Source organism: Mercenaria mercenaria, chromosome 18 (genome assembly GCF_021730395.1).
Source record: "Mercenaria mercenaria strain notata chromosome 18, MADL_Memer_1, whole genome shotgun sequence".
In the NCBI taxonomy this organism is placed as follows: domain Eukaryota; kingdom Metazoa; phylum Mollusca; class Bivalvia; order Venerida; family Veneridae; genus Mercenaria; species Mercenaria mercenaria.
The window spans coordinates 31,540,690-31,612,778 of record NC_069378.1 but is presented as its reverse complement, the minus strand read 5'-3'; the positions used below and the strand labels follow the sequence as shown (position 1 = coordinate 31,612,778).

At 34.4% G+C, this 72,089-nt stretch overlaps 3 protein-coding genes across 3 annotated transcripts in view; 2 read left to right on the top strand and 1 right to left on the bottom strand.

Annotated features, from left to right (window-relative positions):
* The first annotated feature begins 7,852 nt into the window (after window positions 1–7,852).
* On the top strand, window positions 7,853–15,558 carry LOC123537917 (uncharacterized). The gene is made up of 3 exons (XM_053530013.1): window positions 7,853–8,137; window positions 8,950–9,030; window positions 15,362–15,558. Exons 1-3 carry the CDS (start codon window positions 7,895–7,897, stop codon window positions 15,455–15,457), a joined length of 420 nt encoding a protein of 139 aa, XP_053385988.1. The 5' UTR covers window positions 7,853–7,894; the 3' UTR covers window positions 15,458–15,558.
* Window positions 15,559–24,239: 8,681 nt separating this feature from the next.
* Window positions 24,240–51,555, top strand: LOC123538350 (L-threonine dehydratase catabolic TdcB-like). The gene is made up of 14 exons (XM_053530012.1): window positions 24,240–24,388; window positions 40,431–40,512; window positions 40,845–40,941; window positions 41,633–41,703; window positions 41,955–42,000; window positions 42,939–43,124; window positions 43,648–43,703; window positions 44,863–45,025; window positions 45,500–45,590; window positions 46,678–46,753; window positions 47,874–47,999; window positions 48,276–48,443; window positions 48,914–48,971; window positions 49,622–51,555. Exons 2-14 carry the CDS (start codon window positions 40,475–40,477, stop codon window positions 49,727–49,729), a joined length of 1,284 nt encoding a protein of 427 aa, XP_053385987.1. The 5' UTR covers window positions 24,240–24,388; window positions 40,431–40,474; the 3' UTR covers window positions 49,730–51,555.
* Window positions 51,556–70,014: 18,459 nt separating this feature from the next.
* The window catches only part of LOC123539408 (uncharacterized), a 4,579-nt gene continuing 2,504 nt past the window's right edge, over window positions 70,015–72,089 (bottom strand). The window contains exon 3 of the mRNA XM_045323978.2: window positions 70,015–70,316. Within this exon, the coding sequence (XP_045179913.2) occupies window positions 70,221–70,316 (96 nt within the window). The 3' untranslated portion in view covers window positions 70,015–70,220. The remainder of the gene's footprint in view (window positions 70,317–72,089) is intronic.

Below are 72,089 nucleotides of genomic sequence, written 5' to 3'. Positions count from 1 at the left end.
TAGCCAAGAAGATTCTTTCGACAACATGAAAGCTACGGCAACCATTGAAGAAATTTTGCAAACCCTCGATAGTAACTTCGGAAATATCAAACAGCGAGAAAGCATATGAAGAATAATTTTACTACAGCAAAGCAAGAAAAAGATGAAGACATAGCAGCCTGGGTGTAAGGCTAGTAACATTACTACAGTTGGCAGTAGAAAGAAGCAGATTGAAGAAAAGAAGATAGATGACATGCTCAAAACCAATTTTGGAGATACTGAGTAGCATGAACTACGGAATGCCACTAGAGTATACTATGAGACAGCAAGCACTTTCGAAGAGCTAAAGAAGAAAGTGAAAGAGAAGAGCAAGAGATGAATGTAACTAAAGACCAGGATCAGCCAGAACAAGTTAACGCCCAACAGATTGACTAACAGTTAAAGATATTAAAGGATCTTACAGATCAGATGAAGACAATGGAACGAAAGTTTGAGCAGTTGACAAAGGAAAGAGAAGCAAAGCCAGAACATGAATACAGAGGAGAATTCAGAGGTTATGGAAGATCACGATCAAGAGGAAATGGTTACAGAAGAGGTTATGGAAGAGGAAGAAGTTATGGTCGAGGCAGAGGTTATGATAGGAATAGATATGAAAGCAGTAGAGATTATAGTTCTCCACAAAGCCAGTCTGGACTTCAGCAATTTGGAAATCAAAACATCAATGAAAATCAACAAAGATCCAGAGCTAATCAGTCACAACAGCAGCCAAAGGATTTAACGGAGAGAGGCTCTGATCGCAGGGCAGATGAGAGCGAGTTCATAAATGGTAGCCCCAAAACCAAAAATGATATATACAATAGAATTGTTGACATGCAAATACAACAAAGATCAAGATAGATGGAGTAGAAAGTACAGCACTAATTGATAGTGGATCTCAGGTTAGCACCATCTCAGAAAGCTATTACAACAGTTTAGCAGATAAACCTAAATTACACTCCATGACTGATTTTGAACTTGAATTGAAAAATGCAAATGGAGGCAGTATACCATACACAGGTTATATCCAAGCAAATATTGAAACAAAAATTTCACCAAAACCAATACTTACCCTTCTTCTTGTAGTACCTGTTCAGGATTATCACGGAACAGTACCCATCATTCTCGGAACGAACATAATTAGGGAATTTAAAGAATTTACAAAAGAAGACAATGACGCTCCTGATGAATGGAAGGCAGCCTTTATGGCCATAGCAACAAATGTTGGAAAAGTAACTGCTACCAAAGACATTACGCTGCACCCTATGGAAACAAGAACTGTAACAGGATTTCTGCGTAAGCAACGTAATGTCGAATCAGCTGTCACTGAACCAATGGAAGATCAGAACCACAGTGCTTTGATATGCCCTAGAGTAGTTACAATCAACACTCCTGGAAAGAATGCCAGAATCCCAGTGCGAATCTGCAACGTAACAGCTAAACCTGTAAAGATAAAAGCAAAGACAGATCTATGTCAACTTCAGGAAGTCAATGTAATCCGAGAAGCTCCAATCCTTCAGCCAGCCAGTTCAGCATCCAACAAAGATTATGAGAACATAGATATAAAAGAAAAATATGGAATAGAACTAAATAACACCGACCTTACAACTGAACAGAAACAGAAAGTATGTAAACTGTTTGACAAATGGAACACTATTTTCCCAAAAACATCTCTAGATTTAGGCCATACGTCGGAAGTGAAACATACCATCAAACTTACCAACGAAGAACCTTTTAAGGAACCATACAGACGAATACCACCCGCAGTCTTTAATGAAGTCAGGGAACATATTAAGGAGATGCTTGACATAGGAGCAATAAGAGAGTCGAAGAGTCCCTGGTCCTCGAATGTTGTGATTGTCCGGAAGAAGGACGGCTCTATACGCTTTTGTCTGGACTTCCGGAAGTTGAACGGGCGGACCAAAAAGGACAGTTATGCCATTCGAAGGGTAGAGGACTCTCTCCACCTGCAAGCATTTTTCTAAGTTGGACCTGAAGGCCGGTTACTGGCAGGTGGAGCTGGCCGAAGAAGATAAAGAAAAGACAGCGTTCCAGGTCGGCGGGTTGGGTTTCTATGAGTGTAACCGCATGCCATTTGGTCTCTGCAACGCCCCAGCGACATTTCAGAGACTGATGGAGCGTTGCATGGGAGATCTTAACCTGCAGGACTGTCTAATTTACTTGGATGATATTATTATCTTCTCATTAGATATCGACTCTCACATTCAACGTTTAGATTCAGTATTTTCTCGTTTGGCATCGTACAACTTAAAAATCAAACCCTCTAAATGCGAGTTCTTTAAGACTAAAACAACATATCTCGGACACGTCGTCTCAAAAGATGGGATACAAGCAGACCCGCAAAAGACCGAATCAGTCCGTAAATGGCCTACACCTACCAATGTCAAGGAAGTACGGAAGTTCCTCGGCTTCGTTGGCTATTACCGCCGCTTCGTGAAGGGGTTCTCCACCATTGCTAGGCCCCTAAATGACCTCTTGATCGGTCACCCAACGAAGAAGACAAAACCTCCATCGAAGCAGAAAAGAACGCCTTTTAGGTGGGAAGAGGAGCATCAGAAAGCATTCAAAGAACTCAAGGACCGCCTAGTCAGTCCTCCAATATTAGCCTATGCTGACTACCGACTTCCCTTTGTACTGCATACCGACGCCTCTGCCAAGGGACTTGGAGCTGTCTTATACCAACATCAAGACGGGAAGGATCGTGTAATTGCTTATGCCAGCCGTTCGTTGAAGCCAGCTGAGAGGAATTATCCGGCTCATAAGCTCGAGTACCTTGCCCTCAAGTGGTCCGTCACGGAAAAATTCCATGACTACTTGTACGGCGCGGTATTCGAGGTTGTGACGGATAATAACCCTCTCACCTACGTCACGACGACAGCCAATCTGGATGCCACAGGTCAGCGTTGGATGGCAGCATTGGCCAATTACAACTTTACTCCACGCTATCGAGCTGGACGTAACAACGCCGACGCCGACGGGCTCAGTAGGATCAACATTGACCCTGAAACTATCACTGCAATATCAACAGCAGTTGCAGCCAGCGTTGAAGAGGCACCTTTTTGTTATAGCACCATCGATCCAGAGACCTTGCCTGAGGTAGAGTCGCCATCGGAAATCAGCGTTCCAGAAGACGTGGTCCAAGCCTATTCCTTAAGTTCCAAGGATTGGCGAAGCTTACAGCTACAGGATCCAGTTATCTCTGTTCTTCAAGAACATATTCAGCGAGGTACCAGACCATCAGTTCAGCGGGTCTTGGGTACAACATCAGCTGTGTCGAAGTATCTGAGAGACTGGGACAAGTTGGAACTTAGGGAGGGCGTGTTGTATCGACGGGCTTTATTTGGTGGTCAGGAATATTCCCAGTTACTGCTTCCAGCGTCCATCAGGGATGATGTGTTTCGGGCTCTTCATGCGGACCTTGGTCACCAGGGCAGAGATAGGACCATATCCCTATTCAGACAGCGTTTCTTTTGGCCTGGTATGGATAATTTCATCAGGGACAGGGTTTCGTCTTGTCCAAGGTGTATACGCGTCAAGCATGGCTCTGACGTGGCGTCCCTGGTGAATATATCCACGACTGCACCAATGGAAATGGTCTGTTTGGACTATCTCAGTCTTGAGAGATGTAAGGGAGGCTTTGAGCATATCTTGGTGGTGACCGACCACTTCACCAGGTATGCTCAGGCTTTCCCCACGACCAATCAAACTGCCAAAACCACTGCCCGTGTCCTTTTTGAGAAGTTCTTTGTACACTATGGATTCCCTGAGAGAATTCATAGTGACAAAGGCGCTAACTTCATGTCTGGCCTCGTCGGGGAGCTTTGTCGTCTTGCGGGGATGGAACAATCACGCACCACACCGTATCACCCTATGGGCAACGGTATGGTCGAGCGATTCAACCAAACCCTGATCAGGATGCTTAGTACCCTTGACGAGGACAGAAAATCAGACTGGAAGTCATACGTTTCCCCTATGGTTCATGCCTATAATGCCACCATTCATGGTAGTACTGGCTATTCACCGTACTACCTTATGTTTGGTCGGCATCCTAGGCTTGCCATAGATGCTCTTCTTGGACTGCGTACCGACGATATCGGTGCTAAGTACAAGAATGAGTACACACGGAAGTTACGCGAGCGCCTGTCTATCTCTTACAGAAAAGCCAAGGAAATCACCATGAAAACAGCTGAGGTCAATAAACAGCATTACGACCGGAAGGCTCGAGCGGTGAAGATCATACCTGGTGACCTGGTACTAGTGAGGAACGTGACACAGACAGGGAAACAGAAGATTGCTGACAGATGGGAAGACGAGCCCTATATCGTGTTGGATCAGCCCAATCCTGATATACCCGTCTATGACGTCAGGAAGGACAATCCTAGAGCCAGACGTGTAAGGCGACTCCATCGCAATCTTCTCCTTCCCCTTGGCGTTACCAATTCTATTGATGATGGATACTTACCTGAAGCAGTCGAGGATAACAGTGGTGAAGACCAGCCTGTCTCGAGGTACGTGATTCCCCAGCGTAGATCAGACAACAAACCCTACTCGGAAGACGAGACTTCTGACAACGAGGATAAAATTCCACTTCGTCGCTCAAAGAGAATTCGGAAACCTCCGCAGTGGCAAACGTCCGGTGAATTCATTACTAGTAGACAGTGACTGGTTAATATTCAGATTAGAGCACAGTGTATATATTTACCCATATCATATTCATACTGACCCATTGTTAATACAAATGAATTATTTTGTGAATTAGCCATGTATAAATTATGTATTTTATGATAGCATATGCGTGTATAAATTTACAGGTGAAATGCAGTTTGCTGTATATTGGAGACCATGCAAGTACACAGTATATATTTATTATTATTAGGTCTTAGTCTGTTTGCTATGCACTAGAGATCATATTATGATACAATTGTGTACATGGATACAAGTGGTTTCATAGAGAAGTCTTAGACTCCCACTTGTAACAATTGTTATAACATGACATTGTACTTCATTTTACAGGAAATAACTTTCCATATACATGTATTTGTTTTCATTGATTTAATGACATAGTGTATATGTTTATATGTACCTTTTTTTTTTAGCTAGAGCAGTAATAAGCAGTAGCGTGTATCATGTCGAGTTGTGGACATGTATGCTTATATTTGTGTCTGTATTTAGACATGCGTATCTATGCATGTTTGTACTTGTGAATGTATTGGCATTTATTTGTGTGTATGTTTGCACTGGACTATATTTACTTTCACTTTACTGAATGTCGAGACGCCATTTTCAAACAGGGGGGAATATGTCATAGGGTGTATATCCATTAATAAGTAATAAATCATATTTAAAACTAAATAGTACCAGTGTTCACTTATTTTCTTATTCCCCATACATTGCAATTATTCCGTGTCTACTTTAGTCTAGTTTAGCTGTCTATCAGTAGTATTTGAAGTAGTTTGATCGTGAGTCATTCTAAGTTAGAAGTTCAGTCCAGTACTCCGTAGTTTAGAGATATTATTGCACGGTTACCTTTCTTTACTAACTCTAACACGTGATTGTCATAACCAATCGATTACTTACTTTCACTTTACAGCCATTATTCAAATACAAATAAACAAACGCCATTTTCTGTGCATCAAATGAAAATGCCATTTTTGTAGTTATACATTCATATATCTACAGGTAAATGATTGTCCTATATTGTTGTATATTTTTGCCACATATGTAATAATTATCTTAGTTGGTTAATCAATATTTGTTGAGATATTCGGTTTGAAATGTCAGGTCATTGTTTGCTTTGTCCGTAATTCATTCGTCACACCACCGTTCATAATGTCAATTGTAATAACCACATATATATACATATATGAGATTATATATTTATGTTGTTTCATTATTTGTTACAGGTCATCTAAATTATATAGAATACATCTTCTGAGTAATCGAACCTGCGTTTGTTAGATATTGATACAGACAAATAGACAAACAAATATCTTGTCCCAGCTCTGCCTTCCCCATCAAAGGGCGTAGCGCGGCCGTCGGCGACATATGTACTACACATATTTTATGGAGTACGTTCGGCAACGATGGCCTTAACGGAACATCGTTCTATACATGTTTCTGGGCGTATGTTCGGCAATAATGGCCCTTACGGAACATTGGTTCTATATGTACTATACATATTTTATAGAGTACGTTCGGCAATGATTGCCCTAACGGAACGTCATTCTATACATGTTTCTGGACGTATGTTCGGCAATAATGGCCCTTACGGAACATTGGTTATATATGTACTATACATATTTTATGGAGTACGTTCGGCAACGATGGCCTTAACGGAACATCGTTCTATGTATGTTTCTGGGCGTATGTTCGGCAATAATGGCCCTTACGGAACGTTGGTTCTATATGTACTATACATAGTTTATGGAGTACGTTCGGCAATGACTGTCTTAACGGAACATCGTTCTATGTATGTTTCTGGGCGTATGTTCGGCAATAATGGCCCTTACGGAACATTGGTTCTATATGTACTATACATATTTTATGGAGTACGTTTGGCAATGATTGCCTTAACGAAACATAGTTCTATATATGTTTCTGGGCGTATGTTCGGCAATAATGGCCCTTACGAAACATTGGTTCTATATGTACTATACATGTTTTATGGAGTACGTTTGGCAATGATTGCCTTAACGAAACATAGTTCTATATATGTTTCTGGGCGTATGTTCGGCAATAATGGCCCTTACGGAACATTGGTTCTTTATGTACTATACATATTTTATAGAGTACGTTCGGCAATGATTGCCTTAACGGAACATCGTTCTATATTTGTTTCTGGGCGTATGTTCGGCAATAATGGCCCTTACGGAACATTTGTTCTATATGTACTATACATATTTTATGCAGTACGTTCGGCAATGATTGCCTTAACGGAACATCGTTCTATATATGTTTCTGGGCGTATGTTCGGCAATAATGGCCCTTACGGAACATTGGTTCTTTATGTACTATACATATTTTATAGAGTACGTTCGGCAATGATTGCCTTAACGGAACATCGTTCTATATATGTTTCTGGGCGTATGTTCGGCATTAATGGCCCTTACGGAACATTTGTTCTATATGTACTATACATATTTTATGCAGTACGTTCGGCAATGTTTGCCTTAACGGAACATCGTTCTATATATGTTTCTGGGCGTATGTTTGGCAATAATGGCCCTTACAGAACATTGGTTCTTTATGTACTATACATATTTTATAGAGTACGTTCAGCAATGATTGCCTTAACGGAACATCGTTCTATATGTTTCTTTGCGTATGTACGGCAAGGATGGCCGTACTATACATGTATCTTGGCGTACGTTCGGAGGCCAAATATTACGGGAAAATAAGGCTGGTGTGTTATGTTTGTGGTTATTGTTCCTGTTCCTAATATAAGGGATGCTTATGGAAACTAATGAATTTATCATTTTATGTTATGATACATAAGACCAAAAACATTGCAACAACTCTTGTAATTGTAATTTCCTCTTTAATATGAAATCGTTGAAAAATAGTAACTAATCAATACTTATTCATGTTGGTGCAGCATGCTCGTGTCTTGCGAACTGTTTTCTGACATTTATAACTGTTAAAGTTTTACACTGATAGTAAACAATTAAATATGATCAATATTTGTCAAATAATTATAATTTTAACATCATCTATCAATCAGAGACAATAGCCTAGAAGAAAAAAAGGCGAATGTATTTTTGCCCTTTTCATTGCTTGTGTATCCAGTATAAATTTGATCACATTTTCAGTGCCTGAACGGTGTGCAGTTTCTTTTGCGAAGCAAAATCACTTGTTTAACATGAGCCGTTTGCATACCTTAATTTTCTTGAGTGCGCTTCTTCTCAATGGAGTACAGATGCAGAGTGAGACCAGAGCAGGGCACGACCCTGTCCGGTTTTCGTCCTTACAAGCATTTCCTTGGGTACCTGTGCAGCCGCTTGGTTTCTGGTCTTGGAGGTCAGCGCGATTTGCGGCGAGAGAAATATTAAGTCTTTCACCAGGGACAGTGTTCAATGTGTACGTTACTTCCGCATGGGGAACGGTGAGTGAGTTTCGAACTCAATATAGTTTAGATATTTTCCTATCTTTTATTGTTGATGAAATTGGATGTTGAGTATTTGGAAAAAGACATATTTATCAGACATGACAAAAGTATGTATTTTTTTCTGCATTTTCTTCATTGTTTTAAAAGTATGTTGTCTTTTGATGAATTTACGATGTCATTACTTAATTTGCATACATATAGTGTGTCTGAAATGGATATGTGCAATGATTGATTTATTGCTTTATGTAAAGAGGTAATGCTGATCTTGCTAGAAAACAATGGCATGTTTTCTTTATTAGATGTTGTTGTTGTTGTTTTTGTTGTTTTGTATTTTTTTTTTTGTAAACATTTATATATATTAATAAGCTTAGATAATGTGGCAGTTGACCTCAATACAATATACACTTTATTTTCCAATACAGGTAACTAATAATTACTTTGCAATATAGCCCCAACATAATTTTATGATGGATTATCTTTGAACACCCCTGGACTTATTGGACTCAACTGCCACATTATCAAAGTTTATTAGTACTACTATTTCAGTCAGACATAAAATATACTAATATGAACGCAACTGATTACAAATTACTAGTATTTGATTTAGTTTGCTCACAATTAAAAAATGTTGGCACTTAGAGATGGAAAATTGCAATGATTAATATATATATATATATATATATATATATATTACAAATTTAGATTATCTACAGTTTTATTTCTTCAAAATTTAAAGTCACCGCTTTTCCTGTCTCTGTAACATACTTACTGACTGACTGTCTGAGGATTTTTTCTGTGTTTCATTTTAGTTTTGGAACGCGGGCGAAAACAGATTCGGCATGTACTATGTACACTTTGTTGTCAGATACAAAATGTTCCCATTTTCCAGGGTAAGTATATATGATTATGGTGGCAAATTTTTGCCATTTTTTGTTGGCGGGGCGAAAAAACGACGACATGAAAATTCGACAAATACCTAATTTGTCGAGTTTTCGTGTTTTCGAGTTGGACGGGGTGGGGAACACGAAAATACGGTACTTTTATGGGAAAACTCGACATTTAGAGGTCGCCGACACGACATATTTATTTGTCGAGTTTTTGTGTTGGCGGGTATAAATATGTAGTGTTGGCGCATTATAATTAGAAAAATAATTTCCTATACGGGAGGGCCTCGAGGAAGATTAACTTATTCAAATTAGCTTGTCATCATGTGAATAGTATGAGGTATATCGAATATTTATCATGCAATGTTATAATTATGTTAATATCCTCCAAAAAATAAAGTCAAAAGTCAAAAACCTTTTATTTCACTAATTTCATGAATGCATGAATAAATGAGGTGAGATTTTTAACAATATGTTGGAGGCTCATAAGAAAATGATAATACAATTAAGTTCTGACAAAATAAGATGAATTTTCACACAAACGCCTTTCATATCTAGATGTAATATGCCAGTATTACAATATAATAAATAAATAAATGATGCCCCCACTGGGGCATCGGAGAGTCACAAAATGTATAATTACGGAGATGAAAATACAAAATTTCATTTATCTTAACTGTGACAATATTATTTTAACAAATTTGCACAGTTTTAAAAACTCTTTTTATTTTTATTTTCAGTATTTATAAGTTGTTCCAATCTAAATGCATTCGGATTTCTGAAGAAATATGGTTTGATTTTTTTTTCGTTCATTTGAAAACAGGTTACACTAGAAAAGATAATGAAACTCGTCTCCTAACATATTTTCACAGTTGTTGCATTTTCTTTGGTTTAATGGTAATCTTGTCCAATTTCCTGTTTCTACAGGTAACCTATGGTTTCTCGTGCGAAATTTTATGATAGAATGCAATAGATACTTTGGGATGTAGGATAGATATTTTTCTAGACCAAATGAAGTTTTGAATAATCTATAGAATGTGCTATTGCTAGAATTTTCAATTAACGGGTACCATGCGTTTATAAATAAATCCTTTTTGACTTGAATAAAAGTTTTTTTGGTGAAAAGACAGAAATAATTAGTTTGTTGTTCGACGATCCTCTTTCAATATTTTGTAATGTAACAAATGGTATTCGACCGAAGTATACATATAATATAAATCAATTTTTAGTCTTAATATTATATTTTCTAGTTGTTTTAGCATATTTTTGCATGCAGTTATATTGTGTTCAGTTTAGTAATTGTGCGCATGTCAAACGGAAGACGCCAGAACGAAATTGGAAAAACTCGACAAATAAGATATTTGTCGTGTTATCATGTCGGCTGGGCGAAAACATGAACACGCGAAAACGCCACGAATAAGTTATTTGTCGTGTTTTCATGTTGGCGGGGCAAAGTGTGACAGGAAAGGCCGTACCGGCGACAGTAACCATCAGAACAAATCAACACCCTTTACAATATTTACAAATTTATTTACAAAAGATGATTATTAACAATGAATAGATATGAAAAGAAAAAAAAGTGATTATAAGAAAGAAAAAAAAGAAAGTTCAGTATCTCTAGATACAAAAGTTCTTATAGTCCATTCTAATCTGACGTGACACAGGTCTTTAATGTAATTGTGAACTTTAAGTAGCACAAACAAAACAGCTTCTAAATTCAAAATACAGTCCCTTTAAACCGTGAATACGTTGATTCCGTATTGGCTCCCTATGGTGGTAGGTGATTGCATCCCTGAGCTGACTTCAGAGGATAACAAAAATCATCGTCTTTGCGGTTTACGGCACAACCATGGGACGAAAGCTCTGCGCTGGGAATATCACATCCAGGCGAGTGAAGACAAGTGAACCTCGGGCATTGTACTTCCGGGTTATGACATCACCAGGAAAAATCGTCTGGCGGAAGAAGCTAAAATATATAACATATGGTAAGCACCATAGCAAAACAAATAAGTCAGGGCATAAAACTGCTCCTTTGGGTACACCATACCTCCGTAGGCTCCCATAAATAATACGTGCTACTTATACAAAATATATGTGCTACTAAGTTCAAACGTCACATGATTAAAATACGTCACATATTACTTCCATTATTACAAAAATTACTTACTTAAAAGACTAAAGTTAAAGTATGAAATGATATGAAAAGTATATGAGGAAACATTATAGATACGGACATGATAAACTGCAGCCATTATTTACAACTACAAATTAACAAAATTCAATGTAAATCAAACGTTATATGATAGTTGGCATCCATATAATATCTAATGCCATACACTAAAACGGACATTGTATGTGTATGCAATAGACTGTCACACAATTTCATATTACAATAATATATTACAAACATGGCACTAGACTTGCCATATAGATTTATACATAACCATACAATGCAGTAATGGCGTTCCATAATTAACAAAATGTTTGACATAAGTTTTTGAAACAAAGTACTTTATAAATATCATGTTACAAATTTCAGTACAAATCTAACATCTTATATAAACGAAACGATTAGACTCCTCTTTCTAAATAATTTACAAAAGTCTGAAAAATTTAATAAATTATCCTGACATACCGAAACTAGCCAAAATCATATGCCGAAAAGTAAATGTTACAGAATTCTGTAGAATGAACAAAAATTTACCAAATAAAAATCGTAATGCAAAAATCATACAAAAATCTAACAAATAAATTTCTTACCTCGATCGAGCATGAATTTCTAGCAAGAAAATAATTCAGACATAGATTCGTCTATAATGTCGGAAGGTGGTGTGCGCAAGGCATATCTAGTCCAGTCTATTTAAAGGATAATGTCCCGCCAAATACTAAATTTCATGGGATTCACGGCTAAGCCGTGAGCTATGACTATTGTCATTTTCACGGGATTCACGATATAGCCGGGAAATCTAACTACTTTGGCGCGAATTTAAATTGACAATTTGAGGCCCATTATAGTGGTTTTGGGGATAAAAACATAAATTACTGAAGTTTATAAAATATCAACTTTCTTATTACTGAACAGAATTTAATGAAATTTACATGGAAATTTATGTTATGAAATACAGAAAAATATAAGAGGTATTTCATGCGTGAAATCTGACATTTACCTCAATAACTCAAAAATTTACAAAAAGATGATGCAATACCTGCATTTACACTACAGATAAAATAAGGCCCGTATGTCAATTTGTGACACAAAGTCACGACAGTACGACAAATAAACTGCACCAACACGACATATTCATACCCGCCAACACGAAAACTCGACAAATAAATGTGTCGTGTCGGCGCCCTCTAAATGTCCTGTTTTCGTGTAAAATATATTAAGTTTTCGTGTTGTCGTGCTTTCGCCTCACGATATGGCAGAAATCAGCCTCATGTTTGCAGTATAGATGACAATCGTAAAACATCGGGTATTTCCGTTTTTTACATTACATTGTTGCAAAAGTTTCATGAAAGTTGTGTGGTGGAAGTTACTGAATTAAATATTAATTCCGTTTTAAATGTAGATATTCTATTTGCATTACAAAAACATTCTTGTACATCAAAATCCTCCGGACATAATTTCCGCCTTTGATTTGACCAAGGCGGACCTTGAATTTATTTTTCTTCTCCAGATAAGCCTTTTAACATTGTATGGCCAATAGAGAAGCTTTCTCTTTTAATGTTTAATTGGCATAATTGGCATAATTGACACTGATATTTAAATGTAAATGTAATAAAGTGAGAACAACAACATAAGAAGAAATGCGCATCTCTTTCTTTTTAGAACTGTAATATTAACTGCAATATTTAATTGAATTTCTTATGTTTTAAATTTTGATATGAACACAAAAGGAATTATTCGCGAAGTAAAATTACGTTAACACCAACACTTATTGTGTCGAATAAAACATTCAAACATAAATTAACTTAACTAATTAAATCATTTACTTTAACCTTTTGATCTCAATACTGCATGTTCACGCGGCATTATTATATTGTCTTTATATGACGCTACAACAACAACTTCGCGCTGAAGTTAATTATTCTTCAAAATCAGTGGAAATAAACCGTCTGTAGGCACATCAAATTTTTATTTTACAAAAATGAAATAAATATCACTCAAAAGATGAATTCATTGAGAGTAGGAAATCACTTCCTCCTAAGCTTTCATATCAGTGGTTTTATACAAAAAATTGCTTTGAATAAACTCATTTATGAGATTTTCACACATTTTATATAGAAAATAGAAGGGAAAAAATGACGAAATGATGGCATTATAAATCGTGCTATTTTTACGAATCAAAAATAAAGATAACATTTATTTTAAAAATACCGTGTGATGAATCAAATGTTGAATATTGGTAATATTTTTGTACCTAAGGTTTTTTATTTTTAGTAATTTTGTTATTAAGTAAATGTGTACATGCCTTTCCTATTTCTATATAGAAAATCGGACCGCTATCGATTATTGGCCAGAGGAATATTCTTCGGTATGATAAGCGTCTGCCATTCTAATTCAGTGACTTTCAAAGAAATTTGAATTGGGAAAGTGGGTCCATTACAGTGGGTCCAGATACAACGATAAAGTAGCATGCGAATATTATATTTATTCTTTTAAAGATGTATTCTTTTAAAGAAACATATATTATTAACTACGTGCTATATCCTAAAACAACCCTTGTCTGTCAAAATGGATGTTACATGTATAAGAAATTTTCTATAAAATAAAATGTTATCGTCTCTTTCTTCAAGATTTCTTTTTTACTTTTTAAACTAACAACAACTTTTCACATCATTTTACATTTTTAGGACTTAAATAATTTTTATTCACATGGTATAAAGTCATTTGCCGTATTGACGAGGAACAAAGCAATCCTTTTTTTTAAAACCAAAAATAAAATAGAGGATTTGTTTATACAGGTTTACAAATGTACGCTCTTAATTTACCGGAGCAAGATGACGACTGTAAGAATATCCAACTATCATCACATTGAAACTTTCTTGAAAAGCGCGAAACAAGTTAACCTGAGAAACCAGTTATCAAGCTCAATAGTATCACTGGTCGGTCAAATATTACAAAGATTTTTACTGGCTGGCCAGTTATACTCTTGTTTCTAACTCTTAGCGCAAGGCCAAACCAATGATAATACTATTGACCTTATATCATTTTGTAATTGTAAGTCTGTTCTTACACACCATAACGACTCCTATTCCTTTTTTTCCATAAACATTTAATATAAATATTGCATTTGTGAGAGGGTGATATGAAACATGTTCACCACGAGGAATATGAATTATTAATATGGGGAGGTTGATATTCATACTTTGAGGGGTGAACATTTTATACCACTCTCTCTTGAATGCAGTTCCTATTTATTATACCGAAAACAAATAAAATGTCTAAAAAAATAAATGAAAAAAAAAATCAAAATAATTTCATCATTAGTTTTGGAACTCGATCAAAAACAGATACGGCATTGTCAGATATAAGATGTTCCCATTTTCCAGGGTAAGTATATATAATTATGGTGGCTGATTTTTGCCATTTCGTGTTGGCGGGGCAAAAATATTGACAACACGAAAATTGGACATATACCGTATTTGTCGTGTTTTCGTGTTGGTAGGGCGAAAACACGAAAATACGACACTTTCTATGCGAAAATTCGACATTTAGAGGGCGCCGACACGATATATTTATTTTTCGAGTTTTCGTGTTGGCGGGTATGAAAATGTCATGTTAGTGCCCTTTATTTGTGTATGCATAATTAGAAAATAATTTCGTATACGTGAGGGCCTTTGCTGAGTACACATACAATGAGATTATTGTAAATCTACATTGTCGTCATGGGATTAATATCAGATATATGCAATTTTATAATAATGTTCATACATATCCCCCATATGTGTATATATTACTAACAGCTAACCCGCCACTTTCGTACTCACAATATCTTCGCTGTAATACTGAATAGAGTTATCAAAATTGAAACAAACAAAAAAAAATCTGTCGAAAACACAGACTTTATTTTTATTTTGAACGAGTTTCAGCAGACGCTCATTAACATGTAAATGATATACACGGAGGCGTACACTTAAGCGCACTCAAACCTCCGCTTACTCCGTTTTTGGAACCCCTTTAGAATGACGTATAATCAATCGTAATTTTCTTTTGTTGCTTTTAGTTCTTTTTTTTTGTATCAAGATTAAGTGAGCTTCAAAGAAATCTGAAAAATGGATTGTGGATTCAATTGATTCTATATATAACTATATGGATATATGCTGTTTTTTTCAGTATCAGTGCGCTGCATGGGTTCACTGGCCACCACCGTCCGACGTACATCTAGATGGCAGTCCTTTCTCTCAGTTCAATTATTGTGTTCCTTTCTAAACGAATATATCTGAGTTAAGATACAAAGAATCAAATAGCATGCGAATATCAAACTTATTCTTTTCTAAGAAACATACTTTATTTACTACTTTAATGACTAATCTGCTTTATTACAATAGTTTCGCTAAAAAATATTTGTCTGTCAAAATGGATGCTACATGTATATGAAATTTTCTACGAAATAAAACATCGTCTTCTTCTTTTTCGAAGATTTCTTTTTACCCTTTTAAACAAACAATGACTTTTCACATCATTGACTTACATATTCGCATAGTATAAAGTCCGTTTTCTGTTCTTTTGCCGTTTTGATGAACAGCAAAGCACCCCGTTTGTTTAAAAGCAAAGATAAAATGGAGGATTCCTTTATACAGGTTTACAAATCTACGCTCTTAATTTACCGACGCAAGATGACTGTAGTTTCAATAAAACATTCCATTATATTGAGCAATATTCAAACCTTTGATAAATGTTAAAGAAAGTAATTACATGTATCAGAAATAGGAGTTAACAAGAAATTAATGTTTTTTTATGTTCATAACGGAAAATGTGGCAACCACATTTTAAACAAAGGCATTATGATCCTTTAACCTGAGGGGAAAAAAACAGTTATCAAGCTTAATGGTATCATTGGTCGGTCAAATATAACAAAGATTCTTACTGGTAGGGCAGTTTTATTCTTGTTCCTAACTCATAGCGCAAGGCCAAACCAATGATAATACTAATAACCTTATATGATTTTTAATTCTTACTTTATTATACCGAAAAGAAATAAAATGTCTAAAAATGTATATGAAAAAAATCAACATAAATGTTTAAATAAGTTTATTGAAATAATCAATGCAATAGAATAGAAGAATATCGACACAGATTATATTTTATTTGTGTGGAGCCTTTTCTGTCCGATAAAGACTGGAGAGAAATCATTTGTTAATCTGTAATAAGACGAACGCTTTACAAGAAAAAGTAAGAACCTTTTGTCACCGAAGTAACAGAGTTTATAAATATAAGGTATTTGTATCTTCCCGAACATTTAAACCGCAGACGGGGTATACTTTAATCAGCTGAAGATTTTTAACCGTTCACTCATCAAATATCAAATCATTGTTTAAGCAATAATAAAGTTAATCTTTTTATTGTTAAGCATTGTAAGCCGTGTTTTCCAAACAAATATGATACGTCAAAATAACGTACGAAGGTAGGAGTACATTATCATTATATGGATCAGAATAATCTATTTTTCTATCTTAAAATGCCTGAATCTCATCAAAATTGTAAAAAATGAAAGATGAATGTTTAAGATTGATGCACTTTCTTCCTGTTAATAGCCATTGGATAGAAAGTAATTTTCTACAACTTCAAGTTTTCAGCTCAAGTGGATCAATCATATTTTATGCATATAAAAATGCAAAATCAAATAGCGTTTATGAAGATTTTCAATAGAATAGGTAAAAAAATGATTAAAAGCGTAAAAAGACACATGTTCGTTTCAATACTTTTGTATCTACGCATATATACTGCAATGTAGATCAAACTGCTGCAACGACTCATGATACTTGTCACTTTGGTTATTGCTTGTATTTGTTTAGGTTGGCGTGGCCCTTATACACAGGGACCCTCACCCTGTATTCATGAATCTTGCAACATCAAGCCGTAATAATGAAATGAATGAACTAGCACGCAGAAAAGTGCTATTCAAATATTCCAAATTTAAATGTAAACACAAAGTCATCGTATCCGAATGTTCAAATGAAGTAAGGATAATTATACTTAAATTGAGCACTACCACACTAATGCATCAAGCACCACCACAATTCGAAAATATTATAATACAAAATTAATTCAGAAATAACAGTTCTATCAATTCTGTATTCACTATATTATTCAAGAATTTTAAAGGTGAACTTACGTTTTAAAAGGTGTAGCACTGTTGAAACAAAACTGCATGTCCTTTTTACTAAAAGAATTAACCTTAATTCATCTTAAGATAGTTGTATTATTTTAAGGTAACAGTTTACAGACAGCGATCTGCATATATTTTAAGGTATTGATATAAATATTTAAAGTAGCAGTCCTAAGGTAGTGAGTTTTATATAGTTTAAGATATTAATTTAATAGGAAACGAAAATAAAGTAAAATAAGGTGTCATGCATCCTTAGCCAGCACTACAGACACTCTTTCGGTTGAGCCTGTGCTGGAAAAAACCTAAGAATATATGACATTATACATTTCTTGTGAAAATGTACTGGTGCCTTAAACATGTTTTACTCAGCTGAAATACTCGGCACTCTAATGTCACACATTCAAAATGCAGTCAGCACACCAGACATCACTGACTAAGGAGAAGACACAAACAAAGGATAATGGAATATTTTAATAATTTTTCCAAATGGCGGCGACTTACAATTTATTGATAAAGCAAACTGCAGTTGGATATAAACGCTACGATTGGTTAATATTTGCCAAGCACGTATGCGGAGTTAACCTGACTTAATGTAGGTTGATCATCGGTATCATTGTAAAAAAATGTCTCGGCCCGATCTTTGCTTTTTTGTCGCCAGAAACTTTCGCCAATTGATCCAAATTAGCGCCAGATATATTAATGTACTGATTTTATCCTAAAATTTCTGTTATTAAGATAACGTGGTCTGTGTCTAGATCTGTAGCTGAAAACTTAGAAAATGCTAGAACGAATTTGTTATTTTAGCAACTTTCTCTAATTCAAAGGACAAAGAGGAAAACTGTTCAAACAGACACACATATTTAAGACCGAAATGTAAATAAGCAAGTTGATCACTTCGAATCGCTGTTTAAATGTTTAACACTTTCTTACACTTTGTTTTCTCAAACGCAAAATTGACTTTTACAGTCACTAAGCGGAAGACAACAAAAAAATCAAATAAAACCATACAGGCTGAAGACAGCGGGCTAGTACTGGCAAAAGTTTTTGTTTTCCATATAATTAATTTATAAGTTTTTGATTGATTTTTTCATCGTTACTTTCAGTCTAACCTGTCTTAAGCAGCCAGCCAAGGGAAGAAGACAATTTGGCCGCTTAAGCCAGGTGACGGCTGATCGGAGGTGCAGCCAGCATATGTATTTTTCAGACTTCTGACCAGTTTAGCCTTTAGCCTTTATAATTATCTTACCAGAATACATTGACGTGCATTTGCCTTCGCAATACGAATGGTCTTATGAACAATCTAAAACTGCGGCGTGTTTTTTTCTTTCGTTCTTTTTTTTTTCTTTTACAACAAAAATTATTACTGACAATTTTCCAACTTAAAAACAAGTTTGTTTACAATTTTCACAATTTTGGTAAGGGAAGCTACTCCCCGCGCTCACTGTCTACGCTAAAATCTACGATTGCCGTTACGTTCCGTAAAAGATCGAGTGGTTTATATTTCTTTCAAACACAATAAATTTCGTATATATTTTTCTGTTCGTTTGGCGTCCGTTAACGCTATACGATGTAGTGTGACTGATACTTCACACAATGTCCATGCTTTAAAACTTATGACCGTAGTTCTCTGCAACCCGGAACTTCTTACAGTTTTACAAGATTATGATATATATATAAACAAAGAGGATAACATGGTGTTTCTGATACAGGTGTCGCGCTGTCGGTTGCCAATTCGTAATTGAGCAGATTTGCAGGAAGATTGCGAGACGATGTGAAATCATGCACACGGATTGAAATAACTTTATAATTGAAAATCAAACATATAGTGATATTACAAAGCTCTGAAGCGTAATGCAGTGTCGAAATCACGTTTAACTTAAACGTTGCAAAACATTTATAACTACGAAATATAGTTCATTTCTTCGCTAGGTTTTTTAGCTATTTTTAGTAGTATCTTAGATATGTAAAATTGGGCAGTTATCTGTCATATCTTCCAACTGAATACGAGATTCGTTGATAATATTGTCAAGAGTTAGACACATTTGCTTAATCGTTTATATTTTTTGTGTAAAATAACTGACAGTGGCAGATGTTGACAAACTTACCAAAATTATTCCTTAAATAGCAATAACGACCAGACTAACTGGATCAAATGAACCCCCTGCGTATGGCAGTTTCTTTGAGCTACATAATGTATCTCCACCTGAATCGGAGTTTACCTCTTGTAAACTGAACAATATCGTCACAAATAAGGCAATAACGAGCAGGAAAATAAGCACACCAATGTGACACGTAACTGAGGCTGAGGTGGTCAAGTAGCAGCAATTTCACATATCGATATTATCAAATGAGCCACGCCATGAGAAAATCAACAGAATGGCTTTGCGACCAGCATGGATCCAGACCAGCCTGCGCATCCGCGCAGTCTGGTCAGGATACATGCTGTTCGCTAACGGTTTCTCTAATTGCAATAGGCTTTGAAAGCGAACAGCCATGATTTTCTCATGGCACGGCTCAAATATTTTCTCTCTCAAGTTAACAACGACAACAAAAACAATAGAAAAATATTACAAATATATCGCATTAAATTACCGAACAAGTTAAGTCGCCATCAAAAAGGTTTACTTGTGTAAGTGTTAAGTTTATCAATGTATTTTTTTTCTTTTTCTTTTATTTAACCCATTTTGAAATGAACTGATTTAACTTCCGTGTAGAAGATCGGATTGTCAGCAACTGAATAAATTACAACATATGACCGTATTTATAAATTTAGTGCACTCTGAAGTCTAAATGTAAACTGTATTATAAATTATACATTTGTTCCAAACGGTCCTGTGCAAAATTAAAAACAATAGACTAAAATGCAAATTTATTCCTCGTAAAAGCTTCCTACAATTTTCAGATAGTCATACATGTATTTGAATTCAGAATATACATTTTGTATTTCAAATAATATCAAACTTTACACTGAACTCTATAAGATTGCTAGTGTGCTTTTGCAAAAGTATGTGTTTCAGTATTATTAGGGGTTTCTCACATATGTTTATTTGCTGGGTAAAATATGCTTAAGCTAACACTTTACATGCAAATATTATGACAAATTGTGACCAAGTGTTTGGACTCTTATTGCATTTAATTCAATTTAAACCTTCTATGACATGAAAATAAATATTCAATCATTATTTACTTCTATTTAAACAAGAAAATTATAAAGAAAAAAGATTCTTTAAAGAAGAAACTTAAATTGAGTGAGTTTGTTCATTCAAAAGATAGAAAGATTCCACGCAACGCCTAACATCGGATTAAGCGGAGTCTTGTTTCACAGACATTGAAGGGACAATATTTTCCAAAACGACCAGCAAATCTGTTTTTAATTTTTATTTGTCAAAAAAATGTATAATTACAAAACATCAAAATAATGTAGATGTATCATTTTATTTCTTAAAATGTTGTTGGAAAGGAAAATAACTGCACAGTGTCTAAATACCACTAAAAAAAACATAGGTGACATGTGACATTCAAACAGTGTTTTCTCTTGAGAAGTTTCACTGTACTTAAAATCCGAAGAAAACATAGGCAAACCATTATATTCAAACACCAAACGAACTAAAACAAACAAGAAAATAAAAAGAAAAAGAAAAAAAAAAAACACAAAAAAATCACGAAACCAGCGAGACTGTGTATTGTTTCACGTTTCTAGCATCAGTAGTTCTTTCATTGGTTTTAATGCAATATTCTTTCATTTGTTTTACTGCAATAACTTCCTTGAAGAGGGTTTAGATTACATTTTGTATCTAGTTTTCTGCAACACTTTTTGGCATCAAGATCTGTCTCTATCAATTTATCTAAGATATGTCTCTGTCAATGAGGAAGCTATGTTTGAAGATAGCGGACATATTGTTAAATGCCCATTGTCAAGTTTCATAGTTGGTGAACCCTAGTATCTCATGTATGTACGTGTTCCGCTGATTCAGTTACTGTAACCATTCAATATATGTGCACCAGAAGAAATCGAAAATGACCGCAAAATTAAGAGTTCATGGCCATCAGCTTAACAATTTTATCATGTTTATAGTCTGTAATGATATTCATTATAAAAGATGATATGTTTAAAATAAATATTTGATACCCCTATTGATATCATTATCGACGTAAAGTGATTGAAGGCGTAAATATGTGTAAGGTCGGAAAATGTCCGAGGGATGCAAACTAAGGGCAGTAAGTCGGACTCAATTTTGACAAAAGATGACATTTTTCATCCTAAGATGTGATGACCACAAACCATATTACCAATCTTAGTAATGATATCGAGTCATTTTCAGTCTCCTGTTGCTGTGTCACTATGAAAATACATCAGTACTTTAAGCTTTTAAACACCCACTGCCGAATTGTTTTAGTGGATTGGACAGCATGATAATTGTGACAAAAACTGAAAGTTTTCATTGGACAAAGTGCAAACCGTAAGATATTACAAGCCTAAGTAATATCAGACCGCTCGGTTTCAATGGAAATATATCTGTATAGTAATGTTGTGAACTACGGTCTCGATGCCAAAGAGGTTCAGTTGTAAGGGCGACATGACTCTCTCAATTTGAACAAAAAATGAAATTTTACTCGCAAAGAAATTAGAACAGATCACGATATTTCAAACATTAAAAAGTAATATTAGGGCACTATGGTAAAAGTGTTTGTCGCTGTATGGAAATAAAGATATATCTGTATAGAGAGTTAGTGAAAAACAATTAGAGGCAATTTGATTCAAAAGAAGTTCAGTTATTAGAGCGACATGACTCATTCAATTTGGACAAAAATTGAAATTGAACAAGGGAGAAACGAACATATTACAAAAGCATTAGCAGTAACTGGCCACTGTGATTATTTTTCTTAACTGTCATGCCGTAAAAGATATGTTTATATAATAAGAGGTTGATCTAAAACTTGAGATGCATTGAAAAAAAAATATATAAATTTACATACTAAGAAGTGAGAAGCTCACACGATATCACAAACGTTAGTAATTTCGGACAGCTAGATCTAAGGTATTAGTCACTCTTTTTCTATGTAAATTGAATTTTTGTTATTAACTTGCATTTGAAGTACTTCTTTGGAGAATCAATACACTGTTTAGAACAGAATTAAATTATCAGCTTGTACAAAACATTGATTACAGAAGTAGATATTATACGATTTCTTGTGTCAATTCGCCGTTAAATCTAACTCCTCTTTGAGAATTACGATAAACATGGTATTATAAACATTTCATCTTTCTACAATCATTTCCGTTGAAAAATCATCATCTTCATCATAAAATTTGAATCGATCATCAAAGTAATCACGAAAGCAGATTTCTTAACAATGTACCATCAAAATAACTTTCGTATTTTTATAAACGATATAAATATACATCGGAATCTTCATCACCTTTTCAAAACGAGTCAAGTCAAGCGGAACAAACGGAACTAACATTTATACCGTATATCTGAATTTATTGCAATTTATTCCTAAGATACATGGTTATCTTCAAGATCGTAAGGTTGTTGGCATTGACAGCTGGCACACTTTCTGATATGGATTTCTACTGGCCGAAACATGTGTGTCTTGATGACATTCACCTTAATATATTTTAAACATTTCAACTGCGTAATAAATCCATAAAGGAACGTTAACAAATGTAAGATCTGTTAAACCTTTAGTCATTGTAGGTAAAGAAAGATTAGAGCGACAACATTATATTTTAGACCTTTACTATGTTCTATTGTAATAGTTGGTAAAATTGTCAATGCTGCACGAGATAAGGAAGTATTTGTTTTCAGCATGCATTTTGTAGATACTGAGGAGAAAATATCTTATCACCGGGTATTCCTTTATGTCTCATCAACTAAACAAGCTTGACAATAGAACTGGGTATGGTCAGTGTCATATGGTTAAAATGATAGCAATAGTGAAACAAAGTAATACGTAAATAAGAGGACAATGCAAATATTTTTGACAGAACAATGATAATAACAAATGTGGAAGAATTTATAATGATACAGTTAAAGTAAGGCTAAACTAGAAGATATGTGCCCAACATTTACTGCGACAACGTTGATTAATATAAGAGTTATTATTGCAATATTTTTTTATATTGATAGAAACATGTAAGTTTTCAGTTTTCAGTTTGCGGGATCATCTGCAGAAAAAGTCAACTATTGCCCGAGGTCCAATGACAAATAATACAGAGTTTCGACTTTAAACAAGTATTCCGTTTAACAAAGGTTTTATTATATGACATCAGAACTTAATATTCAAAGCCTTAGTTATTTTTCACTCATTAACTCAACAAACATCTGTTGGACATAGACATAACATATATATGTAGTAAATACTATAATCCGGCGATTTATATCAGAAGTCGTATAGTTTTATTCATTCGAATGACTGTTTTATTTTCAGCGAAACATGGTGTTGCATGGTAAAATATCATTTTAATTTTAACATAGTTTCAGAATTAACATTGAATATTACCGTTCAACAAGACATTTGTGAAGGTATGAATATATCATTATGAATATCAGTATGCACTAATGGATTATTTGGAACTCGACAAAGCATTAAAATATATAACAATTTATAAGACAATCAATATTACTAGATATCTTCAAAGTCGGCTTATATTTACAAAGAAATTCCATGATATTAGGTTTTCGTTTACTGTATTGTTTTATATGGAGTATTAAAAGTTGTGGAAAGCGTATGATGACATGCAAATATCCGACCTCCGCACAAAACTTTTGCGATGGAAATGCACATTTAATTTAATATATATTTTGTGCCTCAGAAACATGGAAAACTATCCATTGCCTTAAACAATCAGGCCTAAAGTTTAAAATGTTAGACAACAGTATCAAAGTGTCAATGCTTCTTTTTCACTTCGTAAGGTAAGACTAGCAACTTAATATTGTTTATTAAATTCATAAAATGTTTGACTAAGTAAATGTTATTACAATTTCTGTATTGGATACATCAACCAGGGAAGAGTGAATGAGCAGGTAGGTAATTGATTATGTCTAAAGACTTCGTCTATCCACATATATATGATTTAATAATTTGCTGATCAAATAGAAATTCAAAATATTGATTTTATCTTAAATAGCATATACATTAATTTCAGACGATGACACGTAATTGAGAAGACAAACATTTTAATTCTAATATAAGTGTTAATGGCTATATTTATTGCTCACAGTGCAAAGTAGTCTTGGATTATATTATAACTTTTTTTTTACTTATCAAATTATATTTGAAATATTTCAACCGTACCGATACTTGAGAAATCAATTATGACGTTGATACTACGACTACTACTACTACAACTACTACTACCAATAATGATGATGATGATAATAATAATAATAATAACAATTATAATAATAATAATAATTACAATAAAATGAATAATGATAATCATGATTAAAATAAGAATATTATAATGATATATAAAAACAAAAAAATATTTTAAAGCTCTTCAATTGAAATATTAAAATCAAAAATTGGTATAATTTTCTCTTAGAAGTACATCAATATAAGAAATTAAATACTGATGTATGTGTAGATTTGTCTTCAGATACATTCTTTTAAAATCGTACTCGGTATTTCATCTTGTTTTTACACTGAGGGAAAATGAAATTGTACAATAATAAGAAAACTCCAATCACGGAACAGTACTATTCAGAGATACAATATTTTTGTTGTTGTTGTTGTTGTTGTTTTATTTTAATAAAAGTAATGATTATTATTGTTTTAATAATACTGATGATGATTATAAATCGGAATAATTATTTCAATAATATACCATCGGAAGCAAAAGAGATGATATTGATATCAATAATAATAAATCTAACAATGAGATAGAAATAAACTAAACATTTATTAAATATATACAACATTCATATGTATTTGGACAATATAAGCTTTTTAATTTACTTACCAGTTATAATATCTATTTAAAATTTAGCGAAAAAGTTTTGAAATGCTGAATATTGCGACAAAAACAATTTACAAATAAAATTACAACTTAGACCATCTGTAAATCTATTATATATTATAGACTATGACTATAAAAGGATTGTATATAACAACAACTGTTTATGAAATGTATCTAAAATTATTGTTTCAATGTTGTATTTTTCATGGTAGTATCCTCAGATTATTCACATAGTATAAAGTCATTTGCCGTATTGACGCGAAACAAAGCAATCCGTTTGTTTAAGACCAAAATTAAATAGAGAATTCGTTTATACAGGTTTACAAATGTATGCTCTTAATTTATGACGACTGTAAGAATACCAAACTATCATCTCATTGACACTTATTTGAAAAGAGCAAAACAGATTAACCTGAGAAAACAGTTATCAAGCTCAATAGTATCACTGGTCGGTCAAATATTACAAAGATTTTTACTGGCTGGCAAGTTTTATTCTTGTTCCTAACTCTTACCGCAAGGCCGAACCAATGATAATACTAATAACCTTATACCATTTTCTAATTGTATGTCTGTTCTTACACACTATAACGACTCCTATTCCTTTTTTCCTTACATATTTAATATAAATATTGCATTTCTGAGAAGGTGGTATGAAACATGTTCACCACGAGGAATGTGAACTATTAATATTGATAGAGGCATTAGCCGAGGTTGATATTCATACTTAGAGGGGTAAACATTTTATATCACCCTTTCTGGAATGCAGTTCTTATTTTATTATACCGAAAACAAATAAAATGTCTAAACATTTATATGAAAAATCAAAATGAATGTTTAAATACGCCATTTGAAATAATCAATGAAATAGAATAGTAGAACATTAATAATAATAATATATTTTATTTGTGTGGAGCCTTTTTTGTCCGGTAAAGACTTGAAAGAGGTCATCCTCGATCCGAAATTATGGCGAATTTGTTGAGCTATTTTGAAATTATGGCGAATTTGTTGAGCTATTTTGAAATTAGAGATATTTTGTAATAATGGCGAAATTGTTGTCCTATTTTCATTTGTAAGTCTGTCATAAGACGAACGCTTTACAAGAAAATATCAATAAGCGTCTGGTCAACTTGGACCGTTGCTGTCTCTTGTGTGTAAGAAATAACAGTTTGTCAATATAAGGTATTTGTATCTTCCCGAATATTTAAACCTCTGCAACAGTCATCACATTTTTTCTAAATCAGACAGACAAATAGGTGGACAGGTAGACACACAGAAAGACCGGGGTATACTTTAATCAGCTGAAGTGAAGTTTTTTAACCGTTGACTTGTCAAATATCAAGTCATTTAAGCCTTGTTTTCCAAACAAAGATGGTACGTCAAAATGACGTCAAAATGATGTACGAAGGTAAGAGTACATTATCAATATATGGATCAGAATAATCTATTTTTCTATCTTAAAATGCCTGAATCTCATCAAAATTGTAATAAATGAAAGATGAATGTTTAAGATTGATGCATTTTCTACCTGTTTATACCCATTTGGTAGAGAGTAATTTTCTACATCTATAAGTTTTCAGTTCAAGTGGATCAATCATATTTTATGCATATAAAAATGCAAAATCAATTAGTGTTTATGAAGATTTTCAATAGAATAGGTAAAAAATGATTAAAAGCGTAAAAAGACACATATGCGTTTCAATACTTTTGTATCTACGCATATACTGCAATGTAGATCACACTGTTACAACGACTCGTGATACTTGTCACTTTGCTTATTTTTCATAACATTCTGCTTGATGACATTGTATATACGGGGATAATACGCCTTGCAAAATGTTTCCTCACACTACGGGTTATTTCTTTTTCATAAAAGTCTGTTTAATTTGTGTATTCTTATCAAGGTATTGCCATGTTTTGGCTGTACGCAATTAAGTTTGTCGCAATGGTAGTACCATTGGCTGCTATAAGAAATGAATAGGGCCTATTGTTATTTGCTGTTTGATCAACATTTTCCGTAACCGTCTTTTTCCCCTTGATTTCTCTTCAAACATAAGGCAATATCATGTATGTTAAACGTAATTCGAAATACCCTAGAAGATAGTATTACGAACATTCAAATCTTCAAATTATCTTTTGATTAATTTTTAACTAACCGTCACAAAACGATTTTATAAACCCTTCAGAACATCTTAGGTATAACTATGGCAATATTTCCATGTATAATACTCCTCATAAAATAAACAAACGTGTTTGTAAACATGGACGGTTCCAAACTGAGGGGGTTCCATGCTAAAAAATAATGACAAAATACAATACATATCGCATATCCGTAGCCCCGACCAACATATACACCGGGCCAGTCTATTTCTATTTTAGTACAAGAAACCTGTTGACCCATTTAAACTAGGAGTAAGCATTTTACAATATCGGGAAGAAAACATTGAAATTGAGATTTTGTCCGATGTTTACATGTACGGAAAATACATTCTTGGCCATAAAATTGAAATTGTAAAATTGTCACAGGAAAAAGGCCCTATGCCTTAAACAGTTTCGCTGGCTATGTATCTTTTTACCCGCAGAACATTTTGTAAAATATAACTAGAAACTTTAGCTATATCAATATGTACATGCTGTTCAAATGTTCAATTTAGTTATGATTTTATGTTAGAATCGTTTAAACAATGTTAAACTATTTAGAGAATAAAAAATATATACTTTATGTTACTTGTTGTTCCTTCTCAAGGGAAGGAACACTTATGGTGAACAGGTTACACTTGACTGAGTATGTAATGGATACAAGGGTATCGTCAAAGGAATTCGATTTCCCATAGGGCGCCGCCATCTTGGACTCATGCATATTCATTACAAATAGACTCTAGCCCAATATGTGTTTACGCATAATCAATCTTTATTTCAGTCATTAGTACAATAAAACTACGTAAAATAACAGAATAACAAGACACAATACTAAAGTTTAAATCATGTAACTCCTCGATTGAATATATCATAGTAAAGAATCGAGATTAATGAAATGAATATGCTTCATCTCAAAATAGACTCCCGCCAAAAAAAATTACGTAATGAAATTGTCCCTGGTCACGTGATTTTTTTTAGCTTCTAACGTTTCAGATTTGCAAGTGCTTTCTTTTGCGTACTTTTTGACTCTTTCTGAATTGTTTTTCGAATTGTAAATGCACGTATGAAATGTCTTTGTGTTAAGTGTACAGGTACTCGCTGGCCAGTGTAGTCGCGTGATGAAAATATTCCGAAGTGAAATACAGACTGCAAGACAAATGCTATCAAATAGCATAATATGTACTGTACTTGCTTTATTCAAAAACAACTTTGGGTTATGATAAAACTGTTAATACTTAGATTAGTTCTTTAATAGTTGTTTGCACCACACACGACAGAACATATTTTTCTCATTGCATTATTAAACATTTGTAACATTATGCTAAAACAATATCCCTTAAAAGGAATATTTTATATGCGCTAGAAGCAACCTTTTGGTAAGCTAAACCTTGTACAACATAGATACTATTTGATCCACCTAATTCGTAATAAGCAGTTTTATTTTGTAGGAATCAGATATGAACTAAACATCATTCCAGAGAGTGATAGAAGAAACATTTTTTTGTTTCTAGACGTCTTCGTTTACGTGCCTTTGCTCCGTTACCATCGTGTTTTTGTATCGCTCCATTCCCATCATGTCGTAGGTAGCATCATCTTTCTGTCTGACATTCGCAACATAGAATGCTTTAAACGCAGGTAGATTCTATTAAAGAGAATATTTTCTAAATATCAACTTCAACAGAATATACAAAGGATATCTTAATAAAAGTCATACCTAATTGTAAAACTATTTCAGTACTACAAACTAAATAATAAGGTTAAGGATCTAAGCCCACACTAAGGGACATTCGGACGACTCAAACTTCAGTGTCATGTTCGATCGCAAATTTTGCACTAAAATGACCATGTGCGTGGAAAATTTCATCAAATTAGTCATTATTAAAACTACGGTAATTTCTATCCAAATAAACTTTTTTATAATACGTTTTGTTGGCTCGTACAATCGCTAGTCTTGTTATAAGGACAGAATAAACGTAATTTTGCCATAATATAAATACAAATACAAATACATTGCATTTATATTGCGCAAAAATTATAAAATGTTCTATTGCGCTTTAAAATTACATAATACAGAGTTAAAACATATACATTCAAAATATGAACAGGATTCTAGAACTTAGATTTATTCATATACAGTGGAACCTTCTTAATCCGAACCCTCTAATGGGGAAACCTCTCTAAACTGAACAAACTGTTTGGTCCCTAATATTCGTATTCATTCTCTATTGCAAAAGTACCCTTGTAATCCGAAACCTCTCTATTCCGAAAACCGAACAAACTTTTGAGATTTTTGTATCAAATTACTTTAAAATTTACCCTTCTAATCCGAACCTTTGTCATAATTATCAATGACAGTAATAATATACAATAATGATAATTCAGGAGAAATTGTACTTTGTAATTTTTTAACAACCAACATATAATTTTGATTTCTTTTTAAAGTTTAAATTACATCCGATAGGAATTTGTAATTATTTTTTGGTTATAAGCGAGTCAATTTACTTGTGACGACGTACGTCTGTATTTTACTCCAAGTTAAAATACATAAAACAGCTGAATTTTCTCTCATATCTATCTTTAAGCTACAGTTCAAAAACTTATATCCATATCTGCGTAATACAAATACATTCGATACTAGACAGTATCTGTTTCTTTTAATAGCAAAATGTATGAAAGAAGAAAGAAAAACGACGTTTTCAAATTTTTAAATTTGTGGAAATTGCCACTTCCATGTAATTTTCGAAAAATGCCGTGAAATATTTTTACCATTCCTATACAACGTTTTTTAGTGAAAACGGGAGCAACGTCACTTCAAAGTCGGGTATGGCTAGCTTATCAAAAATAACAAAAATATTGAAAAGTGAAAGTTTTTAATATTTTGACATTTTTTCTAGAATTATCCTTTCCTGAATATATAAAAACTTTGCGAAATTATTTCGAGCCGTTTTTCAGTAAATTTGACAAAGACATAGTGTGTGTGGAAAAGAATATTAAATGAAATAAGATTAATTATTTAAAAACTAGACTGGCTCCCGTCCCTATGTTAGTTCTTCTTTACATATATTACAAGTTTTATTTAGTAAGAGGGAGGTTACTCTAGCCGGTTGTTTCTACGTTGATATTTTTTATTGCCCCTGGCTCCGAACATAGGTTCAGCCATCAGATAAAATGTGCTATTTTAGAGGCTTAAAATTTAATTATAAAATGTTTGCATTATTTATATAAAAAATAACCATGCAGCCAGGGAGCCAGGCTATTTAAAGATCCACACGAATAACGTTTCTTTGTATTCATGATAGTAATATCATAATTTGCATAAAATGAAAACAAGTATTATACACACTGACTGACAATTAGCCCAAGACATGTGCTTATGTATAACATTCATTGAATTATTATGATGTGTATAACAATCAAATGCTATTCTGTGCATTTATACGGGTATAGGGGGTTCTTTCAAATACATGAATTGGGCTAGCGATTCTTGGATGATTTGCAAGAAGACCAAATGCGGTTTATACCCGTATAAACACACAAAAATAGCATTCAATTCTTATATTTACATTTTTTTTGTAGTAACTTGCTACAAAATAAGTGGTTTACTTTCCATGAGTAACTGAAAGTCAAGATATATATCAGGATATCGATCTTTTAAACATCTAAATAGAACAGCCAAAAAGACCTGTAATTCGCCTTCCAATAAAAATACAGTTCCTGGATTTTATTTAAAATATTGTTCAAGCCAGTTAAAAATCATTTAGTCATGCCGATTCAATTTTGATATTAATCGTCAGAAAAATTAGATTTAACTACAATTTGCGGCTCTTTTTTGAAATTTTGGCGTCAAATTTTGAAAGAATTTTTCGAATGACGCCATTTTATGTTTTTGGTAAATGACATATGATTGCGCGCGCAATTTTGCGGAAAGGAACATCCTTGATATCATTACGCCAATGTTGTTTATACGAAAAAAAGTATTTTTCTTTCCATACAAAATATATTGTGAATTAAAAAATTTTTTAAGTTTATACCACTATGTTTCTAAAACTATGCTGAAACGAGGTTGACTGTTTGCAGAACACATTAATTTAACATTAACCCTGCTAAATTCCTAAAATGGACTGGTCCATCATTCAATTTGGGCAGTACGACTTATTATTTGAAGGGGTGTCCAGTAAAAATTCACCAACTAAATAGCAAACAATGCAGACCATGATCAACCTGCACGGATAAAAGGTAGTTAGCCTGAATCAGGTTTGACTCTACATATTAATTGTACTAGATATTTTAAAAACAATAAACAACAGTAAATAAGTTCTATTGCAAAGTCATACAACAAATTGTTTTCCAGTGCAAAGTTAGTTTCAATAGACCTTGAAGAAAAAGTGTGTTTTTAATGATCTTTTGAAAGCATCCAAACTTTTAGCGTCTCTAATGGTAGCCGGAAGAGTATTCCATAACTTCGGTGCAGCTGATAAAAAACTACGATCACCGTGCCTCACAGTTTTGCTTTTTGGAACAAGTAGTTGTTTTAGTTGTTCTTGGATCTCAAATTTCTTGCTGGCTGATAGAGTTCTAGCAAGTCTTTAACATAGATCGGTGATTGTTCATGCAATGCTTTGTATGTGTGAACTAGAATATTAAAGTCCACTCTGTGAGTAACTGGTAACCAATGCAGTTCTTTTAAGACCGGTGTGATGTGATCAAAACGCGATATTCTCGTTATGATTCGAGCTGCAGTGTTCTGAAGATTTTGAAGTCTATTCAGCAAGGACTTCGGCACACCATACAAGAGCGCATTGCAACAATCAAGGCGTGAAGTGACGAGTGAATTTACTAGCGATTTTGTTGCATCTGTATTTAGATATTTCCTGATGTGGCCTATTTGACGTAGCTGTCCGTATCCTGATCTACAAACTGAGTTAATAAGTTTTTCCATGCTCATTTTGGAGTCTAGAAAAGCACTATGATTCCTTACACATTGAGATGGTTAATGTTCTCTTCTCCAATTTTCACAGAAACCGATTCAATATGTTTTTCGTTTCTTTGAGAGGAAAATACAATGACTTCAGTTTTATCGGCATTGATTTTTAACATGTTGCTGTTCATCCAAGATACAATTTCTACGAGACAGTTTTCAACACAGCGTAAAGTATCATTCTGAGAGACCGGACTTTTTGGTTTGAAAGATAAATAAAACTGCCCATCGTCGGCTTAAAAATGGTGATTTAGTCCATGTTTCTGGCATATTGTACCAACTGGTTTAGTGTGCATTGTGAAAAATTTAGGTCCGAGAACGGACACCTGTGGGACACTGTATGTCAACTGGTTTTAACAATTCACTATCTATGGTCACAGTTGTGTAGCGGTCGTTCAGATATAAAGTTATCCATTCGAGTGGTTTCCCTGCGATACCAAAGTGGTCGTGTAGGCGGTGCAGTAGTGTCTTGTGGTCGATAGTATCGAAAGCAGCTGATAGGACTCGACTAAATCCGAAAAAATAACAACAATAAGACCCAGTTGTAACAGGAGTATTAGTCTTTTTTTTTTTATTTAAACAATGTTTTTAGACGAATAGATTTTCCAAAAACACACGGAAAGAAAAGTACTTTTGGGTGACAAATATGTGTTTTTATCTCGTGGCCGCACACTTGTCACCTTGGTACTTCCGTATTTGTGTTTATAAACTGTGATATCAGAAAGACGTTTGTGATATTTTTTCTGACAGCCTTGGGTATAAAGTTTCTTACAAGAAGTGTTATTGTAAAAAAAACAAAGAAAAATATCAAACAGGGAATGTAGAGATAGTACCTAAGTTTTTCAAATCATAGGTTTGAAGTTAAAAAGCTTTGAAATGAAGAGAAATGTCCATATATTTCTCAAAAACAGAAATATAGACAATATTTTAACCAGAAGTGCGGAGTTATGAGCATTTAATATTTTCATGATAACGAAAATTTTGTGATCAAGGAAATGTAACTCTTCTTGAACATGGAGAGCATAAACATCAAAGGGGCATAATATAGTCAATATTTTCTAATTGGGTGCATTTGATTTAACATTCAACTTTGATCTGGATTGCTAGATACTGATCCATGATACTGTGTGCTAAAAATTTAGAACATCTGGAACAGTCTATTAACAGCAAAACTATGCTTTAGCAGAATCTAAAAAGAGTTAAGCTCTAACTGGGACTCGAACCCAGGACCTCTCACCCCTAAGGCAGACACTCTACCACTTCCCTATAACAGCAGTAGCTAATAGCTATGCAGTTTAATTGCTGGATTACATTGCGTGAACTGGAACAATAATCGGTGAATTCCGGATTATCGGCGTCTAACGGCAATTTTTGTGTAAAGAAAAAATATAATCTAATGCTGCCAACGTCATAATTGGTCAAATCTGCCCAAATTTCTCTGACGTGTTGTTCAGAGTATGAACTTACTAACTGGCAGTACCAGTAAAATATTACTTACACTGAATCTTTTATATTTGCCCTTTTGCAGCTGCCGAACGGCAAAGACGATGAGATTTGTCCAAATATAAGTAATTATTTTACCAGTTTTGAGAGGATTTCAATTGATGGGAAATTACAGTTACAAACTAAATACCTTTCTGCAACACATGGAGTCATTAGCATTCACTGTCAATCAGTATTATGACTGAGATCGACTGTCATTCATTCATTTCAAAGTTTCATAGACAGAGTCCGTTGTTTACATTTTTATCGTAACCGGTGCACTTGTAAAAATCACTTTAGTTTGAAAAATCAAAGTATGCGAAGAGCTATGGTACGGTCTCTAGGGAATGCCACGCACCAAAAGCGCAGCCTCCTCAAAACGAACCCCCCAGCACGCAACCGCGTGCACCACACACACACACACACACACACACACACACACGCACACACACACACTCAAAGCTTACACATCAGGACAAAACGAACAACACACACACACTCAAAGCCAACACATAAGGACAAGACGAATAATAAGCATACACACACGCGCGCACACAAAGTCAACACACAAGGACAAAACGAACAAACAAAGGAACACAGTGGGGCACCGCCTTGGAACGGTCAGTGGCAAAAACACCACTGGGAAGCTTAAACCGGTTTATTGTGCGCACCCAACCTCACTCTTACCCCCACCATGTTCCAAAGACATGGGACAGTGTAAATAAAAGTAATCCCCTCCAGGTGAATCTCTAACACACGTAATGGAAATAAAAAGGCATGGCATGTAAAACACAAAAATGCTCATGTATAAATATATAAAAAGCAAACCTTAAGAACCAAAAACGTATGTACTCAATGCCTTTTCAGAAGACAGAGCAACAAGAGAAACACCCTTAAGGGCCCGACGAAACAGGCCAGAAGACAAATATCAAAACAGTTCAGTCCTGGTAGGATTTAAAAACTGCTCATCATAGAGTCCTCCCCCTCTTCCGTCAGACGCAGTCAAAGAAATTATATTTGTTCACAACAAAAAAAAAAAAAAAAAAAAAAAAAAAAAATAACGCATTTTTAGAGGCGTTTATCATTTACAGCGTCATTGTCATAGGATTTTTGTTTGGTAAGCAGTTGCTTTGAATTATCAATACTTAATTACTTTGAAAGCGGAATTTGTTTTGTTAGGCTAAATTGAGACATGTGTTCAAATTGCTTCTAATGTTTTAAATTTCGTGAAAATGAAACAAAACGTTAGTATATGGTAGTAGATTAGAAATGAGCCGCGCCATGAGAAAACCAACATAGTGCGTTTGCGACCAGCATGGATCCAGACCAGCCAGGATCCATGCTGTTGGCTTTCAAAGCCTATTGCAATGAGAGAAACCATTAGATGCGCAGGCTGGTCTGGATCCATGCTGGTCTCAAACGCACTATGTTAGTTTTCGCATGTTGCGGCTCAAATTTGTTATGACATTTCATTTGGTTATAGACTCAATAGATAAAGGTCTACTGTTCAATGCGCATTTTTCGTAACATTTTTTTTTCTTAATTTCTCTTTAATTATAAGACATAAGCATTCATGTTACACATCATTTTAAAGACCACTGAGTATTACGCATTTTCAAAATACCTTGATTACGTTTGATCGCCAATAAAGAACACCATTATTAATTCAATTTTGACTTTATTTTCAAATGTCTTATTATAAGAAATGTTGGGCGGCTCATTTATAGGTCTTATAGCGGCTTTCTAGCTTTGATGGTTGAGGCAGACCCCAGGTGCCCCTCCATATTGGCGGGCACCTTGGTAGAACCACCGACCTCACACTATGTACCCGGATAATCCTAACTCTGTTCAGCGACCTTAACTCAGTGCCAACATGGCTGACAGAAAGGCGATGTATGTAGTTAATTTCCCTGTCGTTTTTCATGTTTTTATGTTAGTATGCAATGTTAGCGTAAAACTTTTGATAGCCATAATATCCAGTATTGATAACATGTTTTGTGTACTAAATATTTCAATCAACAAGTCACATTATGTGGCTTGAATTCATTAAAATGTACTCAAAGAAGTCTTCAAAATGAACATGTTTCATGTTTCTAACTGCTTTTAGTACCAGAAATTGCAATAAGACCTTACTTATCAACTGTATTAGTTAAAAAACGTCTCTTAGACTATGTTTAACAATATCAAAGTTTGAAATTTTTATAGCGACAAAACTGTATTGATTATGAAGTGGGTTTAGATTTGCAGATAATTCCTGACTGGTATAGGAAACAGTGCTGGATAAATACGAACTTAGAATGGATAAACACCTAACCAAACGAAAACATAGCTGTTCGTCTGTGCTTTATGCATGAATTATAGATGCTCGAAGTTCTTTGATCCACCCACCCCTGCAGGGATGTTTGATTCCTATATCCAACTTGTCCAGCTCGTGAATTTTTGCCGGCAGACAAGTGCATTTTACATTCTGTGTGTCCGCGGACAAGCAGAAGTTTTCAGGTATAAAATGAGAAAACAAAAAATATCATTTAGATTGTGTGTTGCTTCACTGCGGGGAATCACATGATCAAAATAATCTCTAAACCAAATATAAAAATATGAATAATATGGGATAATATTGAAGAATCTTTTGCTGTAAATTTAAAATATACCCTCTCATATGCCGACATACATGTATCCTAAATCTACATAGATTTCAATTACAATAACCTTTTGATTATCTGGAACACTTCAAGAAACTGATACTTATTATTTTCCCTAGTGTTTGTAATAACAGGATATCTATCATTAATGTCAACTACATGATAATTTAACAATTTTCATTAGTCACAAGATAGGCTATGTTTATATTTCATATCTGATCATGACAGGAAATTTATTCATGTTCTTCAAAATATAACTTTGGTTTAGAGATTATTTTGATCATGTGATTCCCCACAGTGTGCTTCAAGTGTATGGGTGTGATAAAGATAATTTAATGTATGAAATCCGTGATATACTAGTACTTGCTGAATGTCTCGCGATTGCTGCAGTTTTAGAAAAAAACATGCATCTGTGTTTTTCAGCATCACTTTCTATGATCTGATTGGTTCTTTGGCTAGGTCTTGCGCACACTGTAACTCGGTGACTATGATTAAAATCAGAAACGTAAACAACTTAAAAAAGTATTTCGACAAGTTTGTTAGTAGAATTCAAACTGCTGAGACAATAAGTCACTGTCAAAGGAAATATGGGAGCTAGTAGTCAGCCAAATGAAAATCAAAAGCACACAGAGATCGCAAGTATGACTAAAAGCAAGTCGGAACGTTTTAAGAGTCTTTCTCTGAATTCATTTGGCTTTGCACCATTTCGTGAACAGTGTTTCCGACATGGCATCAAAAGATCCCGAACCCTGCTTGCGCGATTTCAAACTTTTATAAACTTTAAAAGGCAAATATTTTAACAGCTTATTTTTTACCACAGTTACTGTGATATGCTTTTCTTTTCATTGTCCTAAAATTATATAACTCTCAAGTCTATTTGCAGTTTCATGAAGATTTAATATTACAAATCCGAGCGAGTGAAAGTTGGCTTCGGACTAGTGGATTTTTAAGTGTCCGTGGGCAAGTGAAAAATGTGCGGATTTCCACACCCCTGCCCTGTCAGTCCATGATCACCTCCCCCCCCCCCCCCCCCCCCCCCCCCCACACACACACACTGTTCTTCCCTACATACCGTCTGAAACTATCATATTTAATAATTAATCATAAATCTAATCCCATTTAAACAATATCAAAATATTCCATTAGCACCTCTATAAAATCTCTTACACTATAAGATACACAAGATTTGAAACAAACGCAATTCTTCTAAAACAGTGTGTGTGTGTGTGAGAGAGAGATGGGGGTTACAGAACTTCGAACATCGGTGGTATTAAATAATTTCTTATATAATTATATAATACTTTTGACTTTTATATTGAATTGTTTTCGAGGGTTTATCCAGATTTTTGCAAACATTGCTATTTACATAATATTAAAATTACTGTAGTGGGCATACATATAACATCTTGTAAAATTAATGACAAAGTTTGAAGACAATACCGCTTATAAAGTAAAGTAATGTTTAAAATAATAATCAGACCATGTACTTGTCAACCCATTCATTTCTATAGAATACTTGTCAGTTAGGTGTTTGAACATGTATTGTGTCAACATGTAGTAGGTTAACAACATAGTGTAAACGGGCCTATAAAGCAGTATATTTTTGCTTTCAAACAACAAAATAGTAGAGGCATCAAAAGCATATAAGTATTTTTTAAGAGTTTTTGTATAATTTTTCATTGAAAAGTTTGCCTTGTTTGTCGGTATTCCATCTGCAAACAAAAGGGTTGATATATTTAACATGATACATTTTGAAATAAATATACACTTGATCAATGGAGACAGATATAACAACCGAAACATTCCTTTATACATCGAAATTACACAGAAAACAAAGTTGTATCGGCTTTACATCCGCCATGTTGGCACTGAGTTAGGGTCGCTGAACAGAGTTAAGATTATCCGGGCACATAGTGTGGACCTTCCTTAATCAAGTTGGATGGCTTTCTAACGTGAAGGGTTGTTATAAAATTTCTTAGTTAGTAAAGTAACATTTCCACGCAGAAAAAAGAGTAAAATTTCTAGGAAAGATTTTTTTTCGAAATTGTTATTTTGCTCGATTTTGTTCAATAGGAAAAAACTACCTGCAAAAAATTGACATTATTAAGAATATCTTTAGAATTCAAAATGATCCTACTACCAACCGCAGATACCTTTAGAATGATAAATACTTAATATCTGCAGTTCTCGAAAATCCCTGTTTTGGATTAGATGGATTAAACGGTAAGTACATTTATAACGTCAATATTAAAGTTTTAATATCTGAACAATACCAGCTTTTTTTCATCCCTTTATCATAACATAACATGTCATCAAGTGTGATTTAGAAAAAAAAAGTATAGATAGATAAGAAAATGATAAATGTGTTGCTCTCATTTTGACAGTCGCGAATGCTGCTGGACTAAGTCTTGTTGCACATTTCATTACCTCTCATGAACAGACTCAGTCAAACTGAGTCTGATATTTTTCTTATTGGTTGCATTCTATGCTTCCACGGAATCGTTTTACAGATTTTATTTGTTATTGTATATATTCTATTGTTTTCATAAACAATGTTTTAAGTATCAAAATGAATCTGTATAGGAAATGTAAAATTTTCTACATTTTTTTTTATTTCAGAATTTTACTTCCTTTTTAATTTTTATTGTAAATTTAGATTAACAAAATATATCCTTGAGAAATTGTCAACAGTTTGATACGAAAACGGAACCAGTTTCTATGAATATGAAGAACGAAAGTGATCATTATAATGCGATAGTTTTCACTTATTTGATATGTTGTTCCCTTGTGTTGATCATTTGCATTATGCATCCACGTTTAATGACGCAATAATGACCAGTGCCAAGTTATTTAAGTTCTAGAAAAAGTAAAGTGTTTGTTTATTATAGTGTCACCCTTACTGAAAGGGCCAACCAATTTGTCTTATGAGACACCTACATACATTGAACAGCATTTCTTCTATTGTCCCGGTCGCTTTTATACTGCAGAGGGACAAAGAAGATACTTTTACATATCCTTCCTTTAACACCCAATGGGTCATTAAAGTATTTGCAGCAATTGTGTTCTTTTTCTGGTAAAGATCACATCATGTAGCACCGCTAAAAGTACATATTTGTAATACTGGTCCCAATTTCATGAAAAATCTTAACTTATTGCTTAGTTAAGTCTGTTATTTTAAATGCTTGTTTTTGCCCTTCATGTGTCTTCAATGTTGTCTTTTTCATCTATATCAGAACCGTATATGACTATTTCATAGATCAAAATGCAACAGTTCGGAAGTTTACAGAAAACGAAGTGTAGAAATAAGAAATAAACTTAAACAAATACTTATGTTTGTTACATCGGGCTTAAATAGAAATATCATATTTGCATGACTGAAATAAATACTGCGGACAAATACTACTAACCATAGTATAATTTAGCTATAAATACATTGTTATAGAAAAAATCAACATGAAATAACAATAACTTATGTAAAAGCATGATTTTAAAATAACAGACTTAACTATGTAATTACTTTACTTTTTTCGTGAAATTGGAACCAGGCCTGCTTATGAACTTGATTAACGCTGGATGTCTTGACACTTGTTCCGACAGAAGCGCATGCGTAAGATATTACATGATCTTTTTGCGTGGCATTTGCGCCTATGTTTATCTTTATTTTGTATATAACAAATGTCGAGTCCGTAAAGTTGCATTTGAAGCTCAGAGCCATCATACTTTTGTTGATAAATGGGCACTGGATATTGAGCTGTGGGATTCAATAGTTTTAAACGTGTAAAAGTAAGCTCATGTCGGAAACTTAATACTGAATACTATAGTAACAATTGCTATGGAGCCATCATGACATTATTTTTATATATTTCAAGACCGCCAAATAGTCTGTTCTAGAAACATCGATATTCAACTAGCCATGTCAACTCAAGAAGTAGAAGAAGAGATCGTGGATATGTAAGTAATTGTAATTTCGTAATTTGGAATTGAAATACATTAAATTTTATTACGGTTCTGCTTTGAAATACTAGTGTTTTTTTTTCACATTTCTATTTTGTTTAATCTTAAAATTTTAAGACCGGACTATAATGAAAAAACATTCAACCAACGAACATGAGTATAATAAGAAAATATTTTCACAAAGAGATTGATTTTGATAAGAAATATACCTATGCCATTTGCCGACAAAAAGTTATATTTGTGGCGTTACCTTTCAGTAAATAATGACAAATGGCAAACGGTTTACTTTAAACTGACGCATTTTATTAAAATTCAAAATAATATTTTAGTTTCTGCGATCCGGACCACCCAAAATCGGTAGCCTTTGAAAAGGTTATAAATGCTCAAAAAGCCATTGGCGACGCGGTTGTAAAAACACCATGTCGAGTAAGTAGAATTCTGCTTATTTTAGCCTGTATTTTGGTACATTTCCTACTAATCATCCTGCAGCTATAACGAAAAATGTAGGTCACGAGACTTCGGTTAATATATCTCCATAATGTATACAAAAAAAACAAAAAAACAAAAAAAAAAAAAAACAATAAAAAAACGTTTAGCAAAATTCTGAAGGACCTAGTGTTTTCTATAATTTAAGTTAATCAATTTTTGATTTCTGCGATTGACCAATAAATGAGCCTTTGAAAGGTATAAATCCAAACATACCTAATAAACACACATTAAAAGAAATTTGTATTTTCTTTTTTTATTCCTAATCATCTGCACTTCGAATTAGTCAATTGATTTACATGTATATAAACGTGACGTGACTGTATTTAGTGTAAGTATTCGCTATACGTCTAAAATAAGGTTACAGTAACTGTAATAGAATTATACTTCAATTTTGCAGTGTTGATGCTTGAATTTTTAAGTAAAGACCGGACCGAGCGTAATAAAATTTAAGTACGAGGTTTAAAACACTTGAATTAAGAATTCAGTTCATTCGTAAACGTACAAAAAGTAAGCCTGCAGGCGACTGTATGAGAGCTTGTTTAAGAAGGTAAGCGGTGGATCTGCTTTAGGCTTATCAGGAATAAACCTTTTGTTTTCTTATGTGAAAACTCAAAATGGTATTTTACAGCGCTCGCAGTTGTCCGACATGTACGGAATGGAAATCTACACCAAGAAAGAATTTGTTCAATACACAGGAAGGTATGGTTGCTTCAGTTGTAACTTACGCTAATAAGCTAAAAGGTAGACATACGTTCAAACCTGTGAAGAACAAAAACTATATTTAGATTATCTTGACAAAAGGTCACCGTTTCAATGTAATGCGTGTGACCTATGATAAGTTTTTCTCAAAGAGCTAATTCTTATCAAAATAAAGCTTAATTTTATTAAATTGTATGGTAGAATAAAATGTTAAAAATATGAAAATCTCATACAAAAATGTATCATTTCAGCTTCAAAGAAAGAGGAGCAAGGAACAGCCTGTTGAAACTGTCTCCGGTATACAAAACAAAACATCTCATTTTAGAATTACATGTATACCCCTAACTGCAGTATTTCTAACATGTATAAATTGTACTGAATTGTGGCGAAGTATAATATTTAGACGTTATGTAAACATGGAAAGCAGCAAATTAGAAACAGGTTGTAGCTTACATTGTATCAATGTTCTGGAGCAATTTGTGAGGCTAAACAACATTGATACAACTTTTATTACTAACAATAAAACATTATGTTTTTAACAGTATATGATATGAAAATGAGTTAATTTCAGCTCGAAGGAGGAACGTGTAATAGATATTTTTCTAATTTCTTTCGTTTGTTATCACAATGTATATTTTATTATATTTTTCATATATAGAATGAAACCCACTATGTTTCTTTTGATAACATGTGATATTAGGGTCACACCTTGAAAATGATGGTCATAATTGTTGCGTATTTTGGAGAGTATAAAGCCATTACATTTGTATGTCATTGATTTATAGTAGTTTCTAGGAAATATCGCATTAATTAAAATAAAATCACTCTTTACCGTTGTCTAATAAAGACTTCTCATCAATTCTATTCTTTTAAGATTGTCTTGTTTTTTGGTGTATCAAAATCAATATATTTTAGGGAAAAACACAATAAATCATGCCCAATGTCCATTCTATTACGAATGAATCAATTTCAATGAAATATAATGCAAATACAAGGAAATAAGACGTGTCGCTTACAAGTTACAATTACATTTTTTTGCAACAAATTATGTTGTTGATTGTCTGTATATACGTATTCACTATTGTCCTTAAACATAATACATTGTTTTTATCTGTGTTAGTTACAAAATAAAGATTCAAGTTTCTTTTTAAAAACAGGACAAGTTTAGATAACTAAAAATTGTCCGTTTCCCTAATGGAGCACATTTTTTAATGACTCTCGCATGAAATTTGCAGGCGCAGAAAAAGAAAGGAGTAATAGCAGCCAGTGCCGGGAACCATGCCTTAGCATTGTCATATCATGGAAAGTGTCTCGGAATACCAGTGTATGTTGTCATGCCAACAATAGCCCCAATGATGAAAATAAAGGCGTGTGCGAAATTTGGAGCAAACATCACGATTTCTGGAGATAACATAAACGATGTAAGAAGATTGTTAATTGGGATAAATATTTGTTTGATGACACAACACAATTCTGATAATTGTATGTACAGCCGGAAAAAGGGAGAAAAAATATGCAAGCGAAAAAGCTTCAGCATTATATTTGTTATCATGGGCTATTTCCTTTATTTTCAAACTGTAATTATTTTCTAACATTGCTTTGGTTTAAAATCATTTTCTCTGCTGTATTATTTTTAGTGAAATACTCAAAAGCAAACAAAACTGATAAAAGAAAACCAGAAGAAGTAATAGAATAACATTTTTTGCAAACCAGTAATACAGTAATCTTCAATGGATCAACATACTAATCTGTAATGGTACTTGCCACTGTACGTTCAAATCCGCTTTACTAGTTACACTAAAGCGTAGATTATCAAACAATTTTGACTTAAAAGTTGATATGACATACTTGTCAAATTATCAACATTACTTGAAAGTTTGAAAGAAGACGTTTAAATGCAACAGTCGTATGACAGTAAGTAATGAAGTTTAATATAAATTTCAGTCCAAAAATATTGCGCTGAAAAAGAGTAAAGAAGGAGGACAGATGTACATAAACGGGTGAGATACGTGGTCTTTGGGAACATGTTTCAAAACTTTACTTATAAATCAGTCTCGAGCGGGACCTTACCACTTATCTGCATCTTTTTGTCAGAGCATTGGTATACATTACTATATAGCATGCTTATTTCGGTATATAAACTCGAGTTCAGGCGTATGTCTAAAACTGATATTAAGTCATGCTTGTTGTGACTTTAGTTTAGCGTGTATAAAAAGAATTAAAATTGGATTCTATGTTATATGGTATGACCATCTACAGTTTATACATATTTTTATACCCCCGAAAGGAGGCATATTAGTTTTCAACTGTCCGTCCTTTCGTCAGTTCGTTCGTTCGTTAGTTCGTTCGTTCGTCACAACGTTTACTTTTTGCATGAAGGCACTTTACTCGCAAACCACTGCACCCAGGACCTTCAAACTTCAAATGCTGATAGTATTTATTGAGTACACGACCCCTACTGACTTTAGGATCACCAAGTCAAAGGTCAAGGTCATAGGGGCCAATGTTAACTTTTTGCATGAAGGCTTTTTACTCGCGGACCACTGCACTCAGGACCTTCAAACTTCTCAAGCTGATAGTACTTATTAAGTACATGACCCCTACTGACCTTGGGGTCACCAGGTCAAAGGTCAAGGTCAAAAGGGCCAATGTTAACTTTTAGCATGAAGGCGCTTTACTCGCGAACCACTGCACCCAGGACCTTCAAACTTCAAATGCTGATAGTGTTTATTGAGTACACGACCCCTACTGACTTTGGAGTTACCAGATCAAAGGTCAAGGTCACAGGGTCCAATATTATTTTTTTTGCATGATGGCACTTTACTCGCAAACCACTGCACCCAGTGCCTTCAAACTTCAAATGCTGATAGTACTTATTGTGTACACGATCGCTACTGACTTTGGGGTTACCAGGTCAAAGGTCAAGGTCACAGGGGCCAATGTTAACTTTTTGCATGAAGGCACTTTACTCGCGAACCACTGCACCCAGGACCTTCAAACTTCACATGCTGATAGTACTTATTGAGTACACGACTCCTATTGACTTTGGGGTCACCAGGTCAAAGGTCAAGGCGCTGCGGGGGCATTTGTCACCATTGACAGCTCCTGTTGTATTTGTACTTGCCAACTTAAAACGGAATGCTACTATAATCATGTTAGATACGACCATCCAGATATAATAGCTGGACAAGGCACGATTGGCTTGGAGATTGTAGAACAGGTACCTGACCTTGATGCATGCATTATTCCTGTTGGTGGTGGCGGAATGATAGCTGGAATCGCTCTCGCTATCAAAACAAATTTTCCAAAAGTCAAGATCATTGTACGTATCAATAAATATATTTTCGATTTGAACCCATCTCTTCTGCATCCATTTTTTCACAGATGCAAAGATTCGTTCGATAGATTTTATATGTGTTTCTTCATAACATTATTTGTAATAGAAGTAATTTTTTTCCCCGTTTTAGAAATTTAAAGTATTAGTTTAATTTATCTTTTTTTCTTCGATTTATCAACTACATGTTACAACTTCAAAGAGATATCTAATGTAGGTATCAAGTGACACCTCTCCCTTTTACATTTGTTCTTATAAAACGAATGATTGATTTAAAATATCCTCGGGAACGTCTTACACAAGTTTTCCTGAAAAGTGTTTTGAACGTACGTATTACCTACTTTTGACGTATATAGAATGATATAGAAAACTTTGAGTTGATATAAAATTTACATTGTTTACAAAGAAATGTTGATATAAAGTTTTCGAATTTAGATTGTCTTCTTCTTTTTTCATCATAAGGGTGTTGAGCCGGAGAATAGTCCTGGTTTCCAAGCCGCCATGAAAGCCGGAAAACCAATATATACACCAACCACTCCTACACTTGCAGATGGTAAATTATGTTAAACAGAGCTAGTCGGAGTAATATGACATCGTTATTATTAATTTTATATTAATATCCAGTAATAAAATAACTTTACGCCATTTGGTATATTAAAGAACCACCAGCTTTTAATCATATCTTTTTGTCACATATATCTGAGTGTCATATTTATTGTAATTCATACATTGTATGTCTGAAGCACATTCTTAGATTGTAAAAAAAAGACACAAAGGGCTCTTTTCACCAGACAGGAGGGAGTTCTCAGTGACAGATGATAATTATCTTGAAAATTTAGAAGGTTTTACAGTTTTAATTTATATCTAAACTCACTCATGGATGCCTAATATCTTTTTACAAAGCCATGAATCAAATCATATGGTTCTACATACAATGAAATGAATTTAATAGAATAGAAAAGGTGCAACCTCCACAGGTCGCCCAACACGACAAAAAATGAAAATATTGCAAGCTCGGTTTGACTGAGCATATTCATGGATGACAGTGGAATTGCATGCTACTGTCTAGCCCTGGGTTGAGCAGATCTCAACATTTGCACATGTTACATAAAGAGATATTAATAGATGTGTTCATACCTCCAATGGAAACTATAATGATGCAGTAGAGAGCAATTCTATGAAAGGTGACCTATGGTTCCCGATCAAAAATGGACTGAAGCTTACTTAAATCAAGAACAATGCTAAAAGAAATTTAAAAAATATGGATATACCAGAAAGTAAGCAAACAATGTGCTATCTACGTGGTTGGTAATATATATATATATAAGTTACCGTCTTATTTTGTTATTAGCATCGAGTTCTTGATTACAGTTACTAATACTGATCTCTTAATCAATCAGTCATTTAAAACAAAAAAGTTAAAAGTGATAGATAATATGCTACAATTTACGGCACTAAATAATCACTATGTTTTTTCCCCGTTTTTGAAAATAGATGTTATGAATTGAGAACTGGAAATGAATCGTCCTAAGAGAACTATTACATTTGCACTAATTCTAGTATCACATACTGAAATTATAGAGATACAATATTCTGTATTGTCATTCTTTGGCTGTTATATTTTGGTATTTATAATTTAGGTTTGGCTGTTCCAACTGTCGGAGTGAACGCATTTGAGACTGCACATAAACTGATAGATAAAATTGTCACTGTAAAGTAAGGAACATAAACATTTATGCATGGTATAAAATCTGTTTCAAAGAAAACGTATCAATATATATATTCCTTATATAACACTGACAGCAGAAACAAGTAAAACTTATTTCTCTTGAAGGCACTGACCTCCAGATCGTGCGACAACAAAAAAAGAAAGTATTTAGAGAACAGAAAATTATTTCTATATTTCTTAAGAAGGCATTCAAACTTAGTTACTGACAGATTATAAGTTATAGAAACACATAAGAAATAGTTGTTTTAACATTTTTTCATTTAAAATTGAAAAGCTTTCGAAACGGGATACTAGAGGTAAACTGCTCTGTAAAGCTTTATATTTAATAAACTAAGTACGTATTCTTCCGTCAAGAGTAGACCGTAGGGTAGTTTTTGTTGCCGCGATTTCCAACTCTGGCATGATATTTGTTCTTGATTTGGCATTTTTAAGATAGTTTAGAAACAAACACTCCTGTTCTAATGTTCATAATACGACTAAACCAATTTTAATGAAAGGTCATTTTTCAGCGAAACTCTGGAGGTCTGTGCCTTTAATGGCTCATTTATTTATCTCAGCTTTGAGTCTTTATGCCAATGCAGTTATCCATTTTTCGCGCCGAAATGACGTCACATGTCTAAATTGTTGGAGTGAGTGTATTTTGTTTGTTTTGTTTGTTTTGGGTTTAACGCCATTTTTCAACAGTATTTCAGTCATGTAACGGCGGGCAGTTAACCTAACCAGTGTTCCTTGATTCTGTACCAGTACAAACCTGTTCTCCGCAAGTAACTGTCAACTTCCCCACATGAACCAGAGGTGGAGGACGAATGATTTCAGATACAATGTCGTTTATCAAGTCGTCACGGAGAACATACGCCCCGCCTGGGTATCGAATTCACGACCCCGCGATCCGTAGACCAACGCTACTGAGTCTATAATCACACGAGGGGCATTTCAACAGTAAACTTTTAATTTGGAAATAATTTAGTTTGTGCGGATGAATCAAATTGCGGAAGAATTCAGTAAGGAAGTTCAAAATGAATATCGCATTAATGTGAGGATCATCTGTAACAGTAATATGCCTAAATATTGAATTGATTGCTATTTTTTTCTTTCTTTTTTTGCAAGTGAGGAGAATATGGCACTAGCTATCCTGAGATGCATAGAGCTGGAGAAAGCCGTAGTGGAAGGTGGTGGAGCTGCAGGCTTAGCTGCCATCATTCAAGGACTAGTACCTGAATTGAAGGGCAAAAAGTAATGAACTTTGTGAAATACTTCAAATTCATACATACTGAAAAAATACATATAAGATACCTTTAATATTTACCCGTCCACACCTCTGCTGAGAAGAAAATTCACGTGTAAGATAAAATTAAGTCGTTATATTATTTAAGACGACTGGTTTTATGTCCGAAGTTTCAAGCTTTACTTCATAGTCAATGTTAGTACCATAGCCTACGTAATATTTTACATATGAACCTGAAAGGTATAGTTGCTCCATAAAGTATTTAAAATTCTATCAATCGTTAGGGTTGTGGTAATTCTGAGTGGAGGTAACATTGACACAACAGTGCTGGGTCATGTGATTGAGAGAGCATTAGCTACCGATGAACGACTGGTCAGATTCAGAGTCTCTGTCCGCGACAGACCAGGCGGGATGGCAGAGCTTACGAAACTTCTTGCTGATCAGAAAGTCAGGTAACTATACTGTTTAGCAAAATGTAAGTTTCGCATGAAGCAAGTTAAGTTCAGGAAGGGTTGTGCATGTAAGAGTTGTCATTTTTTTACGACTACTGTTACGGGTAATAGATGTATAAGCAAAGGGAGGTAACGCAATTTAACAAATTGACCATAATGCCTTTAAATTGTAAATGATGCAGTTTAAACTTAATAAGATAATACTTTTAAATATTAAATCTCAACAATTTATAGTATGGATATTTTTATATTTAGGTAGGAAGACAATTTCTGGTGTCATAATTTCTTTACGCTTGCAAACAATGTTAGAAGTTTTTAATACCACTTGAGTGTTCATTATTCCGGTGTTTTTTTCTCGTTGTATTGTCAACTTATGGTAATGAAACTGTTTTCCTCAAGAGAAAAAGATTACGTCATTCCAACAACTAAACTATGTATAACATGAATTTTCTTTTTTACTTAAACTTCAGCATCGTGGATATTTTCCACGAAAGACCATGGGAAAAGCATGATGTATTTGCTGCTATGGTAAGGCCAAAGATTAAATAACACGTATTTTAAGATAAACAAACATGTTTGCACACGCGCATAAAAACTAAAAAGGGTGGATAGAAATTAAAAGTTAATAGTGGGACACCGCCACCGGTGATTTAAGGTACAGATTTATTATTAGGTCTTTTTTTACAAAGATATTTTCATATGAAATTCGTGTTATAGTTCCTGGTTAAAATGCTTACACAAATCCAGTTTATCGTATTATATATTATTTTTTTTAAATTATAGACGTTTTATAGATCCAAAAATAACTTACGGAATTGATTCAATTTAGTTTAGTATTTTATTTATTTATAAAAATGTACTAACATGCAGAATAGAAGAAGAAAGATTTTATAATAATATTTTGTATATTTTGTATAATAGTTACACCAAAATTTGATGTAAAAATCAAAACCTGTGTTGATTTCGGACCTCTACTGCACGAAGAAATGAGCAAAATACATTTTGTTTTAAGTTATTAATATAATTAATGTAATTTATACATTTCGTACTTTAATAAGCGCGTTTTCACCCAAGACATAACACAAACACTTTAATATTAATCTAAACTCATTACTCAAATATATTGAAAGGATTCTACGAAGTACATGTATAACATTTATGAATTTTCATTCCTTCAGGTGAAGGTCGTTTGTGAAACACGTGATGCCAAACACAGCAAAGAGTTACACGATGCTCTCGAGGAAAAATATCCAAACAATCTAAAGTGGGGCCCGTCATATGACTAACTGAAATATATATTGAGTAACAGGATGTTATTGCATACCTAATGTCACAGATGCATCCATAAGCCATACTTATCTACGCTTCTACTTACATATTCTCAAACTGCTATAATAGTAACGGATAAAACTAACAAAGAGTGAATTTGAGAAATGTACATTATGTGTGTCATTCTAACTTTTATTCCCAGAATCATCTCTGAATTTTAATGGTGTATAACTCAACAGAGTTAGAGGATGTTTTAGGTTCCTGAACTATGTCAATGTGTGTTTTAAAAATACAGGACAAAATATAACCAATTTTAATCATATCATCTAATGAACATTATAAAATATCATTGGCTTTGATGACACCATATGGATACATGTCTTATTCATATACACATCATGAAGTTTCACTGGATATCAACTAAGTATAAATTTACCTTTCAGTGTAGAAAATATTCAATTTTTTGGAAAAGTGTGGTATTAAAAACAAAATATTGAAAGGTAAATATATACATGTAAATGTTTTTAAAGTGTGCGCGCGAACCCTGTCTAATTACATGCTATGTGCAGAAATGTTTATAGACAACATAGACATACAAATGTTATTAGATATTATGTATCACCCTTTTAAGCTAAGAAAAATGAGTAAATATGAAGCATTCCCAAACGTTTTGACCTTCAGGAATGACCTTGACATCGGGCTAACCCAACTGTAACATACGTCTTGCGCTTTGTCTTTAAGGAATAAACATTCCAACCAAGTTCCATCAATATCCTCCGATGGATTTGGATAGAAAATTAAGGTTTTTACCTAAGGCCCGCGCAATACAAACACGGGTTCGGCACGTCATCTTGTTGAAATGGAAATTTCAACTCGAGTCTTATAAATATTCTTGTTTATTGAAATGTTCTTCTAACAGATGCCTGTCATTTACTGTGCAAGCAAATATGATTTTACTATTACCGAATTATTATAAAAGATCATTAACTATTACGTACTGTGATAAATTTCATACTTCTTTTAGATTGCGTGGGATTGTTTTATTCTTTGAGACACTTCTAAACATCATTTTGCATGTTCGGAGAAGATGTTACAAAAATAGTATTTGGAGAGGAAACCTTTAAAATTGAATATCATTTTGATGAAACCGATAATAGTTTAAAGTTATTTATTTGTTTTACACTGTGAATAGCTGTTGTTTAACCTTTTTCCTTGTTTTTAAGTATTTTTCATAAAAATAGTCCTAATGAGATAAATAAGATTTGCATAAGTAAATGGTCCCTACTTTTCGAAAATTTCGAAAAGTAATCAAAACATGTATACAATATGAAATATTATTACTTTAATGTCTATCGAATAAAAAAGCCACATAAAGCATGACAAAATTAGTTGCAGTTACATAAATCGTTTCCGAATTACCATTGGGGGAAAAGATCCTTTGGAAGCATAGAAAGCAACCGAGACAATTAATAGCAGACTCGGATCGTGGGAGGTTATGAAATATGCAACACCCCTCACGCCCCTAAAGCACCGGCTTAAGTGGAATTTTGTGAATGTTCTTTATGATCCCAAAGGACAAGAACATGTAACAACACTTAGTCAAAGAAATGTTCGCTGTTTCGGTACAAAAAAAGAAAACGCCATAAATTCGACATTTATCTCCTAAGTTTATTACAAGTAATCCTTTCGCCGTTACAAAATTGTTTACTAACAGTCACAGATTTCTTGAAAATCAAAAGAAATGTTACCACGGAGGACACTTTTTAAATGGAATTTAAAGATGGAAGTCAAGCTTTGTGTCACAATTTTATTCGATTAGACATCAATAAACTGAAACAAGTCATTTTATATGTCGTTATTAACTTTCAAACATTCTGAAAATTGGGGGCCATTTTCTTACGCTTCTTTTATATATATATTTTAATACATATTGTTAACAAATACAATGTAATTAAAGAAATCGACAGTTTTGTGTTCTGATATACACTATCTTGCTTATGTCACAGGGTGAGAAAAAAATGTGCAGCCAGACCAGGACTCGAACCCGGGACCTCGGAATACCGTTCCGATGCTGTACCGACTGAACTAGCCGGGCCGCCTACACATTTTCTCCCCGTTTAAATATTCAAGGTCTATACCATGACATATTTCCCCACCATTTTGAAAATCGTGCTCGAATATCAGCGGGTACTTTATATATAAGCAATTACAGGCGTTGGAGACTAAAACGTGCAGTGCCATCACGGTCCCATGTTGGGCGCCAATGCAGAGGTAGCCTAGTCGGCATACATTTTTTTTGTAGAGTGGGTTCTGTCAATGCCAGATAGACAACTGAAAACAAGTATAAATATCCTAAATATTTATTGTACCAAAATATATAATGTTACCTCAGTAACATGTTACTATATAAATGCCCCCACCCCCTTTACAAATTACATATACACTGCCATGAAACCATGTGACAATCCATTCTAAAATATACATAAATGAAATCTATATGCAGAAAGCTACTTCTATGGACTGTGAACCGTGTCATGTTAGTGTGTTGTAAGTGGAAGCTTTTTAACTGTGCCGAAATTAACTATTCTAGAGCTGATTTCTCCGTGAAAACTAACTCTGCAATTTCAGTCTAAATTCTTCTTTGCAGCGAGTACTTTTAAAGGTGAATAACTCTTAAGGTATTGGACCCGTAATAGAGTATCTCCTTTTTGAAGAGTATTCAATTCCTACCATAAACCTACTTCGACTGCAATTTTCAGCCGGTGGGGGGTGGGGGGGGGGCGTAGGTTCAAACCCCACTGGAACCAAATTTTTTTTCTCCATGTTTTCTTTTTTTCTAGTAAGTTTTTACTTCTTTCAAGACTAATTATGTATGTATTGTACAAAAGTGGAAAATTTTAATTTTATAAGCGATTTTTTGCTGTTCAATGTGAATTTACCTCTGAATCAGGAGGGGTATAGTTAGACATCTTTAAAAATACTGAGTTACGTGCGGTAAAAGTTCTCTATTTTGCCTTCATTCTTTAGATTACATATTGTGGAAGAAATGCAGGTAGGTTTTACTATTGCCCCAAGGTTATTTTTGAATGAAGTGAGCAATATTCAAAACAGACCCACAGGATTCGACCTTAATTTTTCAATGTTGGAGTTAGAATTCTGTCTCATTAAATCTGTTTACTTGAAGCACCCTAGAAAAAATTATTTTTACAGTTTTATTTTGTGTTTTATAATTGTTTAACAACAGTTTGATGTTTCTTTTATCAAACAAAATTAATGCTGTAATGAATTCTCTGCAGACGTTTTAGATAGTGGCCATCACACTGAAATTTGTCTCTTCTTGAGCGTGAGGAAATACCATACATTATACATTATTTACAAAAAACGGCACGGTAAAAGTTGTTTAAAATTTGCAATACATTGTGAAACATGGTCAGCTTTAAGAATATACCAAGCAAATGCTATTTTTAAACATCACTATTAGGGGTCCAATACCTTAAGGTAAATAGTGTAATGGATATTCCTAAGATGAGCTAATGTTCAAATAATTTTGGAACAGACTGACAACATGATATTGACCATAAAGTGCCAGACTACGGAGCCAGTTAGACATTTTCTACAAGTGTGCCAAGCGTCCATTTCGATGTTCGTAAAATGGCGGCGGATCAACTTTGGAACTACTTTTATGTTTTGTATGCCGGCTTTTTGTGAATATGTCTCTGTTTAACATAAAACTTTCAGGAATCCATATTTATGTAAAAATAATCGTAAGCCCGTTTAAAGCCATTGTTATATTGATGTAATTCATTGTTTTATATACAAGGACTATATTTTGTTCGGCGTAGTAAATTTCGTCTGCTATTTTAGTACGCTATTAAGGTTTAGCTCTGACTTATTATCATTTGCATGATTTTTAACTTGATTTGTTAAATATGTTCAGGCTTTTCATAAAAGCCCGCTGTAAAATGTCAGAGTCTATATTTATATGTAATTTTAGCAGCGCAATGCAGTATTTCTCTCTTGGACGGATAACATTACCCTGTTGAAAGCCCGTCTTGTGATTGGAAAATTTAGTCACGTGGTAAAGTCTTGAAGGTTATATATACAGGTCCCCGTCTTGCATTCGGGTATCTTCTTCTCAACTGTAAAAACTTGAGAACAAAAACAACAAGGCTTAAGTTGCTGTTAAAGTTAGATCTACTTATTGGCGTATAACTATCCTTCAGTTCAAGGCATAACGAATACTAGCTTACAGTCATAATTACTGTTGGAGAACATTGTGCTTATTTATTATGTATAGCAAGTGACACAACAGCATAGCAGAGAAAGCTGAACCTTGTGGTATACCTTGTCTAAATTACCACGTAATGGCGAAACCAAGGAGGTGCACTGGACTTCGTACACATATTCATCTTTACGAAAAGTATTCTATTTACTGTATTGCCATTCAAAGAATTTCCATGTAACCGTTTCATAACTTGAGAACAAGAACCCATTGTATAGGCTCGGTCCATCGTTGTACACTTTTAGACTTGATGTTATGTATAAATTTCACTAGATGCACTCGCTCTGTTACTGTTTTGATGATATAAATTGCACTGTAAAACTGACTGATATGATGAGCTTGCACATCATGCATGATATGTAACTGACACATGTCAATTATTAAAGTCATTTGAAGATTTACACAGATGTTCTTTGAGCTTTCCAAAGTAAATGGCTGAGACAGTTGAGAAAGTACTTGTATATACACTGGTCATTGTAGCACAAATGATCATGTGTGTATCTAAGTTATATGATGCAAAGACACACTGCAAAGAGGTCATCATATAACAATTAGTGGTCCAGTACCCATTAACCCTCACTAGAAGTAAATTACGACTACTTGGTACAATGCATATCTATGCCAGTCATGCACACGGGAAACATAGCTGTGTATGTATACGCATTATATATAGAACGACGTCCGGGAGAAACCGCTGCATCCTAGACTAATAAGAGACCGTCAAGGTTCGCCCAAGGTATATGATCTATAATGACGCACCTACAGTGATTGTCCAATATCGACGTATCCAAAGAGGTTGCCCTTGATATATATTTCAACGCATCTGATGTTAATCGCAACATACACTTGTATTTGCATGCTTTATCAAGAGAGATGTTGATATTCAAATACCAGTTATATTACTAAGTAGACCGGTATCCTGATTAATAAGGATGTGCAACTACCCACAAAAGGGGGTAGATCCTTACAACTACAACAAGCAAATTCGATGAATTGGTATCCTCCGCCGAAAGGGTTTGTGGTGAGGAATGGCAAAAAAATATATCCGGCAAAAAGTTAAGGATGTTAATAAGAAGCAAATAATTTCATTAGTCAAAATCAATTTAACAGAAAACAAATGTTTAATTAAAGAGTACATAATAAATGTATGATACTTTGATCCTGACTAAAGGCTTACTGTAATAAGCTTAGCTTTTAAAATTAAATGCAGTTAATTGAAATATGAGCTTGAAGTTTAACTGGAACGAAATATTGTCTTAGAGTGGTTTAACACGTACATTTGAACTTAAAACAAGAGGGCCAAGATGGCCCTAGGTCGCTCACCTGAGAAATACACCATAACACCACATATTAAACAGAGTAAACATGTTTGACTTAGAGATTTCATGGAAAAAATATTCTGACCAATTATCATTGAAATTGGAGCAAAAATCTTGAGTATAAGTAAATATTTTCTTTGATTTGACCTAGTGACCTAGTTTTTGACCCCAGATGACCCATATTCGAACTTGACCTAGATTTCATCAAGGCTATCATTCTGACCAAACTTCATGAAGATGAATTGAAAAATACAGCCTCTGTTGCATACACAAGGTTTTTCTTTGATTTGACTTAGTGACTTAGTTTTTGACCCAAGATGATCCATTTTCAAATTCGGCCTAGATTTCATTAAGGTTATCATTTTGACTGAATTTCAGGAAGATCAACTGAAACATACAGCCTCTATCGCATATACAAGCTTTTCCTTTGATTTGACCTAGTGACCTAGTTTTTGACCCCAGATGACCAATATTCGAACTTTACCTAGATTTCATCAAGATAATCATTCTGACCAAAATTCATGAAGATTAATTGAAAAATACAGCCTCTATCGCATACACAAATGTTTTCTTTGATTTGACCTAATGACCTAGGTTTTGACCCCAGATGACCCATTTTCAAACTTGACCTAGATTTCATCAAGTTAATCATTCTGACCGGAATTCATGAAGATTAATTGAAAGATACAGCCTCTATTGCATACAAAAGGTTTTTCTTTGATTTAACCTAGTGACCTAGTTTTTGACCCAAGATGACCCATATTTGAACTTGGTCTAGATTTTATAAAGGTTATCATTCTGACCAAAATTCATGAAGATTAATTGAAAAATACAGCCTCTATTGCATACACAAGGTTTTTCTTTGGTTTGACCTAGTGACCTTTTTTTTATCCCAGATGACCCATTTTCGAACTCATCCTAGATTTTATCAAGGTAATCATTCTGACCAAAATTCATGAAGATTAATTAAAAAATACAGCCTCTATCGCATACACAAGGTTTTTCTTTGATTTGACCTAGTGACCTACTTTTTGACCCTAGATGACCCATTTTCGAACTTTACCTAGATTTCAACTAAGTAATCATTCTGACCAAAATTCATGAAGATTAATTAAAAAATACAGCCTCTATCGCATACACAAGGTTTTTCATTGATTTGACCTAGTGACCTAGTTTTTGATCCCAGATAACCCATTTTCACATTTGGCCTAGATTTTATCAAGGTAATCATTCTGACCAAAATTCATGAAGATCAGTTGAAAAACACAGCCTCTATCGCATACACAAGCTAAATGTTGACAGACGACAGACAGACGACAGACAGACGCCGGACACCGAGCGATCACAAAAACTCACCTGAGCATTGCTCAGGTGAGCTAAAAACAGATGTCCTTATGAGAACACTGGTAAGATATCTTGAACATGAGGGCAAGGCTTGTGCAGTCACAACTTAACATGTTGAAGGTTTGAACATTTAAAATAAAAAAAAGGAATGGAAATATATATATATATGTATATATATTTATTTTTTAAGGGTGTGGGCGTGTGGGGGAACGGGAGAGGAAACAAAATTTCACATGTTGATATACTGATGGAAAATTGAAAAACAAGAGGGTCATGATGACCCTGGATCGCTCACCAGAGTAATATGAGCTACATGTTTCTAATGTCAAACTAATGATTTTTAGAAATTTTTTGGAAGATTTTCCGATGTACAATCAAGTAACCCCTGGGGTGGGGCCAATTTTACCCCGGGGATCATGATTTGAATAAAGTTTGTAGAAGTCTACTAGGAAATGTTACATATCAAATATTTAAGATCTAGGCCTTCTGGTTTATTTTTAGCAAATTTATGAAGATTTCCCTATGTACAATCAAGTAACTCCTTTGGCGGTGCCAATTTTAACCCGGGGATCATGATTTGAATAAAGTTTGTAGAAGTCTACTAGGAATGTACATGTCAATAGTAGTTAGGCTTTGTTAGTTTTCTTATTTACTAAGCTAGTTCCAGACCATTCATTATAGTTTTAAGTACTCTGACCGTCAGTCAATAGTAGCTCAGCTTTTTATTTTTAGAAAATTTTGAAGGTTTTTCTATGTACAATGAAGTAACCCCATGGGGCGGGGTCATTTTGACCCTGGGGGGGGGGGGGGGTGTCATGATTTGAATAAATTTTGTAGAAGTCTATTAGGCAATGCTACATGTCAAATACCTAAGATCTAGGCCTTCTGGTTTATTTTTAGAAAAAGTTTGAAGATTTTCCTATGTAAAATCAAGTGACCCCTGAAGCGGGGTCAATTTTGGCCCCGGGGGTCATGATTTGAACAAATTTTGTAGAGGTCTACTAGACAATGCTACATGTGAAATATCTAAGCTCTAGGCCTTCTTGTTTATTTTTAGAATTTTTTTGAAGATTTTCCTATGTAAAATCAAGTGACCCCTGGGGCAGGGTCAATTTCGACCCTGGGGTCATGATTTGAATAATTTTGTAGAGGTCTACTAGATAATGCTACATGTCAAATATCTAAGCTCTAGGCCTTCTGGTTTATTTTTAGAAAAATTTTGATGTTTTTCCTATGTAAAATCAAGTGACCCATGGGGCGGGGTCAGTTTTGACCCCGGGCCATGATTTGAACAACTTTAGTAGAAGTCCACTAGGCAATGCTACAAGTCAAATATCTAAGCTCTAGGGATTCTGGTTTTTGACAAGAAGATTTTTTAAGATTTTCCTATGTAAAATCAAGTGACCCCTGGGGCGGGGTCAATTTTGACCCCGGGGTCACCCCGGGTGACCAAGGCAAGTGGGCGACCATGTGTGGGTGCGCAACTTCACATGTTTATTATAAAAGTTCACAGAAAAGAACGAAAGAAATGTAATGAAATTCTGCCAAATGGCAAGTTTGTTATGTACAAATATGTGGATTTTTAGACAATTAAAGGGAAATAACTCTGCAGTTACAAAAGAAATCCATACGAAATTGTGTGTGCACAACCACATTATAGTGCTCTAAATTCTGTTAAAGTTTCATAGTTCAATGTCAAATATATCAAAAGTTATGATGCAGAAATTGCCATATTTATAGTACCCTATATAGTTAACACTAGAAACTTCTAAGGGCCATAACTCTGGTGTTACTTAGGCAATCTGATTGAAACTTGACGGGCCGCAAGAACTCATAGTGGTGAACATGTAAATGAAGTTTTAAATAAATATTCCCAACCATTTCCTAGATATGGCTCCGGACGGACGGACGGACAACGCCAAAACTATATCCCTCCGACTTTCGTCGGGGGATAATAAAATCACCAGGTATCATGTGTAATGAAGCGTTACACATAGTACCCGAGCATTGGAATTTAGTTACGGGTGACAGGTTAGTAATTGTTAATGATGAATAGAAGGCAAAAGGTTTTGAGAAAATAATGGACTGACATATAGGGCAAGTATAGGATTTAAACAGACTACTGGTTTATCATTGGTGGTTACACGTTGATTTCTCGCTGAAACAACAAAATATCAGTAAAGTGGGTGTACCGTTAAAATGGCGTTCTATGACACTTAGTATCGTAAACTATGGTCAGTTTGCTACTGAAGATATCAGGCTGTCATTGTCCACCCACACAGAAAGTAGCCAGACATATGGAGTGAGGGTTGTATTGTGCCTATTCATAAAATGGGTAACTTGTCAGATGTAAATATCTATAGAGGGATAACTCTCTTAAGTACTGTAGGAAAACATTTTAGTAGGCCGTTAAATTCTAGATTATCTAACTGGGCAGAGCAGTAATATGTTTACATTGAATCACAAGTAGGATTTCGTTCTTAAATGGGAACAAATTACCATATTTTTGCATTAGAGGGACTTAATCATATGATAAATGATAATCTAAACTGTATTGTTGTTTTGAGGACTATTATATAATATATATAATCTAAAACATTTGATTACTTAGTAAGAGAAAATATATGGTACAAATTTGAACAGATGGGTATTAGAGATCATTGAAAGTATGTATACCAATGTTAAGACAAAAAGTAGACAAAAATTAAGTGTGACAATGCATTAAGTGAAAGTTTTGAATGTTATCTTGGAGTTCGTCAAGGGGAGAGCCTATCCTGTTTTAGTTGTCAATGAACCTAAATAACCTAGAAGACGGACTATTGCTTTACGGTTGAGGGTGAAGGTATTCAAGGAAGAAACTGAAAGTAAATAAAGAAAAAAACAAAAGTTATAGTTATCAGAAAAGGGAGTGTGTTACCACGGAATTTAAGCTTTTATTTTAAAAATACTCAACCAGAAGTAGTTAATAACTTTTCATAAAAAGGTATTGTCTTCACCTCAAGTGCTCATTTTTATGAAGCATATCTATGCAAATCGTCGGCACGTTTCGTAAGGAATATCTATTTTGTAGTTATGCCCCTCCCTCGAAGGTATTTTCTTAATGAAATTTTCCTGATTACTACATTATTTATCTGATCAAATGAACACATACTTTATGCGTTTTATGTTAGATCGTTTCTCTCTGAGTTTAAAGAATAAGCATATAAAACTCTTGCCAAGTCTCAGGTAGAATACTCATCCCCAGCCTGGTCACTCTACACTAAACTTCTCTCGGTTTAAGATCTTTGGAGAACAGACGAACTGATGCAAAATTTATTATGTTTTACAAAATTGTCCATTCACTAGTAGCTATTCCTTTTCCATCATATTTTGAGAGACCAAGAAGACCGACTGGTCAAACACACCCCCTGGCCTATAGAAAAATCCATACAGTTTCCAATTACTATAAATTTTCCTTTTTTTCCAAGCACTCTGGTCTTATGGAACAACCTCGTATCTGTTTTGTTCTCCTGCCTACGCTTGAATCTTTCAAGCAGGCAGTATGCCAACATACATGGGATTAGTTGTAGCAAAGTGCGTTTTAACCTGATTTTACTACTCTTCTCTGTATATCTAACACTTTTAACTTCTTTTCGGTCTCACTTTATCACTTTGACATCTCACTGTCAATACTTTTGTAAAAATCTTTCTCTTGCTCTGACTGCGCACCTGCTAATAATACCCGAAAGGGGAATTAAGCAGTATACGAAGATAAATAGATAGAGTTATAGTCGTATGATTACAAATAAAAAGCATGGCAAACTTGCATACTTTTTGTTTCAAAAACAACCCCCTTGAATCGTTTATGTCTTTCAAATTTCATGTGTTATATTTTAATTTAGATTTTTTCATTGGACAGTTCTGATCCATAAACCGCAACAAATGTTCCATCCGGGTAAGAAGTGGTCTGAAACATTGAATCTCATTCGATTGACTGAATGCAGTTGTAGGACCGAAATAACGCTACAGCGTTATAACTATAAAGAAACTATTTCAAAATGATATTGTTTACTATGATATTTCAATATCAGGTACAAAGTTGTTAGCTCGGTTCAATGTTAACGTTTAGCCTTACATTTTGAGAGAAAAAAATCAAACAACACCAAATCATAGAAAGAAAGGATTGTTTCACATGAAAATTGAACGCATATAAAAGATGTATACTACTCTACAAAACAATATATAGTTTCTTGATATAGATCTATACACTTAATTCCGAAAAAAGACTGCATAAAGGGGCCACACTTTCGGACAGTTTAACGCCTTAAAAAACTCAACATTTTCAAAGAACTGTTATATGTCATCGTTTTGATACATTTGCAATAATGTCCCAGTGCTGAAATTTCACATAAATAGGTGGAACGTAGTTTTAAGCAATTGGTTATTTTTTATTTCTTTACAAATACCATTCATTTTTAAAGGGCGACAACTTCTTCAGAATATTTTAAGTATCCATCTTACGGCAAAACATGTAATGGTCAGGTAGATTGTTGGTAAAGTTGTTCTTTTATCAAATATTTCTGTGTTTTGATCCTTAAACATTTAAAAATTTAAATTGGACATCAGCATCATCTTAGTTCATCAGTGTCGAAAGATTGAGATAAAAAAGTACAAACCAATGGATAAGAAAAGTAAATTAAATTATCATTGATGCATATTATCTTGGAATTACTGTATTAATTTTAATAACAAGATCATTATCAGCTGTAATAGCTTGACCTGATGAAAGGTCGATCTCCAGGATTCAGGAGAAGCTGAAACCACACTTTCATAGATCCAATGTTTTGAGAAGAAGAAGAAAAGGGACATAATTACAAAAATTTGAATAGCCACAGGAGTTATCTCCTGTGAACAAAATATATAGTGTCTGAACACAAACTAATTTTTGATAATCTTGCATCGAAAAGCGCCAGCGGGGTATCTATTTGTCGGAATCACAAAAATGGTTGGTAACGTAATATTCAAAAAAGTTAATTTCCGCCCACTGTCCATAAACAGAGTAAGATTAGAGCTACTACTAACGTACAAGGTCTACGAAATTATTTTAATATATAAAATAATGTTCAAATACTTTTATTATAACTATTCGCACTATGGTACAAAAATCCATTTTAACTTACTTATATTCGCGGGGCCTCCGTAGTCGAATGGTTAAGGTCACTGACTTCGAATCATTTGCCTCTCACCGCTGTGGGTTCGAAACCTCTTTCGGGGGTGTAGAATTATTTCATGTGAGGAGGCTATTCAGCTGAGTTATGGATGGCCGGTGGTTCTACCCAGGTGCCAGCACATGCCTGAAATAATGCCTTGAAGCAGTTTCTGGGGTCTTCCTCTACCATCAAAAGCTGAAAAGTCGCCATATATCCTGTAACTGTGTCGGTATGACGATAAACCCAAAACATTAAAACATTTTATGTTAAATATAGAAACAAATATGTATATGCCACATAGATGGTTATCTAACCGTTAGGAATATTGATTTTATTTTCAGAGATGACTAGACGTAATAATGTTAGTTTATTTGTGTGTTTGTATCTTGAAGTGCCATTACCATATACTTTAGATCACGTCTGGTTCCGAGTCTCTTTCCATTGATCTGTAAGGATTGTAGTATATATCTCGGAGCAAGAAAATCCTGTTATACATGTACACTTTAATTTGTTTGCCCGACTGGACCACTTAGTCTATGAGACATCCAAAACTGAAGTTGGCTGATATTCCACAGACCTATGTCAAAACAGAAACCATTCTGTGGCATAGTTATAAGTAAGACCAAACTTAACAGCAAAATATTTGGTGTGTAGAATTATTTCATATGAGGGCGCTATCCAGCTAGCTTATGGATGGCCGATTGTCTACCAGGTGCCAGGGCATGCGGAGGTTCCAGCCAAGTTGATTTAATTTAGGTCGAAGAAAACCTAATTATGTACATATTCCTCGGGTGGAAGTAAGTCAGGAGTTGGCACGATTGCTAAATTCCAGATTTATGCATGACATTGCGCTCGTTTCATATGCAGATTGAGGGCAGTTGGTGGTTTTTTTTTAAAGTCTGGGGTTTATCTACTAAACAACGTAGTTCGTAGATTTACAATTTTAGTCTTTACTGTTGTGGTTGTATATCAGTAAATGAATTCTTCAACACCTTTCATTGTTTCTGGATTTAAAACATATTTTCAAAGTCCGTCAAGAAATTCAGGGACACATTCATATATTATCCGTGTAGATCTCTTTCTATGACTACATAACTGACTTACAGTATGACACATTGTCACTGAATGATATGCTACAAGATTCCTTTTAATAATACCTAACGGAATGATTTCAAGAACTGCTATGGATTTTTTTGTCTTTGAAGTTCCGCTTTGCATCCATAGATCCTTTGGTAGAAGAGGAAAACAATGGACTGATATCAACCCCCTCCCCAGATACACTAGTCTTTCAAATTCGTCTTTATATTTTTTCACGTCTTTAGTATGACGCGGCCGGGGATCGAACCCACGACCTCCCGCACTCGAAGCGGACGCTCTACCACTAGGCTATCGATATATACTTTTTTAACGCAAGGTTAGCTTTTGTAAAAGCTATTCAGCAGCCCTTTGTTCAACATAACAGAGACTTTTGTTTGTTTGTTTTGGGTTTAACGCCGTTTTTCAACAGTATTTCAGTCATGTAACGGCTGGCAGTATCCTAACCAGTGTTCCTGGATTCTGTACCAGTACAAACCTGTTCTCCGCAAGTAACTGTCAACTTCCCCACATGAACTATCAGAGGTGGAGGACGAATGATTTCAGACACAATGTCTTTCATCAAATCGTCACGGAGAACATAATAACCCCCGCCCGGGGATCGAACTCGCGACCCCGCGATCCGTAGACCAACGCTCTCCCTACTGAGCTAAGAGGGCGGGCATAACAGAGACTGAAAGATCTGTGAAGTAAATTTACTAGTAAACCAGTTAACCGACCAGTTTCGCAAAAAGTAAACTCCATTTAGAAAGAGTTCCTTTGGGTCTATTTATTGAAATAGCTGGTTCTCAGCTTGCCATTGCATTTGCAATTGCTCGCACTGAAAGCCAGGTAAAAATCCTCTATGAGATTCGAAAGCTCCGGCCTTTTACGTTGTTTTCAAACAAAAATACTATTGTAATACCGACTCGTTGAGACGGATCTGAATAAATGTAAAAGTATACGCTTGTACGTCTCTTCATGATTGCAGGCTAGATGATGTGCATCTCTACCAGACGATGTTGGAATGTCTCTGGTGTTATTAAAACTGCCATATGTATCAGTTTGTTTGTGTACATGACATGAACTTGTTTGAAAGAAGATCAGCTAGTCCAGATTTATTCCCTGTTAAGGATATAGTACTGTTTCCAATTAACAGGAAGCGGGACATTGGCATTATTCATAATTATCTGAACTTGTCTAACTTTATCACCTCTTTTGCACATAGGTACATGCTTTGTAGAACACCGAGTTTTTGTGTCAAAAAAGGACATTAACACGCAAACAAGTCTGTGCGTATTTTGCCTTACAGAAAACACAAGATAAATCGCTAAACCCAGTTGCCTCTCCTGGTTTTCAAATTGCCTGTACTAAATCTAAACCATCATGATTGGTTTTAGTTCATGTATAAGTAGATTAAAAGGTGTACCATCCTTTCAGATTTTTGTTTGGCGACTAATTTTCTTCCTCATAAGCAAATGCCCCCAGGGCACATTTTAAACACCGCATTTCTTAATTGAGGAATTACGTCTTACGTTGCTAACGAAAAATATTCCTCTTCTGTGCTAAACATGTAACATTTGAACTGCTCAATAATCCGGCAATTTGGCAATGTCTTTCTGCTTATTTACCGAATTGTAAACAATTGTAAACAATCTATTTTCTCTATGTGTGATGTATTTCTTTTAAACGCTTATGACATTTTGATCCAAACGCAAAATTCTTACAAAATAGAAAAATTGGTAACTCCATGACACAAAAATGAAAATGTAACAGGCTAGGTTTGATCCTTTCTTTTATTTAGTTATATGACTGTGCTAATTACAAGGCTAACAACTGAATTAAGTATTGTTACACAATTCAGAGTCCCCTGCTGCCTTTATGGGAATAATTATCTAAGCTGTCGCATAACCTAATGATCTAGTCTGTTCTTATGTAATTAATTTATAGTCGCCGCCGGTAACCCATATAGGCGACTCCTCCAAAAGACTGATAGTAATGTTAGTGGAAGTATAGAAGGTACAAAAGACGCTCTAATTCCAGAAGCTTTACTGGTTCTTTAGCGAGCCGAATGTAAAGCTCCCATACACGAAACTCTTATCCCATTGTTAGTAATTTTTAGTTTGAGGAGTGGGACCTCTGGTTTCATAGACAGTCTTGACCTTTGACCTACTTGTCTTGGTCTTACATATGACGTTTTCTCGATACGGGGACATTGATGACATGTAATATTAAATTCCTTTTACGGGTGACTAAGTTATTGAGCGTACACAAACAGATCCTGTTTACCATTGAGCTTCAAGTGTGGCCTCCACGTATAAACAAGCAGTCTGGATTGTGCAACGACGCATTTTATGATACGGAGAATGTTTGCGCCAAGTAACTTAAATATCAATCCGTACATGGCAGTTATTGACCGGACAAGAAAAATTACCTAAAAGATATGACCTCTTAGTGTCGCCTTGACCTTAAAGCTTTGGGTCTCGTTCTTGCACATGGCACGTTATCTTGATATGGGGAACAGTTGTGCTAATAAATATTAAAATCCATCGACAGCTGGCCGAGTGTTTGAGCGAAAACCAAACAGAGCCTGTTAAAAGACCCATTTAACGTTTATCCTCTAACGTTTGTCCTCTAAGTGTGATATTGGCTTTTGAGACAAGTGTCTGGGTCGTGCATGCGGCGCATCGCTTTATTATACGTTAGTTGAAAAGTGCCTCACCTTGATCGTGTTTTACACTGAAACTCAGAATCATGACCTTTAGACCTCTGTAACTGGCATAAAAAGTGAAAAGATTTCTTGAAGGCATCACTCATCAAAACCGTCACATTATCAACTACAATATTTATAAAGTGTCTTCAAGCTCTACAAAACCGGTCCATTTCAACTCATTTCTAGAGACAATCAGTGCAGAAAGAAACAATCCTAAATATAGTGCATAACACGTTTATTTTTAGTAAGATGGAATTAAATTGATAAGAACAATGTCAACTGTTAAAATTTAAAAAGGAACATATCAATAAACAAGTGTACAAAAACATTTGATTAATATTTTAAACCATTTCTGCTTGTTTAGTTTCATTAAGAAACAGGCAGTTACAATATCCTTGTGTATTGTCTCGGTATTCCAGAAAATCACAACAACGTTAAAAATCAGCAAGCAAACCAAGTCCAAACTGAACATTAGCTATCAATAGAATAACTGGTAATGACACATCACAGCTGCTTTTAAATATCACATGAAAGTATTTACAGTTATCACGGGACAGATAATTAAAATATTTTTCATTATGTGGTCTAATATTTTCGACTTTCGAGATTAGGACATTATCAAAGTGAATATGTTAGAGCTAATTGAAAAACGAAACTTAATTCATGTAGTTATAGTACGTGAAATATTTATGGACTATTAGAAACATTCAACATTTTTTCAAAGTCTGCATGATTGATACAGTGCCATCAATAAGTTTGTAATTGTCAGTGTTTATTGAGTGTTTTTGTATAAATAGAATAACACTGTTTTCTGTTTGAGGGGTTGCAGCGGAATACCGTGGAATATTTGAAAAGTCGCTAAAAGAAGCCGTTCCGGACGAAACTTAGAAATTGGTATCAGCCCTGACTGTCTGAATAGCTACCTCAGCAATTTTCATTTAACGGTTAAGAAGCAAAATGGAGAAGATTATGAATGGCAGCGGACGGGCGGTCAGCATCCAAAACATGTATGCTCTAAAATTCAGTTTTCGTCGGATCTTCACCAAACTTGCTGACAATGTTTGTGGGCATTACATCTCGGCCAATTTCGATAACCAGCCAAATTGACCAGACACTCTTTGATTATAGTCCTTGAATTACTCAAAAAACGGGGAATTTCTCTCTTCCACTCTTTTAAGTCGAACAGTTTATTCGATCTTCACCAAACTTGCTGACAATGTTTGTGGGCATAATATCTCCGCCAAGTATTATTACCACCCAAATCGCCAAATGGCTGTTGTAGGGATGTTACACCATTTACTTTTTTTAATGATGATACGCAGAAAAAACAACATTCAATGAATTACGTATATTACGTATGAAGTGAAATAAATATAAAATAAAAATGTTATTTAAGGTCTAACATTGTTCTGTATAATATATATTTGCACTCATACCAAGCTAGGAAAAACAAGAAAAGGCAGGAATACAATATTCAGTGAAACATTTTTAATTTAAACTATTCTTATAGTAAGATAAAATAGATATAGAATACAAAGGTTATTTAACATTGTACTGTACAATACGAGATATATTTGGACTCGTACCCAGCTGAGAAAACCATATTGGACGAGCCGCTTTTCTCAGCTGGGTACGAGTCCAAATATATCTCGTATTGTACAGTACAATGTTAAATAATATTAGGTTATTCTATACCTATTTTATCTATCCAATCGCGAACGTTCATTTGCAACACGTGACCGTACAATATATAATGGTATTTGGATGCACGTGCGTACAAAAATCCTGTATTTTCTGTATTTGGACGCACGCGCGTACAAAAAATCCTGTATTTTCTGTATTTGGACGGTTCAACAGTCCCATGTTAAACATACGATAAAGCCCGAGAGGCGTGAAAATGTTCCGAATGTAAATCGGATGAAGTAGGCGCTCTATGTACAGAGTTTGATTATGCGTCTTGAAATCTGGATTTAATTTGACAGTCAGGGCTGATACCAATTTCTAGGTTTCGTCCGGAACGGCTTCATTTAGCGACTTTTCAAATATTCACACATCTGATGACCCTTTTTAATGTATTTTTAAGTTTTTGATTATTAACAAACGTTTTAATATCTAAATCAGATAGCATTGTTATCCCTTGAATCGTTTTTGTGTGTTGTAAACAAAAACAAGTTTAGCTTTTAAAAAGATAGAAAGTGGCTCGCTGAGCTCTTGTTCTAACAGGGCAGTTATGAAGCACAGTGATATGCCAGTGAAAATTATAGGGTCTGTGATGCCTGGATAGGGCAGTGGTAGAACGTTTATTGTGGGTACACAGGTTATGTGTTCAATGCCTGAACGTGAGCATTTTACCAGAAATTCCCTTGCTTTTTGCTTAGCATTAAAAAGAAAACCAACTTCCTCTCTCTTGTACATTCATGGCGATGGATATCATATAGCGTAATATAAGTTACAGCTATGGCGATGAGAAATTATGTCTTGCGTTTTGCGGGAACCTCCAGTGTAGAGAGTTGCAAAAACCAAAACATTTAACGAGAAGAGCCGAAAAGGAAGGAAGGGAAAAAACGAAAAGTTAAACAAGAAGAACCGAAAAGGAACGAAGGGTACTGTATTCTGTGTTGATAACGCCTTGAAATTTTGCCTTATTACTATTTCAGATCTTGTCTACATAGTTCTGAGGCGTATGTTCATTCATTTTTTCCAGAAAAGGAGCAATCTGAATCTTTCTGCATAATTTCAACAACTACAATAAGGGACAGGCAATCGATGCATTTTCTACTTGCATAGACTGGTCCTTTGCGTGTCATTGAGCTTCTTTGTGTTCATTAATATAAGATGGTTGCGGCCTATGTGGATTACGTGACTTTTTCGTAAGCCTGCTTTCGATTGGACACTTCTCGTAAAGGAAACGCTATTTTGTTTTCTTGGTTGCTGGCTTGCATTTGTAATGAAAGTAAAAAGCTGAGAGCCAGGTTTAGGATATGTTCTGCCTTTTAGGTAGATTTAATAGTAAAATCCTATCGTAATACTGGCTCGTCGAGACGAGCCAGCAAAATCTCAAATTAAATCCAGATTTCAAGCCGCATAATCAAACTCTGTACATAGAGCGCCTACTTCATCCAATTTACATTCGGAACATTTTCACGCCTCTCGGGCTTTATCGTATGTTTAACATGGGACTGTTGAACCGTCCAAATACAGAAAATACAGGATTTTTTGTACGCGCGTGCGTTCAAATACAGAAAATACAGGATTTTTGTACGCACGTGCATCCAAATACCGTAATATATTGTACGGTCACGTGTTGCGAATGAACGTTCGCGATTGGATAGATAAAATAGGTATAGAATAACCTAATACTATTGTTGTTTATGTATACTTAAAATTATATTATGGACTAGCTCTTAAACATTCAATATTAGAAATTATAAATTGTCATTTATCTCAATGTAAATTGCTTTTACACTTTATCATTTTTCATTTCTTTTGTGTTCAATAGATATGTTTTGTCGATGTATGTTCATATAATTTCTTTATTATGATGTGAATTGTATGCTTCTCATCTTATGGTGGAATTAAAGATATATCTATCTATCTATCTATACATATCCTGGAAAATGGGAACATTTTATATCTGACAATAAATTGTACATAGTACATTCCGTATCTGTTTTCGATCGAGTTCCAAAACTAAAATGAAATTATTTTGAATTTTTTCATTTATTTCTTTAGACATTTTATTTGTTTTCGGTATAATAAATAGGAACTGCATTCCAGAGAGAGCGATATAAAATGTTTACCCCTCAAAGTATGAACATCAACCTCCCCATATTAATAATTCATATTCCTCGTGGTGAACATGTTTCATATCACCCTCTCAGAAATGCAATATTTATATTAAATATATATGAAAAAAGGAATAGGAGTCGCTCTGGTGTGTAAGAACTGACATACAATTAGAAAATGATATAAGGTCATTAGTATTATCAATTGGTTCGGTCTTGCGCTAACAGTTAGGAACAAGAATAAAACTGGCCAGCCAGTAAAATTCTTTGTAATATTTGACCGACCAATGATACTATTGAGCTTGATAACTGTTTTCTCAGGTTAACCTGTTTCGCTTTTTTCAAATAAGTGTCAATGTGATGATAGTTGGGTATTCTTACAGTCGTCATGTTGCGCCGGTAAGTTGAGAGCGTAGATTTGTAAACCTGTATAAACGAATCCTCCATTTTATCTTTGCTTTTAAACAAACGGATTGCTTTGTTACTCGTCAATACGGCAAACGACTTTATACGATGTGAATACGTAAGACCTAAAAACTTACGGCAAAATGATGTGAAAAGTTGTTGTTTGTTTAAAACGTAAAAAAAAAGAAATCTTCAAGAAAGAGACGATGACATTTTAATTCATAGAAATTTTACATACATGTAACATCCATCGTGACAGACAAAGGTTGTTTTAATGAAACCATCATGATATAGCACTTAAGTCGTCAAAGTTGTTAATAATATATGTTTCCTTAAAAGAATAAATATAATATTCGCATGCTATTTGATCTTTGTATCTTAATTCAGATATATTCCTTTAGAAAGGAACACAATAATTGAATTGAGAAAAGGGAATGCCATCTAGATGAACGTCGAACGGTGGTGGCCAGTGAACCCATGCGCTGCACTGATACTGAAAAAAAACAACAACATATATTATACAGCTATATGATCAAATGGACCTACTTTCACATTTCAAATTCTTTGAAAGTCACTGAATTAGAATGGCAGACGCTTATTGTAAACAAGAGTGCCAGAATGTCACAATATATGCCCGTCATAGCAAATGTACACTTGCACCTGTATTTGCAAATGGAATTTTAATTCTGTTGTTGTGTAGTAATTATTGTATTTTTTTCTAAATCCACAAAACAACTCCTTACCAGGTAGAGACACCTAAAATTTGAAAGTTACATCTATGTAGTACCGCAGGAAAGTGGTCTTGGTTTTTCCCTACGGTCAGTTATAAAAATACTATTTAAGTTATTTATAATAACAACTAATTGAGTTCATAAAAAATTTTAAGCCCACACAAAAGTTTTTACCAGGTAGAGATAGGTCAAAATACACCTCATAAACGGATGTAACATGCATGATATACTACAGAAAAGTGGTCGCGATTTTTCCCTACGACGAGTGATGAAAAAGTTACAATATCAGCTATTTATGCATGAAGGAGAAATAATCCGGACAAAGTCATTCTTGTACCTGACCTTTGACCTCTAAGTGTGACATTGACCTTAGACCTAAGGAATAGGTTCTCGTGCATGACATTTTGTCTTATGATGGTGAACAATTGTGCCAAGTTTCATTAAAATCCCTCCATGCACGTAGAAGATATACTCGGGACAAAGTCCGTGGATGCCGCCCGCCCGGCCGCCCATCCGTCCGCCCGCCATTCTCGTTCCCATAATACGTCTCGTTTTTCAAACGGGCGTATAAAAAAAGAACGAATTTCTATAAATAGCAATACCGTATCTGTATTGAATCTTAATTCTAAACCTGTTTGAAGTTAGAAATATACCAGAAAAAACAAGACAAGGAGCCCCAACGTACAGATGAAATAGCACTTTTCATAAATATATACTTTCGTAGTTCAACTAATCTTTGTTACCCATTCTTCAAAAAGCATACTATTGCCTTGCAGTCTTTAATCTATACCATCTGATCACCTCGACCTGTATGTGTATTATACGTAGGATACGGAAATACCCGATGTTTCACGATTTTCCTCTATACTGCAAACGTGAGTAATATATATGGTGGCTGACTTCTGCCATCACGTGCTAGCAAGCTGGCGATGCGAAAACACGAGAACACGAAAACTTTATACATTTCACACGAAAACACAACATTTAGAGGGCGCCGACACGACACATTTATTTGTCGAGTTTTCGTGTTTGCGGGTATGAAGATGTCATGTTGGTGCCCTTTATTTGTTGTGCAGTCGTGACTTTGCCCTGTCGACACCAAGACACGACAAATACCTTATTTGTGTTAATTTTTTTTCGCCCGAACAACACGAAAACACGACAAATACCATCTTTGTCGAATTTTTCGTTTTCGTGTCTTCGCCCCGCCGACAAGTAAACACGAAGACACGACAAATATCTTATTTGTCAAGTTTTCTTGTTTTCGTTTTTGCTTCTTCCATTAGACCTGCGCACAACTATTGAACTGAACACAACATAACTTCGTGCAAAAATATGCCAAAACGACTAGAAAATATAATTTTAAAACAGCATGCCTCCAGATTTGGCTAAAATAATCTTTCTTTCAAATTGAAGTTTTGGTCATATTAACATCAGAATATGAATTTTTGTTTCTAAAATATTTTAAAAATTCAAAATCAAGAAAAAAGACGACCGAGTCAGAAATCGAACCCAGGACCTCCGCTGCAATAAAG

What these genes read in the sequence shown, in the direction of transcription:
- LOC123537917 (XM_053530013.1), top strand. Translation starts at nt 7,895, where the DNA reads ATGAGCCGTTTGCATACCTTAATTTTCTTGAGTGCGCTTCTTCTCAAT. An exon ending in TTACTTCCGCATGGGGAACG is followed by an intron (nt 8,138 to 8,949) that starts GTGAGTGAGTTT and finishes GTTTCATTTTAG; the next exon opens with TTTTGGAACGCGGGCGAAAA. An exon ending in AAATGTTCCCATTTTCCAGG is followed by an intron (nt 9,031 to 15,361) that starts GTAAGTATATAT and finishes TGTTTTTTTCAG; the next exon opens with TATCAGTGCGCTGCATGGGT.
- LOC123538350 (XM_053530012.1), top strand. Translation starts at nt 40,475, where the DNA reads ATGTCAACTCAAGAAGTAGAAGAAGAGATCGTGGATAT. An exon ending in GAAGAAGAGATCGTGGATAT is followed by an intron (nt 40,513 to 40,844) that starts GTAAGTAATTGT and finishes ATAATATTTTAG; the next exon opens with TTTCTGCGATCCGGACCACC. An exon ending in GCCTGTTGAAACTGTCTCCG is followed by an intron (nt 42,001 to 42,938) that starts GTATACAAAACA and finishes TGAAATTTGCAG; the next exon opens with GCGCAGAAAAAGAAAGGAGT.